Source organism: Papio anubis, chromosome 11, assembly GCF_008728515.1.
Source record: "Papio anubis isolate 15944 chromosome 11, Panubis1.0, whole genome shotgun sequence".
Taxonomy (NCBI): Eukaryota; Metazoa; Chordata; class Mammalia; order Primates; family Cercopithecidae; genus Papio; species Papio anubis.
In genome coordinates this window covers 77,382,496-77,454,584 of record NC_044986.1, presented here as the reverse complement: position 1 = coordinate 77,454,584, position 72,089 = coordinate 77,382,496, and the positions used below count along the sequence as shown (strand labels likewise).

The 72,089-nt window shown below is 35.6% G+C and overlaps 1 long non-coding RNA gene across 1 annotated transcript; it reads right to left on the bottom strand.

The window, feature by feature from the left end:
• Nucleotides 1–48,773: 48,773 nt before the first annotated feature.
• LOC103887492 lies at nt 48,774–70,998 on the bottom strand. The gene is made up of 4 exons (XR_002524297.1): nt 70,199–70,998; nt 67,048–67,211; nt 52,784–52,884; nt 48,774–48,906 (listed from the first exon to the last, which is right to left on the bottom strand). It is a non-coding gene; the product is annotated as an uncharacterized LOC103887492 (long non-coding RNA).
• Nucleotides 70,999–72,089: the final 1,091 nt, after the last annotated feature.

The window sequence follows — 72,089 nt, the reverse complement described above, 5'->3', positions numbered from 1 at the left end:
GTTACAATAATACAATCAAATCAGGAAAAAATGAATCTGCATATTGTACGTGAGCACAGTTTTTGTAAATTAACTGCCTGGTTTTAAATCCTATTCTACCACTAGCCAGCACTTGAGAAAAATTCACTTAAATACTCCTCATATTTAAAAGGAGAATATTAAAAATAACTGTATCTTATGGTTATTGTCTTGATTAAGTGAAGCAATCCATATAAAGTGTTTTACATAATATATGGAACATAGTAAATTTTAAACAAATGTTTAAAGTCAAATTGAACCAAAAAAATCACATATTAATATGTTTGTCAAAGTCCACATCATTCCATCTTAGATAACATATGTGATGCATCAGTATGACAGTACAGGGAAATCTCTCTAAATCCAGCTCATTTCCTTTTAATAATCAATGCCCCAGTAGGATATCAAAGCCATTTCTGCTCATCCGTCCTGCAACTTCAGAATTCTTGGTATTTGATTTCTTGTGAGTCACCTTCTGAACCAGAATGCATATATATCCACAGAGACAAGAAATAGATGCAGGTCAGGCACAGACTAAATGGTATTTACAAAAGAAACATTTCTCCAAATTAAAGATAATGAGATTCAAGACTGTCTACAATATACATTACTAGGTCTCAAACATTTTTGCTGAAGACGATAATTTTTTTCCTTATTTTAACAGAAATAAATATCCCTTCCAATAGTTTTTCAAGAGTAATTAAATAGCCTGCATAATGATCGTATTCTATTTGAAATACACTGAAGAATTTAAAGTGGCAATTTATAGGTTGTATACAGTTTTTATTCCACTTTCAAGTTCTTAGGATCAAATTTTAGCCAAGATTGCAGCTCTTCCTCTTTTTGATTTCTTCAGTTACACACAGTAAGCTTTGTACAAAATTCAGTAATGAAAATTTAGCTAGGGGATCATGGCATAGAAAATGTATTTTCCTGGGACCTTCCTTTTTCACCTCTTCCAGATTCTCCAATAATCTGTTATTCCCTGAACACTATTCTTCATAAATGTAGATACAGTTGTAAGTGAGGTACAGGTGTAAGTATAAGTATAAAAGGTAAAAATAAGTTCTAGGGTATAGGCAGTGAAGGATGTATATATTCAGAACTAAAAGAAAAATCAGTTGTTAAGCATATAACTTTGTATGAGTTATCTAATTCAATTTTATCAGTGACCACTCACTGTATTATTAACACTGCAATGCATAACCATTCTGCATTCTTATGAATATGTCAGTCTAATAGGTATCTTATAGGTATCTTTCTTTCTACCTTTATAATCTTATAGGTATCTTTTCACTTTCTTTGAATACTCATGAATTCAATGTCTCATTTTTTAAAAAAAATCACCTATTTGAAGAATGCAATATGAGTAAAGAAGACGTAATTTCATGACACAACCATGAGTTAAAATGAAATGTTATTAAGTTACTTCAAATAATCTTTTAAGATTTTCTACACAGTAGTGATATTCACCATTGCAAAAAAAAAAAATCTTGTGCTTGGATTGTTGCAATTCTCATATTTCTACATCTTGGCTGAAAATACAAGTCTATTTACTATCATCTTGGTACATAATTTATATGAGAATTACCTGTGGAGTTTAAATTTTATGCCATTGTTACTTTTGAACACTGAGTTTTAAAAATGACTAGCAGGGACATGTTTTTCAGATACAGTTACTCATAACTGTATACGAGTAATAGAAAATATATAATAGAAAATTGTAGAAAAATATCAAAAACATGACTCAATTTTATGTGTGTATAAATACTTATACATGTATTAAAATCTCTGCTAAAGCACATGAAAGACTTGAATAAAAAGGAAGATATGTCACAGTAGTAGATGATTTGGCCTATCATTGCAAACATTGCAATATCAAACTAATCTACAAACTAATCATCTTATGATGTTTTATTAAAATTTTATTGAATAGTTTAGAAACCAAATGCAACTATTTTGAAAGAATAATGGTCTACAAATAGTTAAGATAATTGAAAAGAGAAATAAAGAGGGAGTACTTGTCCCATCTGATGATATAACACATACAGACCAGTAACCTCACCTCACCATGTAGTGCTGTCACTGAAAGGTACCTAAAATAAATCAGTGGAACAGAATAGGTATCTCAGAAACAGACTGATGTACACTAAATAGTAGATATATTACACAAGTAGCATTAACAAATCACTGAAATAATGCAAGATATTTTTAATGTTTTGTTTTAAAAAAACTTGGATGACAATATAAGAAAAAATAAAGTTAGATATCTCATACCATATACCAAAAATTACAGATGTAGAACTACATGAATTACAAAAGAAAAACTAGAGAAAAATTAGAGGAAAGGGCATAATCTTTTAAGAAAGGGGAGGAATGATGACTTTACACCAAATTTGAAGTGTTTAATGCAACAACACCATAGACATAGTTAAGTATGGGATGACAAATTTAGAGACGATATCTCAGTGTTTGAAACTAACATGAAATAAAAATTAAAAATGTTCATTATTCTTGATACAGCAGACCAAGATAAACTATATGAAAATAAGAAAAGGAATAAAAACAGAAACTCCGAGGTTAAGAAATCCGAAGGTTAATAATCATATGAATGATTCATCTGTAATAACATTTTAAGACATACAAATTAAAATAAGAATGAGATTCTACAACCTTGATAATGCCAACATTAAGAAATTAAAATAGCGTATGATAAAATAATGTAAAATTCAATTGTTAGCCAGGACATGAGGAAACAGGAATTCAAAGGCACTTCTGGTAGGAATGCAAACTGGTACAGAAGGGGAAAGCCATCAGGGCCTACTAATGACAGTTATCCAAATCACACTCTAGGAATCCTTTTATCTCTAAGAAGTTCTCTCAAGGACCTGTAAAGGAAAATACACAAGGAGGTACATTGCTACAAGGAGTTACCTATAATGTGGCATATTTATTCACTATTAAACACATAACATTCAGAGTGGATTTCCACAGGTTTTTAAAAGATAAAGTTGAGTTTATCAAATAAACAAAAGAAAAAATCTGTAAAACAATACCATTTGTAAAATTAAACCCACACATACACATAAACAAGCACATGCATAAAAAAAAAAAAAAAACTACAAAGAGCAAACTAAAACCAAAGCAAATAGAACGTAGGAAATGATAAACATTAGAGCTGAAACCAATAAAACTTTAAAAATAGATAAAATCAGCAAAGGCAAACGTTGGTTTATCTAAAAGAGCAACAAAATTGGAAAACCTTTAGCCAGACTAAGAAAAGGAGAAATGATTTAAATTACTAAAATGAAGAAGAGAAGCTATTACAATCAACTTTATAGAAATAAAAGGAGTGTAAGGGGAATACTAAAAAAATTTATGCTAACAAATTAAATTGCCCAGATGAAAAGTACAAATTTCTAGGAAAATACAAATGGTCAAAATGAACTCAGGAAGAAACAGAAATCCGAAAAACACTTCTCGGTATGTTCTATGAGGTCATTATTACCCTCCTACTAAAACCGGACAAAAAACTCATGATAAAAGAAAACTGCAGATGAACACTCGTTGTGAATACAGACACAAAAATTTTCAATAAAATACTAGCAATTAGAATCTGGCAACAAATCAAAAGGATGATACACCATGACCAAGAAGGATTTATTCCAGGAATGCAACATACAAAAAATAATCAAGGCGACATCACCTTAATAGAATAAAGAACAAATACCTTCACATGATCATCCAAAGAGATATAGAAAATGCATTTGACAAAAGCCTTTCATGACAAAACCACTCAACAAATTAGAAATCGATGGAAACTTCCTCAAACAAACAAGAAGCATCTCTTAAAAAGATAACCACTATATAATTAATGGTGAAAAGTGAACATTATCATTCTAAGATGAGAAATGGTACAGAGATGCCCACACTCACCACTGTATTTAACATAATACTGAAGGCTGTAGCTAGGGCTATTAAGCAAGAAAAAAATAATAAGTGATGTCCATATAGGAAAAGAAGAAGTAAAGGAATGTTTGTTTGCAGAAGGCAAGGTATTATATGTAAAAAATCCTAAGACATTAAAAAATACTATTAGAGCTATTAAATGAGTTGGGACACATGGCAGAATACAGTCAGTAAACAAAAATCAATGGTATTTCTATACATTAGCAAGAAACAATTCAAAACTGAAATTAAGAGACAATTCCATTTACAATAATATCAGATGGAATAAACTGTTTATTGATAAACTGAACAACAGAAGTATAAAACTTGTATACTGAAACTACAAATCATCATTGGAAAATATTGAAGACAACTTACATAAATGGAGACACTCTATTTTCATGGATAGGAAGATATAATGTTGTTAAGAGGGTAATACATGCAAAATTTATCTACAGATTCAACATAATCACAATCATATTTCCAGCTGGCATCTGTCAAGGGATTGACAGGCTGATCTTAAAATTCATATGGAAATGAAAGGGTCTCAGAATAGCCAAAAGATTCTTGAAAAAAGAACAAGGTAAGAGAATATATACTTCCTGGTTACAAAACGTACTCTAAGCTATGTTAATCAAGACTGTGTAATACTACCATAAGGATAAACATGTGGAATAGAATTTGAAGTTCAGAAATAAACCATCTATTTTTTGGCAACTCATGTTTAACAAGGCTGTCAAAACAATTCAACAGGGAAATAATTTTCTTTTAACGAACAGTTCTGGGAAAGCTGGATTCACATCCAGAAAAATGAAGTTTGACCTCTTACCTCCACACATGTACAAAAATTAATTCCAAATAAAGTGGGTCAAATAGCTAAAATTTAACAATGGAAAACTCATAGTAGAAAACATACATGTACATTTTTGTGATCTTAGATTAGGGAATGGTTTATTAGATGTGACACCTGAAGCACAAGCAACCAAAGGAAAAAAATAGATACATTGGACCAAATCTAAATTAAATACATGTGTGCTGCAAAGGACACCATCCAAAAATTGAAAATTAAACCTAGAGTACAAGGGAAAATATCTGAAAATTAGAAAGGTAGCTGGATAGACAGATCCAAAATATATTTCTACAAACCTCTTACAACTCAATAATGAAAACAGAAATAATATAGCCAAAAAATGGACAAAGAATTTGAATAGACATTCATCCAAGAAATATATACAACTGGCAACTAAGGGCTTGCAAAGGGTACACAACATAAATATTCATCAGGGAAATGCAAATCAAAACCACAATGAGATACTACTTTCATACCCATTAGTATGATGATAATCAAAAACACAGAAAATAGCAAGTGTTGACAAGGTTTGGAGAAATTAGAACCCCAATAAATTGCTGGTGGAAATTGCACTTTGGAAAATAGCTGGATAATTCCTCAAAAATTGAAATGTACAGTTAACAGATAGTCTAGCAATTCCACTCCTATGTATATATCCAAGAAAATTGGAAACACATATCTACACAAAACATGTACATGAATATTCCTAATGGCAGTATTTTATAATAGCCCCATAAGTAGACACAATCCAAATGGTCAACTGAGGAGTAAACAAAGTATGATAAATCAAATCAATGAAATGCTATTCATTAATAAAAATAAAAGTATTGATACATGCTACAGTATTGATAAACCCTGAAAACATTCTGTCAAAATGCTTATGAAAGAAGCCAGATGCAAAAGGCCACTATTGTGTTATTCCATTTAATCATTCTGAAATGTCCAGAATAGGCAAATCTGTAAAAACAAAAAGTGGATTAGGGTTTCCCAGGAGATGAGCAGGAAGGAAGGAAGGATGGGAAATGACTGCTAAAGACTGGATTTCCTTTTGAGGTGCTGATTGAACAGACTTTTGAATAACTTTAAAAACACTTACTTGTACATTTTACAAGGGAAGTCTTCATAGTACGTGAGTTATATCTCAATAAATAAAAGCAAAAATATTTTTCATACATATTAAAATAAATAATTGGAAGTTAGATTTGAAGTACAGATAATAAAACTATTGGAGCGATTTACCCATTTTGGGAAAGAGACGTAGAGTATGCAGGTACAAGTTGAAAAATTACATTTTCTTCCTTCTCATTGGTAGTTTCCATATCTTTTAAGACAGCTAGATTTTAGGGAAAATGCTCAGTGTCTAAGATGGGGAGCACTATTTCTGATATCATAAGCTAGAAATTACCATGCCTGTACCAAAATATCTCATGTACCACATAAATATATATACCTACTATGTACTCCCAAAAATTTTTAATAATAAAAAAAGTATTCATGAGTTAGCAATATTTCCTGATGATGAATATATACAGATATAAAATACCTTTTAGACAACACATCTCTATCTTAAACAAAGTTTGTTAAGATAACATTTTAATTATCATTCATGTTTTAACTTACATAATCAATATTAACACTTTTTGCTATGGCAAAGTTTTAACTAAAGCCTGGTATGGTGGTATACACTTACAGTCTCAGCTACTTGGGGGCTGTAGTGGAAGGATCACTGGGTCCCAGGAATCCAAGGACAACTTGAGCAACATAGTGAGATCCTGTCTCTGAAAATATAAAAATAAATAAATAAAAGTTTTAACAAATTATATTTTAGAAGAGTTTCATAAAAGGCATAATTGTAAGTGCTTGTCCAAAATGCAGATCCATTTGGGAAGACAATGAATAAGAATACTTCATTTCCTAGGGCTTCCTACCCAAAATTTTAGATCTATTTATTATAATTCTATTAAGTGTTTCTGAATAGTAATTAGCTGATTTTTTAATCTTTTCATGTCATCTGGAAAATTCTTCATTCTTTTAAAAAAGCCAAAAAAAAAAAAATCACTAACTTTATAACAAAATAGTCTGTGTTCATTTTCAGCCACTATAAAAGAATCTAACAAACTGGATAATTTTTAAGTAAAGTAAGTTTATTTGGCTCATGGTTCTGGAGACTGAGAAGTCCAAGACTGAATGGCCACATCTAGTGAGGGCCTCCTTGCTGTGTCATTAACATGGCAGAAGTGTAAGTAAGCATGCAGGAGACAGAGAGAACTAGGCCCAAACTTGTCTTTTGTATCAAGAACCCACTTCAATAACTAATCCCCTCCCATGATAATGGCATTAATACATTCATGAGGGCAAAACCTTCATGACGCAATCATCTTTTAAAGTCCCTACCTCCCAACACCATTATATTGGCATTTCACGAATATATTTCACCATGTTTTAGGGGAACATTCAAACCATAGCAGGCTTTCTGCCAAAGTAGTTATATTTATTTTGTAAAATATATGGAAGTGAAAAGGTCATGAGTGATAAAATACAAATCCATATTTTATGAGATGAGTCTTGGTGTGGCTTGGTGAAATGTGGCACATGTATCAAGATATTCAAGTAAACATCAGCTGAAGAGGAAACGTACGCAGTCATTTGAGAGAACTGGGTCCAATCAAAGGAAAGAGTGGATAACAACAAAAAAGTTCAAGGGAGTCCCACCAACAGGCAGAACTAGAAAGTCATTATGCAGAATAGGGCAGATTTAGAAGACAAGAGTTCAGTAGATGGGAGCAGCACAAGGGAGGGAATGTCAAATAGGAATACAAAATGGTGAAAAAGTAAAGGTCACGCCTGTAATCCCAGACTTTGGGAGGCGGAGGCGGGTGGATCACTTGAAGTCAGGAGCTCCTGACCAGCCCGGCCAACATACTGAAACCCTGTCTCTACTAAGAATACAAATAATAATAATGATAATTAGCCGGTGTTGTGGCGCACACCTGTAATCTCAGCCCCTCGGGAGGATGAGGCAGGAGAATCGCTTGAACCCCGGAGGCAGAGGTTGCAGTCAGCTGAGATTGCGTCACTGCACTCCAGCCTGGCGACAGAGCAAGACCCCGTCTCAAAAAAAAAAAAAAAAAGAAAAAAGAAAAAAAAAGTAAAGGTAATAATAGGTAGTGAAAAGAAAGTGTAGTGACTATCTAAATTTTAAAGCAGTACTGTCATGGTTCAACTCACTTTGAATATGGAAATATTCATAATCTGATCTGTCCAATAGAACAGCCACTAACACATGGCTAATGAATTCTGGAAACACGGATAGTGTGACTGAGTAAATTTTGAATTTTCTTTGATTTTAACTAATTTAAATTTAAATAGACGCACGTGGCAATTAAACTAGGCTCTTGTATAACACAGCACAGATGTAGAATGGTTGGAGTTAAAAAGCACAGTCTCTTCAAACAACAAAAAACGTTGTTATTAGCTCTCCTTTATGTATGCTCTCACCCTGTAAGGTTCTCTACACTCAAGTTTTGTGAGAAAACCCTAAAAGTTTCAGACAATTTGGAAGTGGAAAGAACATGAAAACTGAGTATATGTAATCCAGGCATTAAAATAATTTGGCTTAATTCTCAATAAATTTCAGCATACTAATGGATGACCCTGCTCTTCATCTTATAAGTGTTTAGAAATATGAAAGATCTTTAAGTAGGTATAATAATCAGATTTTTATGTAAGCGATCATTCTTCTTGCAATGTGGAGAAGCAACAAATTCCTTGAGTGCAATGTCTAGTTTTCATCAGATGAGTATTGATCCATATCCAGTCTATAAAGTAAAGGCACTTATCTCTGATAAGTCCTCAAACAATTTCAATTGACCTCTGGTCTACCGTTCCCCAAATGAGAGTCCTTGCATCCATGATGTGATTATGACATCTCATACTGTAGAATTACCATCAAGGGCTGCACTTCTCAAAAAGCCAAAATACTCAGACTTTACTCTCACATTGAATGAGCCAAGTACATTATATTACCTTTCTTCTGTAGCTAGAACTATGTGAATATCCCTAAACCATGATGCTATTTATATTTATGATTAAATAAATACGTCAAGATGAACTTACAATATGCCTGAAAGAAAACTCCATTAGCAAAATACTTTTCAAAACCTTGATTATCATTATCAGAACCTGAATTTATCATGTAGGATTTAAATACATGCACAAAGTGGGCACGGTGGCTGACGCCTGTAATCCCAGCACTTGGGAGGCCGAGGCAGGTGGATAACTTGAGGTCAAGAGTTCAAGACCAGCTTGGCCAACATGGTGAAACCCCATGCCTACTAAAAGATACAAAAATTAGCTGAGCATGGTGGTGCATGCCTGTAATCGCAGCTACTTGGGAGGCTGAGGCAGGAGAATCACTTGAATCCACGATGCGGAGGTTGCAGTGAGCCGAAATCCTGCCACTGCACTCCAGCCTGGGTGACAGAGCAAGACTCTGTCTCGGGCGGGCGCGGTGGCTCAAGCCTGTAATCCCAGCACTTTGGGAGGCCGAGACGGGCGGATCACGAGGTCAGGAGATCGAGACCATCCTGGCTTACAAGGTGAAACCCCGTCTCTACTAAAAAATACAAAAAACTAGCCGGGCGAAGTGGCGGGCGCCTGTGGTCCCAGCTACTCGGGAGGCTGAGGCAGGAGAATGGCGTGAACCCGGGAGGCGGAGCTTGCAGTGAGCTGAGATCCGGCCACCGGACTCCAGCCTGGGCGACAGAGCCAGACTCAGTCTCAAAAAAAAAAAAAAAAAAAAAAAAAAAGACTCTGTCTTTAAATAAATAAATAAATACTCAAAAAGAAAATAAACTTTAAAGAGCTTAAAATCCTATACAAAAGGTGTGTATTAATTTAATTATTTCAAAAAATAAAGATTATAGATGTATGTTTGTAAATGGCTCATGATTTCTAATGTGGCCTCTTCAACTTTGGCACTAATTATTCTACGGAAGAATCTTAAAACACAAGGTACTGATGAATGCAGTGACCAAAAAGTTAACCAGTGTGTGAATCTCCTTTGATTTAGATTGACAAATGCATGTGTAGATTTCACCTCATGGTACGACTAACTTTCATTTTAGGAAATAAATAACTCTCACAAAACATAATGTGGAACTTTGCACCTCTCCACATGTCTGTGCCTCATTCATGCACATGAGAACCATTGCTTCTACAACTTGGGAAACTCTCCTCTGACTCCGCTGGGGCACATTTTGTGGTGGGACTCTCCACTCTGACCTGCTTTACTCTGAATTTTCAGCAACATCCATAGCCTAATTCTTCATGAAGTTGAGAAGACAAAAGAGATTTGTAGTATTGAAGGAAAAATAAGATACATGAATCTTTCCAATAGATAATTTTAACATTAAAAGAGCACACTACCGTTTAGGATCCTATTTTTAATTAATCAAGTTATATTTTACCTAGTCTACTATTCTTTTTCCTTGGCTTTCAATTCCATCGCATTTCCATGTATCCATAGCAATTTCTTCCTCTTGTTTAGTTTCCTTTTAAAAATCAATTACATTCTTTAATTCTTGAGTTTAAACTTTAGGTCTTTATGCTAACTTATTTAGTTTATTAAATAAATGATTTACTACTATTAATTCACCTCAACACATAACTGAGCATCTTTTAATAATAATCAACTGTGCCTGTTCTCATAATCATCTAAACATTCTTTAATTCAACTTGTCATAATCTCCTTGACATAAGTATTATTTTCTAGTTTTGTTGTAGTCAATATAATTTTTCATTATAACTTTACCTTATTTTCTCTTTTAGTACTACAGTTAGATAATATGGCTTACAAATTGTAAGTATTTTGTATGTATACCTTAGTGACTGAATTTTTAGAAATCCTTAAATATACTCTATTGTTTCTTGAAAATAAGATATATTTCCTTTTAATAGAATATAAATACATCTATTACATAAATCTTACTATATTATTCAAATATTCTTTCTTTCTAGTTTATGTTTCTGTGTTTGGTTTGTCAAGCTCTGATTCTGACTTTATGATTATATTGAAATCAATTTTTCTATTTTTTCTTTCCAAAATATATTTTTTGATTGCTAAAAAATAAATGAATTGATTAATTTACTTGTCAACAGACAGAACATGGGCCTAGCCCCTCACTCTCTGTTCACCTGTGTGATGAATAAATCTTCAGGTCTGAATCAGAGGTCCAGCTCCCCATTTGAGTCAGTTCCCAGCACATTTGGCCAAGTACCTGTATTATTCTGCTATTCAGAGTAGTATTGTCTCTTGATCCATTGCATGGGCCTCTTGTATGCTAACATGTCCATCCTTCAAAAATTCAAGCATACTCAGTAATTTTATTGCTCTCTTTACTTTTAAAACTGGGACAAAAACATGGTTTTGTTCATAATCTCTAAATGTGACTATTCTAGTAAATGGGATGGTTCAATGAAAAATCTGATTTGCTGCACTTTTTCCAATACACCCTGCTGTGAACAATAGTGATTTAATTAACAAACATAAGTACAATTACAAAAATAATGAATTGGAAACACAATTCTAGCATTCTGTCTTTTAATGAGTTGGAATACATTAATCCTTGTACATACTTGCAGTGCCAGGATTGAAAGTGCTACTAAATGAGGAAACCAAAAGTGAAGATGGAGAAAAGACATCAGCAGGATACACAGTATGACCACTTCTTATTTTTCCTCCTCAATAAAATCTAGCTAACATTTCCCTGTTCATCTGTATGTCTTTCAGGAATAAACTTTTACTCACTCAAATGATGCGTAGTCAAACATGATGAGAGAGGCTGTTAGAAAACAATTACTGAACCCTAAAGAGCTCTATGTTGACTAAGCTCACGAGAAAAAGAATGCTTTCAAATAAAACATGTAAATGGAATTACCTTAACTGTAGAGACCCACATACATACATGTGAGAATGCCTGTTCAGTTACATTAGGCTAAGTGTAAAGACCTGTCTGATCAGCAAGAGTTTACATTAAAATGATTTTATTCTATGTTTAAACAAGACCAAATGACTGATGCAAACTTTGGCAAGTTTATTCTAGACTTCACACTGCTCATTTTGAATTTTAGAAAAATAATTAAACCAAAACCAGTCTCCACTGGGAAAATAATGTTTGTAAGGAAAATGAAAGGTTTTCCTAATAGTATAAAAACATCAGACTCTGCTTTTCTGTATTTACTCGACTAAACAATGCTGTTTTCATATTTGCTCACTGGCCATGCTACAAATGTCCCACCCTGTCCATGACAATGAACTGAACCATCTTATCAGAGCTATTTCTGCTATCTGTTGTATTAATTCCATCCCCTTCACCTCCTCTGGCATGTCCCTTCATGAAGTAGCTTAATTTTTGACAGTGCAGTCCTGTTAAGAAGTAATTTTCCCCACAGCCTACAATAAGCATAACTGTATTAGGTCTTTTAAAAAACAGCAAGATTTTCTTTCTACACACAATCTGGTAATCTGTCCACAGCCCTGAATAATAGATTTCTTAAACTTTCATTTGTCATAGTGGCAAAAAAAAAAAAAAAAAAAGAAAAAGAAAAAGAAAATCATGCATCAGCTAATGTTTGGCTTATTCTTCCTACAGAATTCTATACCAATTACCTCCTTTATGAAAAAGATACAAAGGACAGCTGAGCACGGTGGCTCACGCCTGTAATCCCAGCACTTTGGGAGGCCGAGGCAGATGGGTCACCTGAGGTCAGGAGTTCGAAAACCAGCCTGGCCAACATGTGAAACCCTGTCTCTATTAAAAATACAAAAAATTAGCTGGGCATGGTGGCGGGTGCCTATAATCCCAGCTACTCAGGAGGCTGAGGCAGGAGAATCACTTGAACCCAGGAGGAGGAGGTTGCAGTGAGCTGAGATCACGCCGTTGCACTTCAGCCTGGGCAATAAAAGCAAAACTCCATCTTAGAAAAACAAAACATAAACAAACAAAAAACAAAAACAAAGGACAGCTGACTATGTTTAAGCTAGACAGTACATATATTTTTATTTAAATTGCATTGCAAATGAGAAACATATCTACCATACATTAACATACATTAAATACACTCAGTACAAATGTAACTCCTAGCATAAATATAATATGCAATATAATATGAAGTATATCTAGATGTTCAGAATGAATAGATGTGTACACATACTGATATACACATGTGTATATAATATGTATAATTTAAAGTATTGCACACTTCTGTTCATTTATTCTATAAAATAATATTTATCAAGTGTGTACTGTGTGCCAAGCACTATTCCAGGTGCTGAGAATAGCCAGTGAACAAAACAGACAATCTTGCTCTTTTAGTGTTTATAGACCAGTGAAAGAGGAAACATATTAAGCATTATACATAATAAGTAAACACATTAACAATAAGTTAGAATGGGGTAAATGCAGGGTAAGCAGTATGAAAGTTTAAAATTTTAAATATGGGAATCAATTTAGGCCTAGTTGAGGGGGGCAACATTTGAGATAACTATAGTTAGACCCTCAGTCTTCAGAGAGAGTCAAAGGAAAAAATGATACCATGAGTGATAAAGGTCTCTTTCTTCTTTTCATTATGTCTCTTTTAGGAGACTGTGGGTCCAAATGGTATTACTCCCACATTTTAGACATCCCTACATAAGTCATTGGCAGGTGCATAATTGTGTGTCTCTTTATCTTTCATATGGGGAGATGCTGACAGCTCTGAATTATGGCAATTGATAAGTGGTGGCAGGCAGGCATAGTTGTGTGAGTTCTGGTTGGCCAGCCCTGAACAAGCATGTGCTGACCATGGCTGAGATGCTATCAGAAGTCCACTTTATATAAACAGGCTTCTCTGTGTGTAAAAAAATGATGCTACCAATTCGAACACCCAGAAGCTCTTCAAAATTCTAATGTAGTTCCTCCTTAGGACTGGCAAGTTTCAGGAATCCTTCCTCTACCCCCCAACATCAAGCAGACAGATTCTGGCTGGCCAGCCTGCACAGACAAAAAGCTTACACTGTCGCCTCAATAGGAGACAAGATTCTTCCCCTAATGCTAGAATTCGATCTTGATTGTTTCATGAAATCAAATACTGTAAACAAAGCGTGTTATTCAAAGAATTCAAATATACTTCAATTAAAGAAAATATATTAATATAATTAATCACATCAAACGCTCACATAAGAAAAAGCTTAAAGCTTATGATCAACACTATAAATGCTGTGAGAGATCTTCAAAAATTCACACTTTATTCATGGCCAGAAGATGGCTCAACTCATCTAGCAACAATCTTCAGGGTTTTGGCCAACAAAGGTACCTCTTACTCTCACCTGAGTGAGAAAGGGCATTTAAACCCATTCATGCCTGAAGTTGCAATTGATTGAATTTTTGCAATGAGACCTTGGCCGTGACCTTGAGCAGTAGGATATAAATAACTCCCACATGCTTAGCGTTCCAATAATGGAACACGAGGCATAAACTGGAGGACACCTGTCACAGCAGTTCTATCCATTATCTCTCATTTAATCAGTGTAGGTATTCTACTACTGTGAATTTCCAAGTGTCTGTATGCCTTGTTCTCCTTGTGTTTCAGACACAAACAGCAATAACAATAGTTTCTCATTGCCATTCCAGGTTTATTCTTCACTTTGTTTTCTCAGTTAAAAGGCTGCATCCTCTGAGAGTCTTCACTTCTGATGTGATAACTAAACTCGCCTAACTGTATATTCCCCATAGCTCTTGGTCCTCAATAGGTACTCAAATCCTGACTTTTGTGACAACACTGTCCTTTCATCTTACTTTTACAAGCTATGAAGCCATCCCTAAATGACATACTTAGAATAGCCCAGTTTGAACATTACATGAATAGAAAGATTCTCTATGGGTTTTTTTCATGTGTTGGTTTTTTTTTTTGGCTCAACATTCACTTTGTTGGATTCAAACTTGTTGTTTGGGCTATTTATTTTATATTTATTTGACTTGTTTGTAATATTCCACAGGCAGCAATTTATTTGCCCATTTGAATGTTTAGGATACTTAAATTATTTCTAGTTTGGAGTTAAGAAAGATGGTGCTATGAACATTCTTCTGCATATTTTCCTGGTGAAAATGTGTATATATTTCTTTACAGCATCTGATAGAAACAGAATTGCTAAGCCATAGAATATGAGTAGTTTCTAAATCACTCATGTCATACTGTTTCACAAATGTACACATTTATACTCTAATAGCACTTTGTGAGAATTCATATCTCCATGTATCTGCCACCACCGCTTGTTATTGTCAAAATTATAGCTTTTGCCAGTATAGTATGTATTGTTCTGAATTGTGATTGTAATATTCAAATCCCTGATTATTAATGATTACATATATATATATATAGTTTTGGATTTCCTATTATAGTTTGTTCAAATTGTAGTTCTTTTTCCTACTGAGTTATCTCTTTTCCTTTGATTTGTAGGACTTCTACAGTTGTGATGACTTCCAATGATTCAACACTAAGCTTGAAGCTTGCTCTATATTTTATTGTCATACACTTACATTAAAAAGACTTTTTGAGGCCCAAATATCCTAAATTATCTATTATAAAAGGCTGTTGAAATTATCAAGTGCTTTTTTGATAACCATTAAGATTTTCGTATATTTCTATTCTCTGTGATCTGTTAATGTTTTGACTGACATTAATTAGTTTCCAATATTAAACAAACCTTGCATTCTGGGTATACTTATCTTAGAAACTTATTTTTCATATACTGCTAAATGGTGCTTTGCTAATATTTTGTTTAGGAATATTCATATATATATCCATGAGTAAAAATTTAATGTATTTTTTGTATATCTTGTAGATTTTTAGATTTTTGTGACAGGTTATGATAGTGTTATGAATTGAGTTTTGGAATGTTTCCTCTTGATTTATTTATTGAAATAATTTGTTTGATATGGAGAATCATCTTTGAAAAATTAGCAAAATTTGCTAAGGAAGCTGAGACCTAAGTTTTTATTTAAAAAATACTTTACTTCTTTCTCAATGCATTTAATGATAATATGATGGTTTCATTTTTATTTATCCTTGAGTTAATATTTATCACATATACATGCATAGTTAACCATAAATTTTTACCTTATTAGCATAATATAGTTATATTATCTTAATTTCTGCATTACCTGCAGTGATGCCTTTTTTCATTATTGATATTATGCTTTCTCTTTCTACATCTTCTCACTAGAGATGTGCCAACTTCATTCATCTTTAAAATTAACCAAGTTTTTGCTTTGTTTATCCTGTTATAGATTTACTTACTTTTCAATTAATTTTATTATTTTCTTCCTTCTATTTTTCTTCACTGTTCTTTCTCTAGCTTCTTGAGATTGATGCTTAACTCATTTATCTTCAGCTCTTCTTTCCTAACATAATTAAGGTTGCAAAGATTCCGCTAATTATGGCTTTACTTTTTTGTTTTTGTAGGTATTCTTTTGATAATAAATTAATTTTAAATATATTCTAATTTCCATTATGGTTTTTCTGGACTCATGTATTTCATAAATTCCAAATACACAGGGTTTTTCTAGTTGGTTTTTCTTATTTTTTCTAGAATACTACAACTACAGCCAAAGAACATAATTTAAATTATTTCATCTTTTAAAAATTCTTGAAATTGCTCTATCATCAGACATATGGTCAGTTGGCTTGGCATATAACTCATATGTAATTTCAAAGCTCTTTTCCTTCAGTTTGGGGGTGCAGTATTTTATAAAAGCCAATTAAATTGAGTTATTGATTAGCTTTATCAAATCTCCTATATGCTTATAAATTTTTAAATCTATATGTGCTGTCTAAACTGACACAGTTGCATTAACCCTCTCACTGTGATTTTGGATTTATCAATTTTCTGTTTTATTTATTTTAATTTAGTTCTATACATTAGAAGCCTATATTATCGGGTACATTAATTAGACATATTTGTCACCCCATCTCTATTTTCTTTACCCACCATTTTTGTCTGTTTTTTCCCCTGTGGCAGATATAGCCTGGCAGTACGTTGTCTGTCTACATGACAGATCTTTTCATTTCTACTGCTAGGCTTCTCTTTATGCCACCAAATAGCTTATCTTTAGCAATCTTTAAGCCATTCTGGTGCATAGGAAAACTTGAAAGTAAAAAAAGTAAAAATCTCAGAGTAATCTTTTGACAAAAGGTCACAAGATGAAAGGTTCACATATCAAAGACCATTACTAACCAGCTTTTTCTTGCTGGACAGAGCAATGATTTTAATATAGTGTAATTTCACTTACTCCATCACACCTTATATATAATTTCTCATGTATTTTAATTATACAGGTATACGTATATACTATATGTACTGTAAATTTCCTCCAAATTTTTTGCCTATTTACCTTTATATCTATAGACTGATGATATATAGATATAGAGCAATCCCACTAAAAATCCCTACTTTTTGGGTGAAACTTGACAAGCTGATCTGAATTTATTGGCACATGTAAGATACCAAGAATAGCCAAGCAATTCTTGCAAAAGCATATGTTGAGAGAACTCAAACTGTAGCAATTAAAACATTATGTTATAGGTGCAAAAGTAGATAAATAGCAAGCAAACTGTTGGAAGAGAATGGAGAGCCCTGAAAAAGATCTGTACGTAATAGCAAGCAAAAGGCACACAGAAGATCACTGGGGGTGGAAGTGGGGGTGAGGACAGGGGGAGTAGCCTTTTAAATAATGATAATGGATTATTAGGATTATTATTAATGAGTTATCTTTAGGAGATAAATCATTGTATATCTTCTTACACCAGGTACATAACCGAACTTTTTCATGTGTATTAGAAAATAAAATGTGAAAAGAAACACGATACGGCTCTTACATGAGTAAACAAAATGTGCAGGTCATATTAGCTGTGGGATTTAGTCATTTCAAACCTTTGAGCACAGGTTGCTCCTTTGAAAAATAAAATTGTAGAACAAGTACAGTTCTGACTTTTAAAAAATGTTATTCTGAAATAACGTTGATTTTGAGAAGGGCTGATTCATTAATAGTAATCAGTAATTTAGCATAGATTAGGAGTAATAAAATATACTTCTTTCTGCTGAGTGACATAGAACAAAATGTTCCTGGGGTATTTATGGGATGGAATCATAAAGTCCAATCCATAAAATGTTAAATCTCTCTATAATATGAAAAGCAATAAAACTGACTATTTTTATTTGCACCTTTAGGGACACAGAAGCAGTAGCAAGCATATATCCACTGAGAAGCATGTTAACTTCATCAAAGCTGTAGGCTATTCCCTAGAGGAGAATAAATCTTGTGCAGAAACAAAACAAAGAATCCATTAGTAATACCTAGAAATTTAGAATGTGGAAATATAAAAGTTACATTTTGTAGCAATGACCATTAAGAAGCAATTATTTTAAATTTATAGTACATTGCTGTAATATATATGTTTCTCATTTGAAATAGTAAATAATATATTCTCTATATTAAATAATAATGGTTGCTGTGAGTCGATGAAAATTGTTTCAAATAATTTGTGATCATTTATTAAATTTGTTTTAAGTTAGGCAGTTATTTGCTATAAGAAGGAAAAGACTTTTAATGAATCCTAATGAAGATGGAACATTCATAAAATAAAGATAATTAAAATGTTCTGGACTTTCAAAATTCTAAAATTGTTTTCTAAATGACAGGAATAGAGTCAGGCCTGCATTCGAATCTTAACTTTATCTTTCATAACTTCTGTGAATTCAAGCAAATTACTTAACTTTTGGTAGTATCAATTTTTCCACATGTAAAAAAAGAGGCTACATGTCTCTAAGAGTTTATCTAAGAATTAACCCAGATAACACGTGTGAAAGAATTAATACAGTGGTTGGTACGGTTAAAAATTCATAGCACATGCTCTGTAAAGTTTTTTATCTTTATTTCGGCTATGCACAAAATTGATTGCCATAACACAACAAAATTTTCAGGCCTATGAGCATAGCCAGCCAAATCAAAAGGCTAAAAATTTTTAGAAAGAGACATTGAGAAATGACAATCTTACCTTTTTAGTTTTTGGAAATTAGGCTAAAACATCCACTCTTTAACCAATAAGTGTAATATTAGCAATAAGTTTTTAATAGATGGCCATATCAGATTGAAAATTATCCCACTGTTGCTGGTGGTTCACTCAGAGATTTTTATCATAAATTTGTTTTTCATGAAAAAGAAAATTCTTTTTTCAGAAGATTTTTTCAACATCTATTGAGATGATTATATGACTTCTTTATTAATATGATGCATAACATGAAGCGATTCCCAGAAGCTAAAATAACTGCATTCCAAGGATAAACTCCACTTGGTTACGATGCATTATTCTTTTTGTATATTGCTAAATTCAATTTGTTAATATTTTGATAAGAACCAAATCTACCTTTATGGGGAATATTGGTCTGTAAATTATTTGTCGTCGTTTTACTTTGTGTCTTTTGATGACTTTAGCTTTACTATAAGCATAATATCAGCCTAATATCAGCCTCATAAAATGAGAAATGTTCTTACCTCCTGTATTTTCTCAAAGATTTTTTAGAGCTCATATCATTTCTTCCTTAAACGTTTGACAGTATTCACTACTGAATCCACTTGGGCTTAAACTTTTCTTGTGAGAAATTTTAAACTAGCAATTCAACTTCTTTACTTGGTTTAGATTTGTTGAGATTTCTCCTATTTCTTGGGTTAGTTTTAGTGATTTTTGTTTGTTTGTTTTTTGTTTTTTGTTTTTTTTGAGAAAGTCTCACTGTGTCACCCAGGCTGAAGTACAATGGCACGATCTCTGCTCACTGTAACCTCTGCCTTCTGGATCCAAGCCAATCTCCTGCCTCAGCCTCCCAAGTAGCTGGGATTACAGGTGCCCACCACGACGCCTGGCTAATTTTTGTATTTTTTTTTTTTTTTTTTTTTGAGACGGAGTCTCGCTCTGCCGCCCAGGCTGGAGTGCAGTGGCCGGATCTCAGCTCACTGCAAGCTCCGCCTCCCGGGTTTACGCCATTCTCCTGCCTCAGCCTCCCGAGTAGCTGGGACTACAGGCGCCCACCACCTCACCCGGCTAGTTTTTTGTATTTTTTAGTAGAGACGGGGTTTCACTGTATTAGCCAGGATGGTCTCGACCTCCTGACCTTGTGATCCGCCCGTCTCGGCCTCCCAAAGTGCTGGGATTACAGGCGTGAGCCACCGCGCCCGGCCTATTTTTGTATTTTTAATAGAGACGGAGTTTCACCATGTTGGCCAGGCTGGTCTCGAACTCCTGACCTCAGGTGATCCACCCCTCTGGGCCTCCCAAAGTGCTGGGATTATAGACGTGACCCACCATGCCAGGCTGTGATTTGTATTTTTCTAGAGAATTGATCCACTTCACCCATCATCAAATTTATTGGCATATTCACAGATTTCTCCTTTATTATTCTTTTAATGCTTATTATATCTGTAAAGATGGTCCCTCTCTCAAACTTGATATTAGTAATTTGTGTATTCTCTCTTTTTTTCTTGATCAGCTTAGGCAAAATTTTAACAATATTTTTGTTCTTTGGAAAGAACCAGGTCTTGACTTGACTGTTTACATGTGATCTATGACTGTACATTACAACAGCAGGGTTTAGTGGTTGTGACAGAGACCATATGGTCTGTAAAACTTCAAATATTTACTGACCAAAACAGCGATCTGACCTCTGATCCACATCATTATTGATGTCCACTATGATATTTATTATTTCCTATTTTCTATGTGCCTTAGATTTAATTTGTTTTCTTTTTAAGTTCCTTATGGTTGAAACATAGAGCACTGATTTGAGTTTACTTATTTCTAATACAATAATTTAATGCCATAAATTTCTCTCTAGGCTTTGTTTTATTCGCATCTCACATATTTTGATATACTGTGATTTCATTTTTTACAATACTTTCTTACATTGTTTACATTAATTGAGTGTACTTTCTAATTTCCTTTGTGATTTAAAGTGTGAATCAGACAATGTAGTGTTTCATTTCCACACATTTAGGGATTTTTCAGATTTCTTTCTGTTGTTGATTTCTAATTTAATCCTGTTGGAGTTTAAGAACATACTCTGAATTACTTCAATTATTTTAAATCGATTAAGACTTGCTTTATGGCCAAGCATATTATCCATGTTGGTGAATGTTTCAGGTGCACTTGGAAAGAATGTATATTTTTGTTCAGTGTTGTGCTCTTCACGTTTAAATTAGGCAAAATTGGTTAATGTTTTGGTCTTCCATATGTTATCTGTTTTGTTTACTTGTTCTATCGCTTACTTAGAGAAAAATAGTGAAACTCCAGCTAGTTTTGATTTATGTATTTCTCCTTTTAATTCCATATTTAATTTCTTATAGCTCTGGTTTTCCTTGTGTATACATTTGTAATTGATATATCTTCTTGTTATACTGTTTTATAATTTTGAAATGTACCTATTTATCTCAAATAGTTTTCATCTTAGAGTATTTTTTGTTGCGGGAAGTTGGGGACCCCTAACAGGGATCGACTGAAGCCGCAGCAGAAGAACATAAATTGTGAAGATTTCATGGACATTTATTAGTTCCCCAAAGTAATACTTTTATAATTTCTTACACCTGTCTTTACTGTAATCTCTGAACATAAATTGTGAAGATTTCATGGACAGTTATCACTTCCCCAATGAATATCCTTGTGATTTCCTATGCCTGTCTTTACTTTAATCTCTTAATCCCATCATCTTCTTTGTAAGCTGAGAAGGATGAATGTCACCTCCAGACCCTGTGATTGCATCAACTGCACAAATTGTTTGTAGAGCATGTGTGTCTGAACAATATGAAATCTGGGCATCTTAAAAAAAGAACAGGATCACAGCAATGTTCAGGGAACAAGAGAGGTAACTTTGAACTGGCCGCTGGTGAGCCAGACAGAACAGAGCTATATTTCTCCTCTCTCAAAAGCAAATAGGAGAAATATCTCTGAATTCTTTTTCTCAGCAAGAAACATCCCTGAGAAAGAGAATGCGCCCTGAGGGTAGGCCTATGAATGGCCCCTTTTTAAGGTGACCCGTCTTTTATGGCGAAAGCTGAAGGCATGAAATAAGCCTGGGTCTAGTGTAGCGCTCCCAGGTTATTAGGATGGGAAAATTCCCACCTAATAAATTGTGGTCAGACAGGTTATCTGCTCTCAAACCTTGTTTCCTGATAAGATATTATCAATGACAATGCGTGCCCAAAACTTCATTAGCAATTTTAATTTCACCTCATCCAGTGGTCCTGTGATCTCGCCCTGCCTCCATTTGCTTTGTGATATTTTATTACCTTGTGAAGTATGTGATCTCTGTGACCCACACCCTATTCGTGCACTCCTTCCCCTTTTGAAAATCGATAATAAAAACTTGCTGGTTTTATGGCTCCGGGAACATCACGGATCCTGCCAACATGTGATGTCTCCCCCAGACACCTAGCTTTAAATTTCTCTCTCTTGTGCTCTTTCCCTTTATTTCTCAACCCAGCCAAGGAAATAGAAAAGAACCCACGTTAAACATCGGGAGTGGGTTCTCCCGATAATTTTTAGCTGATATTAATTTAGCGACTTCACCTATCTTACATTAATTGCTTGCATGTAATTTTTTTATCCTTTTACCTCAAACTTTTTGATTTTTTGAACCTAAAGTACATCTCTCTTTAGATAGCAAGTAATTGAATCTTACTTTTAATACAATTAATAATCTGTGCTTTTTGATAGATTATTTACTCATTCACATTTAATATAACTGTCCATATAATGGCATATTAGGTCTACCATTTTGCTGTTTGCTTTTATCTCTCTTTTTTGTTTGTTCTCAGTTCCTCTTTTATTGACATCTTTTGTGTTAAATATTTTATAGTACACCATTTTATTTTCTTTATTGACTAGCTTATTTCTGTGCATTACTTTCTACTGATTTTCTAGGAATTACAATATTTATCCTCATCACAATATATTTCAAGTTAATACTTACTTACCTTGGTTATAGAAACTTTGCACAAAAATACTGGCATCCCACCCTCCCATGTAATAGTGTTGTCATATGTAGTGCATCTATGTATGTTGCAAACTCAGCAATGTGGTGTAATAAAATTTGTTTTCAAATAGTTTTTTCTCTTAAAAAATTAAGAAAAGAGAAGAAAAAAGTGTATATAATACATAACCATAGTACATATAGTATATTCATATAATATTGTATTTACCAAAATATTTACCATTTCTGATGTCTATTATCTTTTCTGTGGATCTGTAGCATCATTGTGTCATTTATCTTCGACCTAATGAAATATATTTAGTCTTTGTTCTAGTCCAGGCCTGCTACCAATAAATTTTCATAATTTTTATTTAAAATTGCCTTTAGTTTGCTTTTATTTTTGAAGGATAGTTTCACTGGATATAACTAAACCTTGGATATAACTAAACCACTGGATATAAATAACCTTGACTGACAGTTTAAATTGCTCTGTGGTTTCACATGTCTCATAATTTGTGATTCAAAACTGTATGTTTTAAGTAATATGTTTTAATGGCTCTAAATTCATTTCTGTTTTTATAATGATTGTTTTTCTTATTGCTGCTTTAGTATTCAATTAATTTGCATGGGCTCAAACTATGACATTTCTCCCCCATATAAGGTAGAGCTGCTGCTATTTCTACATACATTTTTCTTTGTTTTGTTTTCAAATATATATACATATACAAATATATTTGTTTTTTATTTATATTAATATATACACAGTTTGGCCTGGCTCTCTAGGAAGTTTTTTTCTGAACCTGTGTATTTCAGTAGTCAGTCACTTGATTTGCAAAGATTATTCTGAAAACAGAAGCCCTCTGCTCTTTGTGTAGATTGAAGAAAACACTATAGTCACAGAAAAATTGCAAGTCTTCTTAAGGCTTTCCAGTTTTTGCTAGGCTCCCTAACATAGTTCGGCAGTTGTTAAGGATATGTGAATAGTATTTCATTAACTGATAGTAACTCATTAACTCCGTGTGGTTCTTTCACTTCTAAAAATGTCCTCAGCAAAGGTTATAAACATTGCTCTTATCTAAAGCTCTAGCAGTTGTCTGTGAGTAAACGTTTTTCAAGTTGTTGCCAACCTTTGGGTGTCTCCCTGAAAAGGTTGATATCAATAATTTTGTTTTATTTTACACTTGTTTTCTTTGGAAGAGAATATCCTCCTCCTGGTGCCTTTACTATAAAGAATCCCACACATTACATTTTTAATTTTTATTGTTGCATAAATTAAATATATAGTTTTCAGTGTTTTAAGTATATAAATTCAATTCTCTGATGAAATTCTGCATATTGTCAACATTTTTATATACATGAATAGTAGCATTTTCATGTCCACGTGATAACTCCAATAATTGGATCATATATTCGATCTATATGTCTATTTTCTATTTTTTTCTCTTGGTCCTTTTTTTTTTTTTTTTTTTTGACATGCCACATATTTTGCATAAAAAATTTAAGGATTTGGAGAAGTTAATTCTTATGATAAGCCAAGGCAGGGGAATCACCTTAATCAAATTAGGGACTGACAAAAACTGCTGAACTGCAGCTTTTATAAAGCCCTACTTACTCTGTTTCTAGAATGAGGACCTCTAATTTCTGATCCTGTAGAACTTAGTATGGTCTCTCTGTTTTGTAAGTCCTGGACCCCAGTCTTGGGGTTCTCAAGGAAAACCGCTAGAAAATCTACACCGATTTTTCATAGGCTTTTCATCTAGCTGAAGTGCAGAATTTTTGAGTTTCAATATATAGGTATTTTGCACTTAATTTTAGGATGAAGACTTCACGGATCACAATGGGAAATTTGTAAAATTTACTATGATCCCACTTTCTTGTAGGTCCTTAACTCCAACTTTTGTTTGCTCAACATTGGGATACTGCTAAAATTCTACTCTGCTTTTCAATGGTTTTCCATCTCTCTTCTTAGTCTTTTGGCCTTCACAGTTTAAAAAATGTAACAGCTGCCTCAAGCTAAAACTATTAGAGCATTAGGCTTGCTTTTTTGCTCCTCCCTTCTTTGTAAGAACTTGGATCTTCAAGCACTTACTTTTATGAAGAGTCCCAAACCTGAAATTTGAAATCTCTAGCCATGGAGGACTTCCAGATATCTTTGTCTCCTGGTCCAAGCCATCTGCTTGATTGGCAGCCTCTTGTATCAAAGCAAAAACTGTCAAATTTTCTAAGGAAAGATGCTTGAAGACTGCTATCTCATCTTTCTGTAGTTCCCTTCTCTTAGGAATCTTGAATCCTCAAATCCTGGGTGTCTCAGGGACTTACTAATCATCAGATAGATTCTTTTTTGCAACTTTTGTTTCATTTTTCATTTTTTTTCTGTGAGTCTTTTCCAAATTCATGTTATTCCATTATCTCAAAGTGGAAGCAGTAAACATGTATTAATCACTGGTAGTGCAAGACACCTTTCGTTGTTTCTTGGCAGAATTGTTTTGACTACTCTTGCATTAGACTATTTCTGTGAATTCTAAAATCAGTCTATTAAGTTTCTTAAATACTTCCACACATTTCTTAGTCAATTTATTTTGATTATTGGTAATTTTGTCAAAATTGGACTTTATAAATATTGAGACTCAGACCTCTCATTTGTGAATACATTATGAAATTATTCATATTTACTTCAATGTTTGTATCAATAGGTCTTCTATGTGATCCATTTTTGTAGAAAAAATTCTAATTACGTTGTATAGAAAATATAATATTGATTTTATATGTTAATCTTTTATATGACCATCTGACTGAACTTCTATTATTTCTAATAGTTTCCCTTTAATCTTTTTGGAATTTATAGACAATCATATTTTAAGAAAAAAAAGGAAAGAGATATTTTAGGCCAAAAATACATATTTTTCCTCTTTATTTCCGAATTTTATAACTCCTATTCATGTGTCTTATTGTATCACTGTAACTGGGACAATAACAAAAGTAGTAACAGTAATAAGCATTGTTGAATTTAATGGAATATATCTAATTTTTACTAGTTTGATGATGGCTATAATTTTTCATTGGTTATCTGTTATCAGGATAACAAAGTTCTGTTTTATTCCAAGTGTTCTAAGAGCTTCCTATCAAAAAACACGTACTTCTTAAATACTCATTTGAATTTATCATCGTTCATCTAAGTGCTTGAAATTATACTATTCCATTTGTTATTGCAGACATAGGAAATATTATAGATTTTCTAAAGTCAAATCATCATTACATTCTTAAGCTTAGCTTATTTAAGTAAATATTAATTTAATACACTACTTGATTGTTTTTGTGAATATCTTATTCAGAATTTTTTAACCTATATTTTTAAGTGAAACTGGCCAATAATGATTCCTTCTTGTATTATCTCTGTCTTCCCCTTTGTTATAAAAGGGTTATAACAACCTGTGAAAGTAGATAGGTACTGCTGCCCATTTTCTGTATTCTGAACAACTTGTATACAGCAAAAATTTGTATTTTAATGTTAGGAATATTTTATTGTCCTATTTTAAATGTTTTCTCTTGCATCCTACTTGCATTATATGTATGTTAATGCAGTAATTTTATTTTTATTTATCCTGATTTTGAACATTTAAAACCTAACAATTATATTAACACTTTTCTAGTTTTCCCAAGGAGCACGTAGTATTGTTGAATCCAATCTGAACTCATTTGAGATTATTAAATTCAGCTTCTTCCCATGCATTGTGATAATTTATACACTTGGATTTCTACTCTTCTTATTTAATGTTCATTATTTAGTATACTTTGATGTTCAAATATGTTTATACCCATCTCTTACATTGCAAAATTGTTCCATTTCAATTTATTCATTTCCCCCTTTTCCAGTCACAGTAATTTGCATATTCTACTGTTTTCCAATATATTTGCATTCCTATCAATCACATTTAATATCAAATTTCCTTTTTATCCATACATAGAAATAACATCAATGATTATCCATATTTTATTTTTCTACTTATTTACTGGCATCAATAAATATGCAAATTTTAATTTGCTTTTATCTTGCCACTCTGCAAACCTTTCACTCATCTTTCCCATTATATGAACTACTTGGCATCTTTTGAAATAATAATTTAGGTTCTATTTCTTGTATGTTATTGCATCATCCCATTCAGCAGAAGTCTTCTGTCTAATAATCTTTATTTAACACATTCTAAAATTACATATCACACTATCAAAAGAACAAGAAATAACCATATGTTTAGTAATACAGTGGATACAACATTTTGTCAACAGCAGTTTTACTGGAATGAAGGGAAATAAAGAGTTCGGTGCAGGGAAGTAGACAGAGCTATTATACATAACTCTGTCATCAAATTTTGCCTTGAATAGGAGCAAAATGAAAACAACAACAACAACAAAACCAGCCATGAGCTCAGGGATGGAAAATAGGCAATGGCAAATTTTTCCTAACAATGGATGACACCTTAGCAAGTGTTTATTCAAATGATCCAAAAGAGAATGCAAAGTAGATGAAAGAAAAGAAAACATGAGAGGGAAGTCCTTGAGTTAGCAAGAGGGAAGACATCACTGGTCACATGGGGAGTTTGCCTTTGAGTGGACTAGGGACAGTCATTCTCTTAGCTACGTGCAAAGAAAGTAGTGGATGGGTGGCCTGAGAGACTTAAACATCTAGCACTGACTGAAACAAATAAGTATAAGAGGCACGATGGGCTTTTCCTAGAGCTGCATTATCCAATATGGTAAGCATTGGCTGCATGTGGCATTTAATTACAAATTAATATTAAATAAAATTAGAAATTCAGTTCCTCAGCACACTATCCACCTCTCACATGCTCAATAGCCACATGTGGCTAGTGGTTACCCTAGTGGGCAACATATTTTCCATCACTGAAGCAAGTTCTACTGGGCAGCATTGGCCTACATTGCCTCATGAAGCAACAGGCATACAATTCAGTATTGACTATTAATGTAAAGCTGGCAGGTCAGGGGATCCCTGGAGGCTCTTCTCTTCCTGCCAAAGTTCAGATGAGTTGGAGAAATAATATCATTGTAAAGGGCTGACTGAAGGTCTCTGTATTAGGCCATTCTTGTACTGCTGTAAATAATTAACTTAGACTGGGTAATTTATAAGAAAAGAAGTTTAATTGCCTTGTGATTCTGCAGGCTATACAGGAGGCGTAGTGGTATCTGCTTCTGAGGAGGCCTCAGGAAGCTTCCAATTGTGGCAGAAAGTGAAGGGTGAGGAGGGACATCACAAGGTGAAGGCAGGAGAAAGCAAGAGAGAGTGGGCTCTAGGTGAGATCTCGCTCTGAGTTCACAGGAGATAGCATCCTTTAAAAGTGTGTGAACGAGATCTTCTGTGAACTCGGGGTGAGATCTCATCACCAACAGGATGGCTCAAGCCACTCAGGAGGGATTTGCCTCCATGACTCAAATACCTGGCACTAGGCCCCACTACCAACATTGGGGATTACATTTCAGTATGAGACTTGGACAGGGACCCATATCCAAACTGTAACAGTCTCCTTTAGCTAAACTCCTGTGTAGCCGCAGAACTGGCAACCTGCTAGGCTTCTTTTCCAAGTTTGCTAGGTAATAAATAACAAGTTACCCTCCTGCTGCTTTAATTTGCATTTCTTCAATAACTAATGAGAATAAACTTTTTTGTTAGTGTGTTTCAACTCTAGGTAGTATTTCATTTTTGTACAAATTTTACATTTCAAAGTATATTTTGCTTAAGGACATAAAATCTCATTTTTTATTTGGATTAGGATTTTAAAACTGTGTTTGTTATACTAAAAATGCTTTCTCCCAGCTTGTCATTTTCCTTCTATGTATGTATTAGCCAAGACGTTTTAATGTTTATGTATTTCAGTGTGTTTTTTTCCTTTTGTAGTTTTGGTCTTTGGTATGAAACTTTACCATCCTCAAATGAAACAAACTATCATTTTTCTGGCATTTTTTTTTACTTTAAATCTTTAATACGAACATATACACACAAAAACACATCTGCACTTAAGCACACATGAAATTATTTGGTGTAAATTATGAGATAGAAGGTAACTTTGGTACTTTTAAAATATAAACTGGCTTTCATCTTAACATAATTTCTTACATATTTACTAAATAATTCTTCCATTCTGTTTTAAATATATGTTCAAAACAGATTAAATGAGATGCTATTTAATATAAGGAATATAAATGATAAATATATAAAAATATACATAAGATAAAGATATACATAAGAAAAATATACAGAAGAAATATACTTCTGTATATTTCTTATATAAACTAGAATATAGGTCCAGATGTTTTTAATAAATCCACTAAGATATTATTTTTGGATTCACTCTCATAACTATTTGAACAATTGTACTTTTTAAATGCTCTGTAATATATGTGAGTCTTAGTGTACTTTCATTATATTTTATAATTTTCCTTCAATTCTCACATATTTGCTCTTACAGAAAAACTTTAGAGTGGTTTTATTATCTCCCAAAAAGCATTATTTTTATTGGAATTATTGTAAAATTATAGATTAACTTGTGGAATACTGGCGTTTTAGTAATATTGTGTGATTCTTTCTAGTAAAAACATAAATATTCAGTTGAGTATTTTTAATAACCCAGAATACAATTTTTATTGATTTCTTCATATATCATTATTATGTTAATTTTATTTGTATTTATATTTTCTCTTTTAGGATTTAAATCCTTCTGACTTTTATTTTTCAAACATAATATTAAATGGGAAACATATATTCATTATATTTAATCTAATCCTTTACTCAGTTCTCAATTTAAAAATACATAATTTTTAATTACACCAAAATTGTATGGATGCAATTTATGTAAAATCTTTAAAATATTATAGATGAAGTTAAACTCCTGAAACATTATAGATGAAACTAGAGTCCTTGCTGACTACCAATCACTGTTCCAAAATATATCCAGAGGTAAAAACACAGTTGTCTGCAGTTTTTCCTTATTAAATACATGAAGTGTATGCTTTTCTAGATATCTACTTATTTCTCTAGCTGATGCAGTATTGAAAAAATAGCAGTTAAACAATAACTATCAAATAAAGTGAATGATATTAAAAAGTAAGCCACTCCCTTAAAAGGGATAGGTCCATTCTGTTTCCTGGATGAGTTATTTAACACTTTTAATGCTGTTTATAATTGGAAGACCATAGTAAAATAAGAAACTTTACAAAGAATATTACAAGGTTAACATATGACGTAGTAAAGATAGCATGAAAAAAGAAAACCACAGAATATACACCTTATAAATATAGAGCCAAAATTTTTAAAATATATGTTACTAAATAGAATTCATTTCAAGGATGCAAAAATGGATCAAAGTTAGAAATAATTGTAATAAACTTTAATAGATGATAGTAAACATTTAAAAGAGGAAAACATTTTATCATCAAGAAAAAATCCAAAATAATGATATTTAGATATTATGTTTACTTTAAGCAAACACGCAGAGACAAATACTCTAAATAGTTTCTGGGCCAGGCACAATGGCTCATGCCTATAATCCCAGCACTTTGGGAGGCCAACGTGAGTGGATTACTTGAGTCCAGGAGCTCAAGACCCGCCTGGGCAACAGGGGAAACCCCGTCTCTACTAACAGTACAAAAATTACCTGGGTGTGGTGGTGCACACCTGTGGTTCCAGCTACTCAGGAGGCTGAGGTGGGAGGATCATTTGAGCCAGAGAGGAGGAGGTTGCCTCATTCGCCACTGCACTCCAGCCTGGGCAACAGAGCAAAACTCCGTCTCTAAATAAATAAATAAACATCCTGAGATTTTGCTGAAGTTATCAGCTTAAAAAGCTTTTGGGCTGAGACAATGGGGTTTTCTAGATATAGGATTATGTCATCTGCAAACAAAGATGACGTGACTTCCTCTCTTCCTATTTGAATACCCTTTATTTCTTTCTCCTGCCTGATTGCCCTGACCAAAACTTCCAATATTATGTTGAATAGGAGTGGTGAGAGAGGACATGATGTCTTGTGCCAGTTTTCAGGGGGAATGCTTCCGACTTTTGCCCATTCATTATGATATTGGCTGTGGGTTTTTCATATATGGCTCTTATTATTTTGAGGTATGTTCCTTCAATATCTAGTTTATTGAGAGTTTTTAACATAGAGGGATGTTGAATTTTATCGAAGGCCTTTTCTGCGTCTATCAAGATAACCATGATTCTTCAGTTCTCTTTATGTGATGAATTATATTTATTTATTTGCATACATTGAACCAACCTTGCATCCCAGGGAGGAAGCCAATTTGATCAAGGTAGATAAGCTTTTTGATGTGCTGCTGGGTTTGGTTGGCCGATATTTTATTGAGGATTTTTGTATTGATGTTCATCAAGTATATTGGCCTGAAGTATTCTTTTTTGTTGTATTTCTGCCAGGTTTTAGTATCAGGATGACACTGGCCTCATAAAATGAGTTAGGGAGGAGTCCTTTTTCAATTGTTTTGAATAGTTTCAATAAAAATGGTACCAGTTCTTCTATGTACCTCTGGTAGAATTCAGCTACAATTCCATCTGGTCCTAAGCCTTTTTTTTTTTTTTTTGGTTCGTAGGCTATTTATTACTGCCTCAGTTTCAGAACTTGTTTTTGATCCATTCAGGAATTCAATTTTTTCCTGGTTCAGTCTTGGGAGGGTGTATGTGTCCAGGAATTTATCCGTTTATTCTAGATTGGCTAGTTTATGTGCATAGAGGTGTTTATACCATTCTCTGAAAGTTGTTTGTATTTCTTTGGGGTCAGTGGTGATATCCCCCTTATTGAAACAGGAAAGGTTCCCATGTCCCCTTCACAGGGTGTGCAGCAGGCGGAGTGGCTCACTTCTTCGGTGCCCCACTGCTCAGACCTCTAGGGAAGCATACAGATGGGCAGGTTGTGGGCTCCAACTCCACGGTAGTGTCTAGGGGTGAATGTTTACAGCTCCTGAAGCCCCAGTGGGCATGTGCTACCATGTGCTCTTTTAGTTTGCCATCTATAGGCGGCTTGTGTTAACCAGCTTGATTAGATCCTCTACCTTGTGGAAAGGACATAGGGCTTTCTGCATTCTGGGTTTTTGCCTTGGTGTACAGGAAGAATTGGCTAAAATCTGGGCTTGGAGAATGAGTGCAAAGTTTTACTGAGTGGAGGTAGCTTTCAGCAGATGGGGGAGCCAGAACGGAGATGGTTTTCCCCTGGAGTCAGGCTGCTGAGTGACCCAGGGCTCTCCTTCGACTCCCCTGGCCAAACTCCACATCATTCCACCAGTCGATGGCCTGCTGGGGTGCCGGTGTCTGTAGGTGTGCTCCCCATGTCCTCTCAACATCCAGCCACTTGTATCTTCTTCCACCGATCTCCTCCTCTCGATGTCCAGCCACTTGTGTGGCTGCCCTGCCCGCTAGGTTCTGGGGTTTTTATAGGCCCAGGATGGGGGTATGATGGGCCAGGGTGGTCTTGGAAAATTCAACATTTGGGCACAAAGGTAGGAGTGGCTGTCCTCACCTAGGTCTGTGGGCACAAGCCCGAAGGTGAAGCCTTAGCCAGGGACATACTTTCTCTACCCAGCACTTCCCTGCCCCCCTCCCACATCATTATCATTTCTGGTTGTGTCTATTTGGTTCTTCTCACTTTTCTTCTTTATTAATCTAGCTAGTAGTCTATTTTATTAATTAAAAAAAAACAGCTCTTGGATTTGTTGATTTTTTGAAGGGTTTTTCATGTCTCTATCTCCTTCAGTTCTGCTCTGATCTTGGTTATTTCTTGTCTTCTGCTAGCTTTGGGGTTTGTTTGCTCTTGGTTCTCTAGTTCTTTTAGTTGTGATATGGGGATGTGATGTGAGGATCGCTTGAGCGAAATGCCCAACAATGCTTTAGCTGCATCCCAGGGATTCTGGTACATTACCTCTTTGTTTTCATTAATTTCAAAGAACTTCTTAATTTCTGCCTTAATTTCATTATTTACTCAGGATCATTATTATAAATAATTTTATTATTTATTCAGGAGCAGGTCACTTCATATCCATGTAGTTGTGTGGTTTTGAGTGAGTTTCTTAATCTTGAGTTCTAATTTGATTGCACTGTGGTCTGAGAGATTGTTATGATTTCAGTTCTTTTGCATTTGCTGAGGAGTGTTCTACTTAGGATTATGTGATCAATTTTAGAGTAAATGCCATGTGGCAATGAGAAGATTGAATATTCGGTTGTTGTTGGGTGAAGAGTTCTGTAGATACCAATCAGGTTCGCTTGACCCAAAGCTAAGTTCAGACCCTGATTATCTTTGTTAATTCTCTGTCTTGTTGATCTGTCTAATATTGCCAGTGGGATGTTAAAATCTCCCACTATTATTGTGTGGGAGTCTAAGTCTCTTCGAAGGTCTCTAAGAACTTGCTTTATAAATTTGGGTGCCCTTGTATTAGGTGCATATATATTTATGATAGCTCTTCTTGTTGAATTGAACTCTTTACCATTATGTAATGTTCTTCTTTGTCTTTTTTGATCTTTGTTGGTTTAAAGTCTGTTTTGTCAGAAACTAGGATTGTGACCCTGCTTTTTTCTGTTTTCCATTTCCTGGTAAATTTTCCTCCATCCCTTGACTTTGAGCCTATATGTGTCTTTGCATGTGAAATGGGTCTCTTAAAGACAGCATGCTGATGAGTCTTGGCTCTTTATCCAGCTTGCCATTCTGTGTCTTTTAATTGGGGCATTTAGGCCATTTACATTTAAGGTTTGTATTGTTACGTGTGGCATATAACCAAAGGAATATAAATCATTCCATTATAAAGATACATGCACATGTATGTTCATCGCAGCACTATTCACAATAGCAAAGACATGAAATCAACCCAAATGCCTCGTCTCTACAAAAAATACAAAAGTTACCTGGGCACGGTGCCTCATGCCTGTAGTTCCAGCTACTCAGGAGACTGAGGTGGGAGGATCGCTTGAGCCAAATGTCCATCAATGATAGACTAGATAAAGAAAATGTGGTACATATGCACCGTGGAATACTATGTAGCCATAAAAAGGAATGAGACCATGTCCTTTGCAGGGACATGGATGGAGCTGGAAGCCGTTATACTCAGCAAACTAATGCAGAAACAGAAAACCAAACACCACATGTTCTCACTTATAAGTGGGAGCTGAACAATGAGAACACATGAACGCATGGGAGGGAACAATATACACTGGGGCCTGTGGGGGGAGAAGGGGAGGAGAGAGAGTATCAGGAAGAATAGCTAATGGATGCTGGGCTTAATACCTTGGTGTTGGGTTGATCCATGTAGCAAACTGCCATGGCACATGTTTACCTAGGTAGTAAACCTGCACATCCTACAAATGTACCTGGAACTTAAAAGCTGAAGAAGGTTCAGCCAGGCGCAATGGCTCAGGCCTGTAATCCCAGCACTTTGGGAGGCCAAGGTGGGAGGATCACGAGGTCAGGAGATTGAGACCATCCTGGTTAACACGGTGAAACCCTGTCTCTCCTAAAACTACATAAAAATTAGCTGGGCGTGGTGGCACTCACCTGTAGTCCCAGCTACTTGGGAGCCTGAGGCAGGAGAATGGCGTGAACCCAGGAGATGGAGGTTGCAGTGAGCCAAGATCGCGCTGCTGCACCCCAGCCTGGGTGACAGAGCGAGACTTCATCTCAAAAAAAGAAAAAAAAAAAAAAAAGGTTGAAGAAGATTCACAGAAAGGAGTTTGTGATGCCAGAGAAAAGTAGCTAGAGCAGTGCAGCAGCAGCCAGATTCTGACATGTTCGGCCATTCCACCAAACCCGAACCTTCTCTGCCTCTTTCCCAGAAAATCGGATCAAAATGTGGAAAAGTGGATTTGAAAGCTATGGCAGCTCCTTGTATTGAAATCCATCAGCTATATGCAGTCCCCAGGGGCCTTTGGATTGCTGACACCTTCTCAGGTGTCGAGCCCAGCACATTGTACCCTGTACTATATATCTCAGCCGCTTTTTGCCGCCTTGATTGATGAAGTGTTTAAAATTGGGAATGTTGAGATTTCACAGGTCACCATTGTGGGGGATCATCCAACATGCAGAGAAGGCTCCAACCAATATTGTTTACAAAATAGATGACATGACAACTGCACCTATGGATGTTCTCCAGTTTTTGCCCAGAATACTTTATCTGTAAACTTTTCATGCATATGTCAGCACAAGAATACTTTATTTTAAATGTTGTTGCTCTTTCTTCATCTTCCATTTTCATGTTTATTTTCTTTTTATTTTGAGAAAATTAAGAGAAAGTTACAGAGAACAGTATTCCAGGGCCCATCCAAGATTGACATTTTAACACATTGATGTTCTATTCAAGTTTATTTTTTAATGAAAATAAATATCATAGATAAATATAAAATCCGTTTTGTTATTTGTTCCTATCCCATTTTCTTTCTAAGAGATAAAAAGCATCATAAATTTTCTATGTATGCTTTAGGCCTTAAACATTTTTTAAACATATACAAGTATGTTTACATTGCCCAGTGTGTTTTTGAAATTTAAAAATGCTATTATATATGTGTGTGATTTACTTATATTGTCATTACATTTGTATAAAGGCTATCATAAATGTATGTATCATTTGGCAGCTTATTCTTTGTTGATGTTAAGATTTAGCAAGGTTGATATACAGAGATCTAGTTTATTCCTTGTGCCTTTGTCACATTTCATTTTTCATCTTCCTAATGATGGACATTGAGATGTTTCCATTTTTTTTCTATTACAAATGATATCATATGGTATCTTTTTATAGACTTCCTTGCACATGACATGCTTTCATTAAGTCACTATAGCAGACATTGCTTGCACACTATCCTTATTCTGTCTTCCCTATTGTACTCTGAAGGCTGACTTCTGTGAACACCTGCTGGCTGCAGGCAGCCTGAGAACACTTCCCTGGCTGGACACATGCTCAGAGCAAGCTGGAAGTGTGCAATAATTAATGCTCCCAGAAATAGTCCTTAACCAGAGATGGACAGGGAACTGGAGATAAATACCCCAGATTTTTTACCTGTTGACTAGAATAACCCTGAAGTTTTGTTCTATACCATCTTCTACAATTCCTCCATCAGATTGAGCTCCAGTTGTCCACAGTGGTAAATTGTTGGCAATCCACCCTTGTATTAGCTTCCTTTTCTGTCTCACTCCCAGTCTCTCACTGGCATTTCCCAGAACTACCTCATATACACACACAAAAAAACTATTTGCACTGAAATCTTAGTCTCCAGGTCTGCTTCTGAAAGCATCCAAACAAAGGGAGCAATATACATAAGAGTGTAATTGTTTGGTAGCGGAGTATGAATGTTTGGGATAAATGTAAAAAGTCAAATTCTATGTATGTATGTCAATTATGCATGAATTGGAAATCAATTGTCAATTTCCAAATGATTCTACTAACTAATTAGGATTCTCATTAGCACTGTATAAGTTATATTTGGAACACTTAATATCAGATTTCTTTTTAATTTTCTAGTAAGTGGGAAATGATATCCTGTTATTTCTTACTCTCATTATTGGTGATCTCTTCTTTCCATATGGAATGCATATTAGGCATATATGGTGAATTAACTAAATCTATCATCAGTATTTCTCATTTAAAACTTATCATATTCCTTTCTTCACCTTTACCCCGGAAAACATGGAAAACTCACCAATTTTCTAATTCACTGATCTGATTTTCTCACAGTCAATATACTGTGAACTAGGTTTATCGCTTTTGCTTTTTAAATATTGCATATATTTTCTGAATATTTTTCTGAAAATATGTTCTTGGGTTTATTCTTTGTTTTGTTTTTTGGTTTGTTTTGTTTTTTACTGTGTCATGTAGCATGCTTGCTTTGGTGGTGGGAAGACAGCTTACAAGTTTACCCACAAAACTTCTCATTGTTTGAATTACTTAATCGTTTGATGTGTTGTATGGAATTCCTTTTCATTTATAAAAGAAGTCTGTGCATGTGCACACCCAGAATTAAGAGAAGTTCTTTTTTATATTAGGGACAAAGAGAAAATAAGAATATTGATATTTTATCTAATTTAAAAAAGAGAGATGTTTGGAAGTTTAAGATACGGTTTTTAGTCTTATCAAAGATGAGGTGCAAATACTGGTGAAGGCAGTTATATGGCAAAGATTTCCATATAGAAAGTGTTTTCCTTTCCATGTTGGTTATTGTCATTTGCCAAAATGCTCTAAATTGCAAAAATGCTTCATCAGCTGTGGATAGGACTCTTTTTGGATTCCTGTTCTTGATTCAGACTTTGTCCAATGCACTTTTGCACTACAATTTTCCATTTTTATTTTGCAATAAGAAGTTATTTTTCAATGGGAGGTTGGGGAGCAGGGCAATAAACACATGGGCTCAGAAAGCTACTTTGCAATAAGTAAAGTAGCTTTCTGAGTAAATTTTTAAAGCAAAAATAAAACAATGATGAATGCATTTAAAATTCTTTGAGAAAAGGTACTGAGTAGGTTTATTTTGTTATCTTTCAATTGTCTCCTTTACTAGAACAAAAATGATTAGCTCTGAATTCAACCATAATCTAATTCAATTATACCTAAAACTCTAACAATTTGCTGTAAAGCTTTAAAAATTATGCCTTTTGACATTGCCAGTATTAGTCTCTTTAAAAATCCATTTCGCCTTCCTTTTGACATTGCTTCATTTCAGGCCAATTACAAATAATGCAGCCTCAACAAGTTTTTAAAAGCTCAAACATACTATGAAGTGATGCAGAACAGAAATTAAAATTCATGTACTAATTTTTCTTTTTATGCTCATAACTATGTATTCCTACCCAGTATGCTACTGAGACCTTAATGTGAATAATTTTGAAATATTTTCCTCTATTTAATGACTCTTTGTTCTCTAGTTAATGACTCTTTGTTATGCTAGGGAAATAACATCAAAAGTCAAATGCACATTGTAGGTTATAACTTTTCTATACAATGGTCAGTGTCATATTCAATCTCCATGGTAGATTGTGATACTCCCCTATTTGACCCTTGGGGAGTAGTTAGGGTAATAGCCAAACAAAAACAACTTGGCCATTGTGTGAAAAATAGTTCACCTAGTGAAGAAAAAAATAGTCAATTTATCTGGTACCCCATAGAAAACTCTCTCTGGAGCCCCATCTTTGGATGTTGGCATTTAGGGAGAACTTTTAGCTGCTTTCTTTTATTCATGCTGCTGGTACTATAAGATGGTGTAGGGAACCTCTGCTGGAAGAAAATATCAAGTTCTCCACTTGACTCATCAGTTTTATGAGACTAATTGGTGATTCCTAATGAAATTATGTAGGCAAAAAAAAAGCACTTTAACTATTAGGATTTCTCTTGACCACTATTCTGTCCCTACCAAGAAAACCAAACAGTGTGGAGTCGTGAGTGCTAATTTTTTTTTTTTTTTTTGAGACGGAGTCTCGCTCTGTCGCCCAGCCTGGAGTGCAGTGGCGCGATCTCGGCTCACTGTAAGCTCCGTCTCCCGGGTTTACGCCATTCTCCTGCCTCAGCCTCCCGAGTAGCTGGGACTACAGGCGCCCGCCACCTCGCCCGGCTAGTTTTTTGTATTTTTAGTAGAGATGAGGTTTCACCGTGGTCTCGATCTCCTGACCTTGTGATCCACCCGCCTCGGCCTCCCAAAGTGCTGGGAGTAAGTGCTAATTTTATTAAAGAAATGGGCAGGTTTCCTCTTCTGTGTCTGGTATTGATGTCAATTTGTTTGCTGGCAAATACCTCTCCACCGTCTTCGGTAAGGTTGGTGCAAATGTAATGGCATAACAGTAATGGCAAAAACTGCAATTACGTTTGCACCAACCTAATAGTAAGGGTTTACCATCATTCCTATAGGGAAATCATACTGTGTGGTTTAAGAGAGACTAACCTCACTCTTCCAGCTGCCCAGCAGTAGGAATGTGACCTTGACTTCATTTATCACAGTGCCAAAATGCCCCAGGCCTCAAGGAATGGTTAAGAAATAGAAATATCATCAAAAGGAGGCAAATGAGAGTTCTCCCTACCTAGAATACTTCTTTCAGTGTTATCAAGGAAGAAGCCTTCCTTGGCCTGAAGTTAAAATGCGATTGGGATGGAAGTCTCAGGTTGCCAGGGACCATCATGCACATCACATAGAAACTAAGCTTGTCTGACAGACGGAGGGTCACAACTTTAATGACTTTTTTAACTTCCTGGATCAAACCAAGCCTGAAGCTGGATAATGTTGACTAATTTTGTTTGTTTCTTTGGGGCCAAAATTGGGTATGCTTTAAATTTAAGTTTCAATTACCTAGCTCTCTTACTTAAACTGGAAGAATCCTAAGATACACTCTCACCTTGGCTTTTAGGCAAAAAAATTAAAAAAATTTTTTTAAGTGCAGGGAGAATCCAAAGTAAAGTGCACTGTTTCTATAATTGATGACATTCAATTTTTCACAGAGCAGACAAAATAATCTTTTGAAGATGTAATTTCATGCCTATTATTTCCCCTCTTAAAAACTTTCAAGTTCTTATTGCCATGAAAATTAGGTCCAGTCTTCTTTCACACTTGCCCAGCACTGCTACCACATCTCATGCCATTCTCCCCCTTCTCTCTGCTTGGCCTGTTCTCTGAGATTCATTCTTACTTCAGGTCCTAGAGGATTGCTTCCAATTATTTGTATAGTCCTTCTCATTTTGAATACTTCAGCTCAATTGTCACTTCACAATTAAGTTTATCCTTGTTGACCCCATCTAAAATAACCAATGTTGACTATGTTTAATAATAATGGATTACATACTCGTAATTTTCTAAGAGAGTAGATCTTAACTATTCTCATCTCCCTCTCTCACACACACATGATGACTATGTAAAGTGATGGATATGTTAACTAGATTGATAATGGTAATCATTTCACAACATATGCATACATCAAAATATCACATCATACACCTTAAATAATACAATTTAAATTTCAATTATACCTCAATAAAGGTAGAAAATAAAACAGCCAATGCAAATACTTTCTAACTTCATACTTTCTTTCTACATATTACTTTTATGCTATAAAATTATCTTTATTTTTAATTTTTTCCATTTGCCCACTTAAATCCATTTGTCCCTCTAAGAATGCGGGCTGGGCACGGTGGCTCACACCTGTAATCCTTGCACTTTGGGACGCCGAGGAGGGCAGATCACCTGAAGTCAGGAGTTCGAGACCAGCCTGGCCAACATGGCAAAACTCTGTCTCTACTAAATATATAAAAATTAGCCGGGTTTGGTGGTGGGCACCTGTAATCCCAGCTACTTGGGAGACTGAGGCAGGAGAATCGCTTGAATCTGGGAGGCAGAGGTTGTGGTGAGCCGAGATCGTGCCACTGCACTCCAGCCTGGGCAACAGAGCAAGACTCCGTCTCAAAAAAAAAAGAAAAAAAGTGAATTTCATGCGAGCAGGGACCCTTTTGATTTTGCTCATTGCCACATCTTTAGAAGTTATAACATGACTAGCTCAAAGACACACCAAATTCAAAATTGTTCAATTGATAAATGTTTAAATAACACTTCCCTTGTTTTATTTTTGCCAAGCAGTATTCTGTAATTCTAGCTGTCTTTCTTCTGTAAATCATTCTCTCCTTTCTATCCAGCTCCTTTTAGAATCCCTCTCCTCCTCCTCTCTTTACTTCTCTCTCTCTCTCTCTCTCTCTCTGTCTCTCTCTCTCTCTCCCTCCTATCTTGCAGTTTCACTACTATATGTCTAGTCATAAATTCTTTTTAGTTATCCAGCTTGAGCTAAATTCTCACCAATCTTGAAACATGTGAAGCCATTAATTCTCTAAATAAGGCCTCTTCCCAAATCTTTGTAGTTCATCTTTTGGGATGCCAATCAGACGTTTTTAAGAGCTTCTTATTCTATCATCCATGTTTCTTTGCTACTTTTCTGTGTTCTTATATACGCACATATATCATGATATACATCTATCTTGTAGCTAGTTATCTCTAGTTAGCATCAGACTTCTTTCTTCAGTTGTACTTTATCTGTTGTTTAACGTGTATTTTTTTTTTTTTTGGATGTGTATCCTATGTATAAGTAAAATGACTCCAGCTGCAAAAGAGCAGTACCAACTCAACTGGCTGAAGAGAAGGAAAAGTTAGTGTCTTATAGAATAAATTCCAAGAGAGGACATCTTCGAAGCTGCTTTATTCAGTGATCCAAAGGAGCTACTTTCTGTCTTCATCAGATTGGGTTAGCTTCCCTTGGGGTTGCAAGGTAGCTACAGCAGTTTCTAAATATAACATGTAAACACAAAAGTATTACATTGAAAAACACAGAAGTATTAAATTGTACTTTTAAGAACAAGAAAGCATTTTCCAAAATCCCCGAGACTTTCCCTCATGTCATTTATCAGAACTGCGTCACATGTCAACTGTTAAATCCCTAGGAAGGGAAATGAGATTCCAGTGCTTGTTAGTGAAGCACATGGTTATGGGGTGGATGGTGAATTACCAGCAAAAAAAAAAAAAAAAAAAAAAAAAAAATCAGCACTCTGGCAGAAAAAAGAAAGGAAAGGTGGAATAGATATTGGCATTCCTTCTGCTACATCCTTCTAGATTTCCTCCACACAAGGAAAATTTTGCTCTGCATCCTTCTTTGTAGTCTTATTTTTTTTTAACCTTCCTATATCATAGGCAGTTCTTCACATGTACATAATGGCTGCATATAATTGTATTGCATGGAAGTCCCAAAATGTATTAAAGTGATGTTTATGCATTGAATTCTACTGATGGGTATTTAGATTACTCCCTGCCATGGCAACTGTGATACACACAGAATGAATGTTGAATAGATAGATAAATGATAGTTAGATTACATAGATAGATGATAGATAAATAGATGTCATCATAATAATATTGGAATTTACCTTCCAGAACACCGTGCTTGGGAGTGAAGTATATAAAAAAAGGGTACACTTATTTTTTTTCTCAGTCAAAACTAGCTATGCCCCATACATTTTGCTATGTGCTGTTGTCATTTTCTCTAATTAGCAAAAAGCCTGTAAATTGCACTTTTGATTTCCTCTTTGACATATGATATTTAGAAGACATTTTAATTGCTGTGTTATTGCTTTTTGATGTTAGTTAAACATTTATTTTTAAAATTTATTTTTAGTTTGATTACAAAAAATTTAAAGGCAGAAAAAATGGCCTATACATTTTGTGCTTTGAAGATTTTATTGACATTTCCTTTGTGGCCCAACATATGTTAGTTTTGAAATTATCAGTTGACACAGAAAAAAATGAGCATGTTTCCTAGTGTGTAAATGTTTAACTATATCAGGTTAACCTTAATTTGTATAGAAATTAGAGCTTTTATATTTTTTGGGACTTGATTAGAAAAAATAGAGAGGGAAAATGCTCTGCATTATATATTTTGATATAATTTTTTAACACATAAAGATCCCCAACAGTTACAGCTTCGTTGCCAATGGCACTCTGTAGTAAATAAATGGATTGACTTTGTCCTGCTTAATGCTTCGTGCTTTGGATTCCACATAGTCTTTTATTATGGAGGTTTAGCAAAGGTCCCATGGATAAACTTAAGGTTGCTCTCGCCAGCAGAGTTGCACAGAAATGATGCTATGTGACTTTTGAGCTAGGTCATAAAAGCCCATGCAGCTTCTCCCTGGTTTCTTCAAATGTCCACTCTTGGAATCTCCCTCTCATAACCTAGCCATCCTACTGCCAGCAACCCAAGCCATATGGACAGGCCGTATACACGTACACCAGTGGACAACCCTAGGTAAGTCAAGCCCTTCAATCGTCCCAGCCCAGCTTCTGCATGAATAAATGAAGAAGCCTCCAGGCAATATCCAGCCCCAAGGATGTGAATGACTTCCAGATTGTTACAGACTGAATATTTGTGCCCCCTTCAACATTTATATGCTGAAACCCTAACTCCCAAGGTGATAGTCTTAGGAAGTAGGGCCTTTGGGAAATAATTGCGTCATGAGAGTACAGCCCTTATAAATGGAATTAGTGCCCTTATAAGAGGCCCAGAAGCTAGCACACTCTCTTTCCACCATGTAAGGATACAGGAGAAGTTGGCAATGTGCAACCTGGAAGAGGGCTCTTCCACGCTGGCAGCTCCATCTCAGCTTCCAGTTCCAGAACAGGGAGGAATAAATTCCATTATTGATAAACTCTTCAGTTTATGGGATTTTTTATAGCATCCCAAATGGACTAAAAAACTGATCTTCCCAGCTAGTGTTCCTCAGACATTATGGAACATGGATGAGTCAAACCTGCTGTGGTTTGCAATTCCTGAACACAGAATCTGCAAATGGTTTGTTGCTTACGCCACTATGCTTGGGTGGTTTGTTATGCATCGTATGCAAGTATAGACACTGATCTTGGAAACTCTGCTCCATTATTGCTTATATGTGCTTTTTAAAACTTTTTTACCCTTTTGTAATTTTAGTCAAATCTCTTGAGAATATCATATAACTGCCTATTTTAAATTGTTTATAAATTAAAAAATTACAATTAATAATTATTTCTAGCTTATGTCAGATTTTGCCCTTGATAATGTATCTTAATGTAACTACTTCATTTTTAAATTGATTTACATAATTTTAGAAGTTGTACTCTTTCTTCAGTGTACTTAATATTGCCTTGTCCAACATGACTTGAAATATATTCTGTTCAGTTTTACTTTATTCAAAATGTTAAAAATGCTAGGAAGACAATATTTGTCAACTTCATTTTCAGGCTGTTTTCATTCTCCAGTTTCTCCCAAAATGCGGTGTGAGTTTCCTGGACCCTAAGCAGGAGCTTCTCTCTTTATCTTTGCATTGACAGGGTGGTGCAGGGGGTCATAGAGGCACAGGTAGTCCAGCCAGTGCAGGTGTCCTAGGGGAGCTCACTTTTATATAGTCTCAGAGAGGCTATAATAGGCACTACTAAAAAAACCTTTTAAATCTAGGAATTGTTAAATATCATGGAAATTATTTGTTACCCGAAGGTTACAAGGACTTTCTTTAAAACTACCTTGGACCAAATGTTATTGATATTTATACTCTTCTTTTTCAATTTACTTTATGGTTTGGAGTATATTAGGTTCACTTCCTTTTTATTAGCCAATGATAATAATGTATATGTTTTGGCAATGCTACTCATTTCATCAAGATAGTAAAGCATAATTATCATAGAATTTTATACAACATCCTTTTGTGAATTACAATCACTTTCTCATTCTCAATATTGTTTAAATTAAATGCATCTCTATTTCATTAGTTTATTTAAAGAACAAAACGTTTTATCAATTCTATTGTTTGTGTTGTTTTTTAATTAATTTCTTTCTCCTCTTATGTTTAATAACTCACCTCCTTTGTTTCCTTGGGACTATTTTAATCTGTATTATGATTTTTGTTGTTGTTGTCTTATCAAAATATCAAACAGTTATTGGACATGACTCTTCTTCTCTGTAACTCTTTTTTTTGTTTTGTTTTGTTTCGTTTTGCTTAGGATTATTTTAAATATTTTTGCTTAGACTTCCTCTTTATTTCACTTCAACCTTTGCCAGGCATACGTGAATGTTTGGGGAAAAAATTTCTGAGCTCTAGCTTTGATGCCTCTCCCTCTTTTTTTAGAGAAGGAAGCCCCAGGCTGAATTCAGAAGTTTTGATCTTGCTGGTTATATTTGGGGTTCCTGGATGAGCTGCTGGGGTTGTGTGTGGTTATGTGCTGTGAATAAAACACCTCCTGGCACAGAGCTGCTTGTCCAAGTGGGCAGAGAACTTGAGCAACAGAGTTCTGCTTATTTGAAGTGATTTGCCACTCACCTCCTGTTTGATGGTCTCATGATATCTCCTGGTATGAGAATCTTCTAATGAGACTTCCTTTGTAGTGGCAGCAATCTAAAAGGGCTTCACACAGCCCGAGGCAGCTGTCTGGCTTGAACCTGATATTCTCACACCAACCTGAGACTCTCAAATAATCCTTGCACATTTAGCACCACTATGCTCTAGAGATGCAAGTAAAGATCCAGAAGGATTACTTAATCCAATATTAAACCCAGAAGCCCTCTCTTAGGAGGGTTTCTAATGCAGCTGTTTAATAGAAAATATTGGCCTTAAACAATAGTTTAAGATGAGATGGGAAGATAAGACTGCATTTTAAATTAGTCAGGGAGTGTTTGGAAAAGCAGAACAGGTCCACAGCACAACCCGCCTCCCAACCTTAACTGTTGCAGAATCAATTTCTAAAAATGTAGACAATCTGAGGACAGAATCTTCATAACAGAAGGGTCTGAGGAGTCTGAGGAGAGGTAGCTAGAAGAGCAACATCTGGAACCAGTGAATATATGAGACCGCATGGGTGGAGCCAGGGTCACCATAGGCATAGATGAGAACATCCTAGCAGAAGTGCAATAAACAGTGTTACACAAGGTTAATTAAGCATCCTGGAATTCAGCAGGAAGCCTGTTAGAGACTTGATGGAGAACACATGTCATTAATCCAGGTCAAACAGGGTTAAGGTTAGGATAAGCTTAGGGTCTGCAGGTGAAATGAATGCCACAGCTCAAGGTCAAGGGAAAGTTCTACTTACCTCAGGCACTGCATCCTTAGCAGAACTTTGCTTTCTCTGCTGCTATTCAACAGGCACTAGACATTTATGGCTATTTAGATTTAAATTAATTTAAATTAAAGATGATTTAAAATTCAGTTCCTCTGTCTCAATAGCCACATTTTTTTTCTTTTAAGTTCAGGGGTACATGTGCAGGTTTGTTACATCAGTAAACTTGTGTCATGAGGGTTTGTTGTACAGATTATTTCATCACCCAGGTATTAGGCCTAGTACTCATTAGCTATTTTTAAAATATGCAACATTCCCATTCTGTGTATGGCACAGAATGAAGATTTCCAGCATTGTGGAAAGTTCTATCGTCTTGCATCTCATCTTACAGAGAGATAAAAGATCTTTCACCAAGGGTGATACTGGGACTGCCATTCATGTTTATTTTTATCTAATTTTAAAATTTATATTTATGCATATTTTATACTGCTTGTAATAGATCAGTACCTAATATATGTAATTTCTAAAACTTGATGTTTTGTATATAACTTCATTGCTTTACTATTCCTCCTTAGCATTACCACAGTATAATATACATGATCCTCATTTTTCTTTTTTATGTAATCCTTGATAATTTCCACAAAATGCAAGCTCCATAAAAGCAATAAGTTTGGCATTTTGCTATTATCATTTACTGAAAATATCATAGCATATAGGTATTCAATAAATAATTGCTGGCTATTCAAATCTATCCATTTGGGTTAATTACACAGCACTGCATAAAGACAAGACATCTATATTATAGATAGGGGAGATTTGTATATTTGTTTCAGAAAGCAAGTAACAAAAATGTAGACTTTTCTATCAGAAATCATTACATTTGGAAAAGTTTCTGATCCAAAGGAAAAGTGAAGAAACACCTCTTTCTAATTGCACAAAAGATTAGTAGGGGCCAGCATATTGAAAGTACACATAAAATAGATTTTTTTGAATAAGTACATGATATGCAAATTTGGAGTCTCTGTTCCAGAGGATGGAAATCCAACAGGAGCAATAACATAAAATAACTTTACTCAGAAGAGCAAGGTGGTGGTGTGGGTGGAAGGAAAGCCTGCGGAGAAGGACTTTGTGTCCTGTGCTAGTAATCAAGGCTGTAAATTGGGAGTGGGAATGGGGAGCCATCAGCACATCTCGGGGGATAAAATCAGGTTTGTTCAGAAACAGCCAGACATTGTAATAGCGGATTGGCTTGCCATTCAGCCAGCAGGTAACACATTCTCAATAATACCTGTTGACTCAAATTCATCATTCTGATGTACATTTGATTTCCATTGTCATCAGCTGTTCTAAAACACTGGCAGATGGCCCTGAGACTAATCACTCATCAGTAGACAGCAGTGCACTCTATTGATTTTGGTGTGATTTAGAAGTTATCAGTACAACCCAGGAGTGGCAAAATGAAATTTGGAGTCAAAAATAAGTGGGCTATCATCTGGATTCTACCTCAATTTAGACATGAGAACACAGCTTTATATTAACCTATGTCTGTCAGTTCCCACATTTATGAAATGGTATTAATTATACCAAATTATATCTCCTTCATGGGAGTATGGAGGTTAATTTAACCATTAGTGTAAATTCTCTAGAACAGTCTATGGCATGTGGTAGAGGCTCAGTAAATGAGGTGTGTTTTCTTCCCCCTTTCTAATTATTAAAATTCCAATTTGAACCTTAAAATCCTTCATGTATGTCTTTGACTCTCTTCAAAAAGGTGTTAGGCATTAAAAGCCTACTAGTTGATATGCATTTAAGTTTTACTGTGTAAGAGGCCCATGCTAAGTGCTTTACACATTCTGTAAGCAAGAAACTCAGCATCATATCCGAAGCATTTTGCTCTTCACTTCCCAATCCTGCACTCCCCACCCCCATCGTTAGGCCAAAGTCCCCTCCCTCATAATGGAGTCAGCAATATTAAAAACAAGAGCTTGCCAAAGAGAGTTTAAATTTCTCTACTTATATGAGAGAGTTTTCATTGCCTTATTCACATTCATTTCTTAATATTATCCCCAACTTTAGCCTAATCTCTGAAAGGATTATCAAATAAATGTAATGAAGTATATAGTGGCAAGCTGAGGGGAAGAGAGGGATAAAGAATACATGTCCAAGGACAACGAACTGCCCTCAGAGTGACACCAAAGGTCAACTCAGAAAGCCTACGTAGAGGAGGTTCACATTTTGAAAGACTCACTTCACTGACTTGATAATTTTGCCATGATTCATCTCTGAATTTCCTATGTTTTTCTGACACATCAACATGACCTAAATTCACTAAATTTATTTGACACATATATATATAAAAAGAATGATCATTTCTCCCTATTTATACAAGGAAAAAAAAAAGCTAAGGCTATTTCAGACATCACAAAGCATATTGGCAGAGCTTCTGGGATGCCAGTGGCCTGGGACTCCAAGAACAAAATCACCCCATCCTTACTATACTGTGATGCAAACAGAATGCCAAATAAAGGAAAAGCACATGCTCATAAATGCCATTCTTTCTAAGCATCAAAACTTCTTTCTGATTCTCCTTTTACATCTCTTGTTCTGGGGCTGGTTTTGAGACAAGAATTCATGGAGGAAAAAAAACTGAGAAATAAAAATCCAAAGGTTTCTAAACTTAAATAAGTATTTTCCAATCCAGAAAATAAAAGGCTTGAATCACCTCTCCTATGTGCACATCTCTGTGAGCTTCAATCTTCTTTCTCCATTTTTGCACCTACCTCTACCTCTTTTACGTTGTCAGGGCTATAAGAAAAGCAGGTCCCTTGTCACATTTTTGGTCTGACAGCCAGAAAATGTTCTTATTACATGTATCACAAAATTTTTTCTTAAAGTACACCAAGTTGAACTTGAGTTTTGCATATTTAAAGAGCAGAGGAGCCTTCCGCAGCAACAGTGTGGATTTCTTGGTTGCTATCCCAACAGAGCAGTGGACTCGCCTGGGAAATAATGGTGTGTGTGCATCAATGAATTTGGATGAAGTGAAACTAAGTGGTGTTTTCTGCCCCAAAAGAACAGTTTGATGTCCAGGTGCGGTGGCTCAAGCCTGTAATTTCAGCACTTTGGGAGGCCTAGGTGGGCGGATTGCCTGCGCGCAGGAGTTGGAGAACAGCCTCGGCAATACGGTGAAACTCCATCTTTACTAAAATACAAAAAATTAGCCAGTCGTTGTGGTGTGCGCCTGTAGTCCAAGCTACTTGGGAGGCGGAGGCAGGAGAATTGCTTGAACCCAGGAGGCGGAGTGAGCCAAGATCACACCATTGCACTCCAGCCTGGGCGACAGAGCGAGACTTCGTCTCAGAAAAAAAAAAAACAGTTTGATATTTGTGTCTTTGAATAGATTTGTTTCTTGAAATCACTCTCAGAGTGAGCTTCCTTGTCCCAGTGGAATCGATTCTTATACATGAGAGTTTAAAAACAAAAACAAAGAAACACCGTTAAACAGAACTTCTAACTTGATCACTCATTATTTCCCCAAATTTGATGCTGCATAACTTATAAGTGAGGCTTAATATTAAATCTTTGTGCAAAGGTTGGGAAGTGGCACCATTTAAGGGCATTTTTTAAAAGGAGTATTGAGACTCTGAAGGCCACACTCAAAAAAAGTAAAAGAAAAATAAGAGTTTCCTCCTTTCTGGAAAGAAGTTGAAATTAGAAAAGAGTTTCCAACTTGCAAATGGCTACTTTGTTAGAAATATAATGAGCATTTATTGATTGATTTCTGTGTTTATTAGGACAAGCCTGGAGTTATTAGGCTTGTTTTTTGAGGGCCTTAACATGCAAGTGTGTACTAACTTGTCTGAATTTCGAACCAGGAAGTATATACTGAGATGATTCGAAGCCAGAAATTAGGGCTTGAGGGACCAGGGCAGGGTGTCCTCCCTTGGTGGTTAAAAGCAGAAAGATCAAGGTGGAGGTGTCCCAGACAAGTCAATTGAGACGTGGAAAGGGCAGAAACAGATAAATTCAAGAGACAATTCCAAAAGTCAGAATTTAAGCAAATTTAGAATAGAACATAAGCCAGTCAGGAGTGAATTCAAGCTGGTGTAGGGTTATTGTGGCTGATTCCTTTAAATACTCAAGAGCTGCACTTTCTGAGTGGGAGGGGTGTGGAGGATATAGGATCGGTGCAAAAATTATTCTTCCAAATGTCTATTGTGAAAAGGTGAAGACGAGAAAATAAGATCAGACAGGGCAAGTATATATTTTAGGCTGTTTGTGAAGATCAAATTTGATTAAAGAATCAGCCTCTCTTTCAAAAGTAGTGGTCTTATGTTGAGCCACAATCATTTCCCCAATATTTCCTTCTACCTCACAAGTGTGGTGTGTGTGTGCACACAGACACACACACACACACACTCAAACACAGATACTCACTTATTGCCTCACTTCCCTCAGGCCAAAATAAATAGCAGTATTGCTACCAAATTATACTGAAATCAAGTAGGAGACTCCTCATTTCTTAGGGGAAAAAAAACTAGAAATATTTATCATTTTAAACTATGTCATTGACATAAACATCTTCACATAATAATAATATAATGTTTGTCTACTACCGTTGGTCAGCTGTATCTCCTTTGATTTCTCTTCATCTTTGCTATCCTAAAATCATCTTTCACCTGGATGAATTTAACAGTTTTCTAATAAGTCTTATTGAATTTAATATTCTTATAATTTTAAAATTGACTCTCAACATTGTAGGCAGAAAGATCTTTAAACAATTATTAAAATCATTTAAATTGTTCTCATCTCCATCCGAACCATCTCCTCAAGCACTTAACTCTCCACATCGCACACTGCTTGTTCCGCACACTGCTTGTTTCATGTCATTCTCAGGGCTCTGTTTCAATGACATCTCTGTAAGAAACTTTCTCTATCCACACTAAATTATAGGCACATAGCATTATTTTCTATCACAGCATTATGCTTATTTTCTTTCTGGCTCTTAATAAAGTTTATAAAAATAGATTAACGTCTGTGCCTACTTGTCTGTCTTCTAGACTTTATGTTTCTTGAGTGAAGGGGCATATCACTCTATTATCCATTGTATCACCAGTTCACCCAAAGCCTCACAGGTGGAATATGTTCAGTCAGTATTTGTGGAATGAATGCATGGATTAATATTTTAATTTTTTGCTTTATAAAAATTATTTTGAAGAATGATCAATGGATACTAAAACCAGTGGGTAGAAGCTTTTATAAACTGGATATTCGTAAAGCCTCTAAGACACAGAATAATAATTACAAAAGAGAAAATGTACACTTATGGAGAGTTCCATAGGTCACCAATGTAGCCAAGGAATTTAACTTAATATGACCGATTGTATAACAATCTGATATTATATATCTCCTACTGCTAAAAAATAAACATATAACACCATCTATGTAATGTTTGCCAAAAATATTTTACCCAAATCTGATCACAAAGAAACAGTCAGATATATGCAGAATGTGCAACATGCTACAATGCTCTGAAAAGTTCTAGAAATTGAATGTCCTGAAAAATAAAAATGCAGAAGGAAGACCATCCTAGGTTAAATAGGATTTAAGAATAACAAATAAGTATGGTACACAATCTTTTATTGGATTTTCTCCATAAAATGTTCTTAGGGCAATTGGGGAAATTTGAACATAAAAATGTATATTATATATTAATAAAATCAAGTTATTTTATTAGGACTAATGATATTTTGCTTAGGTAAGTAATGATCTTATGCTTAGGAGATATATGCTGCATTATTTAAGACTAAAATGTCACGTTGCCTACTTCATGCTGAGGTTGTTCAGCAAAAAGCAACCCTGTGTGTGACATATATAATTATGTGTGTGTAAGAGAAAGAGAATTTGGCATAATGTTAATGACTGAGACATCTAGGTGGGAGTTCATCTAGGTGTTCATTAAACTCTTCTTTCAACTTTTCTGTAGGACTTAACATCAATTAATTCATGAACTATGCAACAACCTGTGAGGAAAGGAGATAGTTCTCTCCCAACTGTATACAAAACAGGGGTCCCCAGGCCCCACCCATGGACTGGTCCTGGGCAGCACAGCAAGAGGTGAACTGAAGGCCAGGAAGCATTACCACCTGAGCTCCGCCTCCTGTCGATTGCCATGGCTTTAGAGTCTCATACAGCGCGAACCCTATTGTCAACTGTGCATGCGAGGGATCTAGTTTACGCACTCCTTATGAGAATCTAATGCTTGATGATCTGACGTGGAACAGTTTCATCCCAAAACTAGATGAGAGAATGCCCCCATCCATCACACTCTGTCTTTCCTCCTTTCCCCGTCCGTGAAAACTTGTCTTCCACGAAACCTGTCTCTGGTGCCAGAAAGGTTGGTTACCACTGGTATAAGACAACATGGATGAGACAACTCTAAAAAGAGTGGTTTTCATATGTATTTTGTATGATGGCAATCTTATTACATCATAACTATATGAAAGCAAGGTGATTCATTTTGAAATAATTAGGAAAAGTTGAACAGTATTAGCTAGGTTTTCATTGCTATAGATTTAGTAACCAATATGGTGTGGCATGAGGCTGACTGTTATTTTAAAGGGGTGTGACATATATTCTAATAAAGACAGAAAGTAGCAAGTTGATTTTTTTAAGCATGTTAATTTTAATTGTTGCAACCAGCTTGGCTGATCAGTGTTGTAAAAATAAGGCTTACTGGGCACATTTGTCAAGTGCTAGTGAATAAGGCATCCCAGACTCTGGATCTGCCATCTTGTGGACACTTTAGTAACTTCACGGTATCAAAATTGACCACATCTGTCAAAGTCATCCTGGGCTCTAAGACAGATATGGCAGCTAACATTTTTCCCCTAGAAATAGATTGTCCTCCTCAACTCTTTATCTCAGGCTGTGAGATTTTTACAATTCCCCTGATATTTTAAGATGAAAGCTAAAAGCATCAATTTTAAATAATATAAAAGCTAATCATATATTTAATACCTATTGAGGTGTTCAATGTGATTTATGCATTATCTCAATATAAGTTTTAAATATGTCTTTCTACATTCTGTGTATATATTCTAATTATGCTCACATTTAGAGGCCTATTTACTGTCAGAATACAAAATGAAATACGATCACCACATATACATGTAAATCCACTTAGAGGTAGTAATAGGTATTTAATTTAAAAGACAGCCTTGCACAGGGATATGAACTTTGAACTTTATCTACTTTTCTGCTTTTATCATTTGTTTTTGTTTTGTAAACAAAGAAAATAGATTTAAGCTGAGATCAACTTGTTTGGACATACCTAATTGAAATGTGTTCCCCTTCCCTCTCTCTCCCCTCTCCACTCCTGGAACAGCTCCCATAAGGAAATCATGCAACTCTGGACTCTGCACGGCACCATTTCTGGAATGCAAGAAAGAAAACTGCATTGCAGCTTCCCCAATTTGGAATGACAGTTGTGTGACATTAGCAAATAAATTATTCTCTCTAGATACCCACCTTAGCATTTATAAACTTAGCATATGTGTAAGTCATTCTTAAACCAACCAATCATTCCATAAGTATTTACTGAGCACCTACAAGATTCCAGCTATTGTGGAAGGTAGTGGGGTTACAGTGGTAAATAAGCCAGATTTGATCTGTATGTATAGCCTAACAAAGCACACAGCCAAAAAATCAAAGTGCAGACACCAACTTTGAAATCAGAGAAAAAATCTCAGAGCATATGGATTTTAATTATTTTTCTTAAAATGTTTGGAAAGAACTTGAACTTTATTAAAATTTAGTATGTGAGTTAATAGCACTACATGCATAATTGTTAAATAAATAGGTAACGTTTTGAGGTACATGCTCAAATAAACATACGCAATAAAAAATGTTTGGAGTCTACTAGTCAATCATATCTGAACTATACTATCCACATGCAATGACATAGCTATATATAAAATGACAGCTGGAAACAAATCAGGCAATAACAGCACCTAAATATAATTGTAATTACAAATATTTTGTGTATATATATACATATATATATTGCATTACATTTATATGTGATGCTGGACTTTAGGTCCAGAAGACTTAGAGTTTAACTCTAAAGTTTAATTTAACATAGAAGAAAAACTTTAAAAATTAAAAACCATAAAAATAGGTAACATTATACTCAAAGTTAATACTTGAGAAATTTCTCAAACTCTTAAGTTGCTTAAGTAAGCAACTCTTATTAGTGTGTTATTGGGAATTATTAAAGCAATAAAAAATATAATAATCTCACATATTCAAGCACTCAAAGAGCATAGCCATTATGCCCCCAATTTAAAAATAAAAGAAATTCTCAAATACATATTCTAATCAAAAAAGAAAGATTGAAATAATGAGATAAATCACAAGAAAAACAAAAGTGATTTTTAAATGAACTCAAACCACTTCGACGTAGAGATAACTCTAAGACAAATGTTGTTATGAAGGTGAAAAAAAGTGGTCTAAACACTCTTCTTTAAAGACACATAGAGGCCTGGAACAGTTCTTCAGGCCTGTAATCCCAACACTTTGGGAGGCTGAAGCAGGAAGATCAATTGAGGCCAGGAGTTCAAGATCAGCCTGGACAACAGAGTAGGATCCCATCTCTACAAAAAAAAAAAAAAAAATTTATATATATATATGTGTGTGTGCATATACAGATAGATACACACACACACACACACACACACACACACACAAACTGGCAGGCATAGTGGTGCATGCCTGTAGTCCTAACTACTCTGGAGGCTGAGGTGGGAGGATTGCTTGAGCCCAGGAGATTGAGGCTGCAGTGAGCCATGATCACGTCACTGCACTCCAGCCTGGGTGAGAGTGAGACCCTGTCTCAGAAAAATAAATAAGTAAAATAAAGATACATAGGACAAAGGACATACGAAGAAATGTAATAATTGTATGGAAACAAAACTCGGATTATATTAACTTGAAATTAAGGTAAAGGAGAAAATGTGTCCTATATTTCAAGTTTCAACATGAAGATTTCAAAGACATTCTTGAGGCAAATAATTAAAGACATAATTATAGTATCCTCTTGAAATATTTAAGAACATATATCGTCTTGGGGGTGGGAGGAAGAGACTTGTACAATGGACATAGAGTTTCAGTTTTGCAAGACAAAAACATTTTCGACATCCGTCACACTCAAATGTATTGTACTGTACATTTAAAAATGGTTAAGATGGTAAATTTTATGTATATTTGACCACAATATTAAAAAAAATCTTCCAAAATTAAGAAGATAAAACAAAACATCTTCCGTATAATGAAATACAGTAAGAAAAATGCATAAGAAATGAAACTAGAAATAAAAATCAATGCACAGTGGCTCACTCCTGTAATCCCAGCACCTCGGGAGGCTAAGGCAGGTGGATCACCTGAGGTCCAAAGTTTGAGACCAGCCTGGCCAATAAGGTGAAACCCCATCTCTACTAAAAATACAAAAATTAGCCGGGCATGGTGGCACACATCTGTAGTCCCAGCTACTCTGGAAGCTGAGGCAGGAGAATCTCTTGAACCTGGGAGGCAGGGGTAGCAGTGAGCTAAGATCACACCACTGCACTCCAGCCTGGACGACACAGCAAGATTCTGTCTAAAAAAAAAAAAAATTAATGTAAGATTATTTTTAAAGAACTTTTACAATAAATAGATACTTTTTAGGTGTGTAACTCTAGGTAACTTGTTTCACCTCCCTAATATTCATCTTTCTCTTCAGAGACATAGAGAAAAGAACAGTTTATACAGTTGCTGTTGTGCTAGTTATAATAAATTAATGCATAAACTATGTCCCCTAATACATGCAGATACCTTAGTGGATGTGGAATAGAAAATAAGATTCTGAGAAGTGGGGAACATATGCTCTTTACAAGACCATTAAAAATTCTAGAAGATTAAAGAATTCAAGAATGGGTAAAGATACGTCAAACAAAATGTAAATTTTAAGAAGAAGCAGCAACAGAAACAATTTTTTAACTCAGCAGAGTAAAATTAAGTGAAATAGCTGTAAATGATGAAAAGATAATATTTTATACTTCCAACGTAAAAGTCAATTTGAAAATATAACAGCAAGGAAGCCATCAGCCAAATAACATTATATTTAAATCTATAAGTTCACAATTATTAAAATATTAAGGAAGGATTTTAAATTATAATGATAAATTATAAAAATTCTGATATAATTTAACTTACATTCATATGTTATTGATAGATCAAGTAATAAAAAAAGAAGTGTACAAATTTGCCTACGTGAGAACATATAAGGTTAGTTTCTGCTAACGTTGTTTTAAACACTGTGCATCAGAATCAATTGATGAATGTCCTTCACCACTCAAAATATCATGCTGTTACTTCAATCCTTACAAAACAAAATATTTCAAATAGATCAAAAACCTAAGCACAAAGCACAGAACTATAAAATTCTAGAACAAATCATGTGCGAATAAGTTTGCAAACTGGAAAGGGATCAGTCTTTTTAAACAGGATACAAAACCCCCAAGTCATAAAGAAAGTCATTGATAATTTTGAGCACAGTAAATTTGAATACAGAAATTGAGAACAAATGGCAAACTGTGTCTGTGTTTGGGAGGTGACAATGATATTTTTTAAATGTAAGATATATAAGAAAAAGACTTACCAAGAAAACACTAACCAAAAGAAGGCTGTTATAGCTCCATCAATAACACCAAAGAAGATTTTAAGGCAAATAGAATTAGCCAAGTAAAATGAGCTATTTCACAATGACGAAAAAGTAAATTCAACAAGAAGATACACAACTTTAAATTTACATGCAACTAATAACAAATTTATCCAAGTGTATTAAACAATAATAGATGGAATTAAAAGGATAAATAGAAAATTTGCATTTGTAATTGGAGATTTCAAATATTCTCTTTCAATAACAGGTTGTCTAAAAATCAAAGGGCTAATTTTCTAAATAAAAAATATATTCTTCTGAATTAGTTAACATTTCATCAAAATTAAAGTTGCAACTTAGGTATCACACTGGACAAACATAATATTTGCATGAGGCCTATCAAGAAAGAAAATGTTTTTAAAAACTGCTCTGTCTCATCATAAAGGGAAAAGTAAAATAAATGAAGCTTTTAACTTAAAACATAGGAAAGAAAAAATAAAAGAGGTGTGAATGACATCTAGGCTTCTAACTGCACTTCTATAAAAACCAAAGCTCTTTGCTGTGGTCACAGGACTCTTTATTATATAACCTGTTTGTAAGGCTGCAGCATTGTCTCAGCCAGTCTCCCACACAACCCAAATGCTCCAGTCTTACTATCGTTTCTTTTCTTTTTTCTTGTTTTTTAAAAATGAATTTGTATTCACATGCTTAATGTCTCAGTTTGAGTGTCACATCTTCAGAAAGTACTTACTGAACACTTTATCTGAGACTACCCCTTTCATTATTTTCATTCTCAAATCCCTATTCATTTTCTTTACAAAATGTGTTATTCATTGTTTTCTAGTCTGATATGGTTTGGCTGTGTCCCCACCCAAATCTCATCTTGAATTGCAGCTCTCACATGCTGTAGGAGAGACCCGGTGGGAGGTAATTGAATCATGAGGACATTTATCCCTACGCTGCTGTTCTCATGATAGGGAATGAGTTCTCACAAGATCTGATGTTTTTATAAGGGGCTTTTCCCTCTTTGTTCGGCACTTCTCCTTGCTGCTATCATGTGAGGAAGAACGTGTGTGCTTTCCCTTCTGCCATGGCTGTAAGTTTCCTGAGGCCTCCCCTACCATGCTGAACTGTGAGTCAATAAAACCTCTTTCCTTTATAAATTATCCAGTCTCAGGATGTCTTTAGTAGCAGTGTGAGGACACATTAATACATAGTCCTTTTAAATTCTGTATCTGCCATATGAATGGAAGTGTGTCTGTCTCCATTAGAACACAGACTATGTCTGCCTTGCTAACCATTATATCCCTAGCATCCAACACAGGAAAAAATCATCTATGCCTGTTTGTTGAATGATTGACTTAGTAATCTCAGACTAATGAAATAAAAATAGACCGCAAGTATTAGGAAAGAGAATAACATATATACAGATGTAAAATTTTTAAATTACAAATTTGTGAAGTTCCCACAATATAACACATTTGAAAACCTAGATAACATGAAAGTGTTTTTTGTTTGTTTGTTTTGGGTTTTTTTGAGACAGAGTCTTGCTCTGTTGCCCGGGCTGGAGTACAGTGGTGCAATCTCAGCTCACTGTAACCTCTGCCTCCTGAGTTCAAGTGATTTTCCTGCCTCAGCCTCCCGAGTAGCTGGGACTACAGGCGCACACCACCATGCCTGACTAATTTTTTGCGTTTTAGTAGAGACGTGGTTTCACTGTGTTGCCCAGGCTGCTCTCGAACTCCTGAGCTCAGGCAATCCGCCTGCCTCGGCCTCCCTAAGTGCTAGCATTACAGGCATGAGCCATCACGCCATCTTATATGAATATATGTTACCATGGTTTGTGCAAACATTATTTTGTATACTTCCCATGTAAAATCTGTACAGTAGACAGCCTGAGCCCTGTTTTTTACATTAAATAAAGGTGCTTAAAGTTTAGCATTGTTTATAACAATAAAAAATTGGAAACAACTTACAGGGCTAATAAAAGTGTTTGGAAAATTAAATGATGGTCAGTCCATAAAAGGAAAGAAACTAAAGCCATGAAAAATGATGATGCACAGGCGCATTTACTCAGAAACAATAAAAGGTATTCCATCAAATGAAAATAACGTCTTGCAAAACAGCATGTAATAGCATCCCACTGTTTATAAACCATACACAAAAATGTATATATATTTTATAAGTAAACACAAGAAGGAAGAAGTCTTAAGGGGCACACCAAATGGTATTAACTCTTGAAAGCAGAATTATGGGTGATTTTGCTAGCATCTTTATACATTTCTTTATTGTCTAGTATTATGCTGCTTGTAGAATTCATAATCAGACTAAAATGTTTTCCTTTAAAAATTAATGCACAAATGAATAATATATTTGCTCTGTGTCTCTAAGATCTTACAATTATATTCCAGTCAAAACAATAACATAAAAGAGGAATATTTATTTGATAACTCTCCCTTTGTAATCAATCCCAAGACATTTCTCCACAAAGTTTCAGTTTGGAAGGGATGATTCCTCCTAATGTGGGAATCTAATAAATTCGGAGGTTTGAGGGGGAAACGTGGATAAATACGGTTCCACTGAGTATGGTAAGCCACCACCCTCTGAGTTTCCATAGTTTTGAGCTTCTTTCTGCCTCCCTGTTTATACTGAGCAAAGTAAAGATACCATAACATTTTCCAAATGGTTCTAGGAAACGTTAATTGTTTCGTAAACAATTATGCTACATGCATAACAAGTAGATAGGCACTTGCCCCAGTGGCACAACGAATAGAACCAAAAATATTAGTGACATTTAAATCTAATTACATTTACATTATATGTTCAGTTTTCCAGTTTCAATTATTTTCTATAGAAGAGGCAGCAATTCCAAACTCAGAAAATTACCGTCATATTATATTTCAAAAAAACAAATTAAAATCTGAAAATTGCCTTGGAAAGCTAATCATGTTATTTTTAATGACTACATCAATGAGTCCATGAAACTGGACCAGAATAGCATCGTATTTTCACAACAGTGCATCATCCCAAAGTATTGTTGCATGTATTATCTTATCTCACAATGACCCATTGATCAAACCTTATAAGTAACTTATTGCTTTTGAGAAACAGACAGAATTTATGCCTTCCTCTTTCAGGCAGGGCTGAAACTAAAATCCGAGTCTTCAGATCCTGCTGAAATGATCTTTCCACTAGATTGGACCATCCTGCCTCTGAGCTAATTGAAAAGCCTTTTCACTAAGTACTGCTAAGTAATGAAAATAAATTGAATACATAAGCAAAGTCTTTCTCCAGAAGACCTAGATACAAATAATCCAATTTACATACTTAAGATCTAACACACAGGTTTCTAAACAACCTGCAAACAGATGTATGGTCCCCTATATACCATATTTCTTATCATTGGTATTGAACACAAAGGAAGCAGAAGAGTAAGCAAGCTTGACTGATTGAGTCAGGTCTCCAAACTAGAGGAGGGCTATATTATATGAAAGATAAGGTCCCAGTGTTCTGGTTAGTACTGTTAGCAATTCCACTAATAATATTCTAACTGAATGCATCCCCTGAAATGTGCACTTGAAACTCTGTATATGATTGTCATTCATTAGCTACAACTACCTATCTGAGTCACATTCTACTGTTTATTGCTCGTACTGTTATCTCAAAGCCTGCAGCTGATGAAGCTAACTATTTAATTAGGGGCTGCCCAGCCGGGCTGGTGATGAAATAGAAATCATGGTCACCAGGGGGTAATGAAGATGAGGAGGAGGTAAATGTTTGCTTTCCGATTGCTGAGCATTCATCTGATAAGGTTTTGTGATATTTTTCTAATCTCCTCTTTCACCAAAGTCAAATTTAAATCTAGGAGAAAGCTGTGGTGATGGGGAGAGTGAGGACAGCAAAACACACTGAAAGAACACTAAGAGATTATGATGCAGCAGAAAGGAGGTGGCTGGAACTCAGAACTGCCTCCAAGCCTGCTCCAGCCCAGACAGCCCTGAGTCATTGTGAGGCCTGTAAATGAGGAAGTTGTCCTGGTTCTTCAAGAGTGAACATAAGAATCGCCTGTGGCAATTTTCATAAACTTAAATGCTCAAGGCTCACCCTGGGCCCATGGAACAAGGGACATTCAGGTATATTTGACTTTAAACAATTTCATAGATGATTATGATGTACATCTGTGGTTCAAAGTTATTGGGCTGGATGAATTAACACCCTTTGCAGTTCTCAAAACTCATGACTTTCATATGGACTTTCTTACCACTGCATTTCCAAAAGAGCTTCCTTATACTAGAAGAATGACAGAAAATTCCTTAGCGTTACAAAAGCCTGTTTCTAGTAATTTTTTTTTTTTTTTTTTTTTTTTTGAGATGGAGTCTCACTCTGTGACCCAGGCTGGAGTGCAATGGTGTGATCTCAGCTCACTGCAACCTCCACCTCCCGAGTTCAAGAGATTCTCCTGCCTCAGCCTCCCAAGTGGCTGGGATTACATGTGTGCGTCACCATGCCCGACTACATTTTTTTTTGTATTTTTTTTAGTAGAGACAGGGTTTCACCATATTGACCAGGCTGGTCTTGAACTCCTGACTTTGTGATCCACCCACCTCGGCCTCCCAAAGTGCTGGGATTACAGGCATGATAGTAATTGACTTTACACTGCAGATGGGTATGCCATTCTCCAAATACTACTGCTAACTTGTATCAGGCCATCTAGTGACAATAGGAAAGGAAAGCTTCTGGTGTCCTGCTTATAAATTAACAGTGAAAAAGCTAGATAATGAAATGCTCAGAAAATGGAACAGAAAATGAAGTATAACTTTAAAAATTAGCTTTCTGCTATCACCTCACACTATCCTTGCTTACCATAAAATCTTTGTAAGCAAGCACTAGTTGTCAGCTTCCTTAAGCCTAGACGAGAGGTTACCACTATAATATAACCAAAGCCTTACAGAATCTCAAAGTTTGAATGCTGGACATCTCTGTAACACTGACCACATTACCAATATCCTGGTGTCCTTGACGGTGAGAAGTTGAATGATATTCGTGTGTGTGTGCATGCGTGTGTGTGTGTATTTAAGCCATTTTATTGATGTATAATTAACATACCAAAAGGAGAACCCATTTAATGGATACAATTTGATGAGTTTGCAGATAAGTATACACTGGTGAAACCATCACCAGAATCTGTGTCATAGACCTCCATCAACTCCAAAAGTTTCCTCCCACCCCTAGGAAAATTTTCTTTAATTGTAATTTCTGGAGGCATGTACATCCTGAAATTCTCCTTGTCATATCAAAGATAGTGTACTATTTTGTCAAGACTTACAAAGCCATGCTTGATTTTGCTTAATTAATTATTTATGAATACTGTAGTAGATTGCTAGGGCTCCCATAACAAAATCCTAGGAACTGGATGGCTTTAAAAACAGTAATTTATTTTCTCACAGCTCTGGAATCCAGAAATCCAAGATCAAGGTGTCAGCAGGGTTGGTCCCTTCTGAGGGTCATGAAGGAAAGATCTGTTCCAGGCCTGTCTCCCTGGCATATGGTTGGTCATCTTCTCCCTCTGACCTGGGTGTCTTTCCTCTGTACATGTCTGTGTCCAAATTTCCTATTCTTTTTTCAAAGTATTTTTTAGAATCTCAACTTTTATTTAGATTCTGGGGATACAAGTCCAGGTTTGTTACATGGCTGTATTGCATGTTGCTGAGGTTTGGGGTATGACCGATCCCACCATCACGCAGGTAGTGAGTATAGTACCCAATAGTTGGTGTTTCAATCCCTACCTCTTCCTCTCCCTCCTGCTTCTAGCAGTCCACAGTGTCTATTGTTGCCATTTGTATGTCCACGAGTAATCAATGTTTAGCTGCTCCTTATAAGTGAAAACATACGATATTTGATTCTCTGCCTCTGTGTTAATTTGCTTACAAATTTCCTATTCTTATAGGACACCAATCTTATTGGATTAATGCCTAACCCAATGACCTCATTTTATCTTAATTACCTCTTTAAGATCCTGTCTCCAAATATGGTCACTTGAGGCACCGGGGCTTAGGACTTCAACATATGAATTTTAGGGCAGATACAATTTAGTTCATAACAAAAACATCTTTCAAGAACATCCTTCCCTGATAACAATGGTTAGTAGTCAAATTGTCTGATGCTACCTGTCATCTGAGGGGCTGAGAAGCTACAATTAAAACAATGCAAGAATCTTTCTGTCATTGACAATTTTGACTTTAAGAAAATAAAAGATCACAGTTACTTTTAATTATTTTCATCACTATTCCTCAGGGACTTATGATGGACAGAAAGTTCAGCAGTGACAGTTAAAAATTCAGAGATTTAGAGACAAGCAACCTGGGATATGTCCTGGTGCCAACTCTGAGGGGCTTTTGGTAGATTCTCTTAGTAAAATGTAGAAAACGTCAACGGAATACAACATTGTAACAATTGAATTAGTTGATTGTATGAGAGTGGTTTGTAAACTTAAAGTCCAATAGAAATTGCTTGTAAGAATGTCGCTTCTGGAGTTAGAAACTCTGAGTCCAGCCGGGCACGGTGGCTCATGCCTGTAATCCCAACACTTTGGGAGGCTGAGGCAGGCGGATCACGAGGTCAGGAGATCGAGACCATCCTGGCTAACACGGTGAAACTCCCTATTAAAAACAGAAAAAACTAGCCGGGTGTGGTGGCGGGCGCTTGTAGTACCAGCTACTCGGGAGGCTGAGGCAGGAGAATGGCGTCAACCCGGGAGGTGGAGCTTGCAGTGAGCTGAGATAGCGCCACTGCACTCCAGCCTGGGCGAGAGAGCGAGACTCCGTCTCAAAAAAAAAAAAGAAAAGAAAAAAAAGAAACTCCGAGTCCAAGTCTTATCTTGGCCACTTATTTGTTTATTCTTTGGGCAATTCACTTAACTTCTCTGAGACTCAGTTCCTCACCTCTACAAAAAGGTAATTGATGAAGTCTACCATTTCTAAGAAATAATAAAAATAAAGGAAAAAGTAAGATACTTAAAAGTATAATATTAATCATATTAAATTGTTATACAACTAAAATAATTTCTTTTATGAGCTCTGAGAATCTATGTATACAACAGACAGTGAAGCTCTCCCACCCCTGCAACTATCATGCCCAAAGGGAAGTACTGCTATTAGATTGATTAGATTGATTATTAGCTTGTAGGTTGCAAATATATAATACCTTTCTTTAATTAAGCAGGCCCTTTCTTAGTATAACTCAATGAATTCAGGATAGCTGCTGTTACGACTTCTTATGAAGGCAGTAACAGCTGTGTGCGCATGCGTGTGTGTGTCTGTCGTCTGTCCGCTATCGTTGGGGATGGGAAGTGGGACATTTAGGGGAGTTAAGTCTTGAGGTATAGAGTCTATCAATCTATCAGGATGTCTTTCCTGAAGCAATAACATTTACTGAAGGTGAGAAAAATGAAAAGTGAAAAATCAGAATTTAAAAAATGGTTCAGAAAATATTTTAAGCTGGAGAAGGGCAAAGCTAGAGAAAAGAAAAAAGTGAGGGCTGGAAGCACATGGTCAAAGATGAGATGTGGTTTACATGCACAGAAGGAAGAGAGAAATATGCTTTTGAGTAAAGTCAGCCTGACACAGTGTCCCTACAATAACTGTTTTAGGACTGTTGGGTATGTTTGCCATTACTATGCATATTTTTAAACGAAAAAAATTACGATAATGGCCAGCTTAAAAAATTGCTCCTGTGTTCTTCGTTAGGTAGAAGAAGTACAGGGATGGAATGAAGACCCTTGCATCCTATTACAGTGCCATAACTGGAACAATTTCGAAGTTCATCAACAAAGCTCTTTCTAGCTTTAGGAGAAAACTGAACTTGGAGACAGTCGTTCATTTGTTAATTTTTTCCCTTGGCAAACATTTATTGACTAATAGTAGTTCCTATATGTGGGGCTAGAAACCAGAAAAAAAAAAAATTGATAAACAAGACACAGACCCCACCCTGAGGCTTTCACAGACTATAGGCTCAGGGGCCACATAAACTGAACATTGTTCTCAGTGTGCCAAGTGCTGAGACTGTAGGGCTAGAGTGAGCTGCTCTCATTTCTCCCGAGCTGTCTTTAGGGGAAGGAAAGGCCACAGAGTTTCAATTATGTAACTCAGAACCATGCTTGGGCGTATTAAATAAAATTTATAGAAATCCATTAATTTGGACTGAGCTCTGGCATTAGCCCCAACCAGACCAAACAAAAATGGAGTCACTCAAGCTAAACTAAAACACCCCAAGCCAAAACTAAGTCATTTATCTGGCCTGAGAAATTAGGAGAGAGAGAGAGAGAAATAACCACAACAAGCCAGCTTTAGCTAGCATAATAAGAAAATCCCCTCTGCTTTAACCTTACCAAAAAAATACCTTTGAAATAACCAATTTGCTTTTTGTTCCTTGTTTCTGCTTGCATCAACCTTTTCTGCCTATAAATACTCACTGTCCACATTGCAGAGCAGAGTTCTCTGAACCTCTTCTGGTTCTGAGGGCTGCCTGATTCAAGAATGGTTCTTTGCTCAAATAAATGCTGTTAAATGTAGCTTGTTGAATATCTTGTCTTTTATCAGGGGGCAATGCTGAACTAGAACACAGGATCTAAGGCTCTATTTCAAGTCTGTGTGTACAGTTACCTTTTATCTCTTTCTTACATAATATTATCCTCTAAATGTGCCACTCTATCATTTCTCCAAAATGATCAATTGTATACATTCACTGACAAAATATACTGAACATAGGACAATGAAGAAGAAAACACTGCTAAGAGATTTAATATATATGTAGAAAAAAGGCTACCTTGGGAAGGAAATAGGAAGATAACTCAAGAAAAATCTCTAAATAAATCAAGTTTAAAGAAGTTGAGACTGAGATGGAGAATTAACCATTGAGCTCATGGGATAAAGAAATGGCAAAATGGTCACAGGGAAAAGGCACTATAGATGTTCCACATATTTGTATATGTACACAGATATGCATACATACAAAGAGAGTCAAAGTTTAGCAAAGAGGGAAGTGGCACAGGAGACTTCTGGAAAGATGAGCACTCTAACACTGGGAGGACAGCGCATCACTCAACACTCTGGAAAAGACTTCGGTGAGAAATTTCTCTCTAAATTTAGCCTCGTGAATACGTGAGGGCAACAGCGAGTTACCATTCTTCCCACAAACTCTACAGCAACAAATTGAAAAAGGTGTGAGATGGAGTTTATCACAGGAAGAGGTAGACTTTAAAATAATAACCTTTTGGCCAAGAGTGGGCAATTCAATTGGAAGAAACAGATTGGGCTTCCAACCATCCAGAGTTGACCATACCTGGTTGTTGGATTTAAGCAATGACACGTTAATAAAAAGATGGGTCATCCATGGGCGTTTGCAAGGATACACATAACAGGCGACATGTGCAAACCATTTCATTTACATAGTCGCCATCACTATCAGGAAACTCAGGTTTTATTCTCAATGATTGCAAATTGTGTTGATTGTGTATATTTTTCTTCTCTTAATTCAGCTGTGTTTTCTCCCTTTATTCTTATTGTAGTTATTATTTTCAAATAATGAAGAAATTTACACATATGTGTATGCAGAAAATTTCACCACCTCTGCATGAGGCACAATGTAAGTTAAAAGCAACAAACTGTTGTTGCAGAGTCTGACTTGACTGAGAAGAGACAAAATACTGATAGAGTCTATTTCTTTATATATCTTAGAATTCAGGCCATACCCTGAGGAAATTATTTTACTTATGACTGACTCCCAACAACCCTATACATTCTATAACCTCAACATTTATAGATTAGGAAAATGAGACATGTAAAAGTTAAATAACTTATCTCAGTCCTACAGCATGGCAGTCTGAATCCTGGATTTGAAACTAGTTATTTTGACTCCAAAACCATGTTCTTTCCTCTATTCCTCTATGTCTCAGAAATGTCACTTTCAAGTAGAAGAACCAATAAATCCAAACTGCTGTGTTTTTAGCTTCCAGAAAGTCTGATTATAAGAGGACATTGAAGAAATACATTAGCTTCTAAGCTTAAAGAGATACCTCAATTGGTCTTAACTCTTTCTGTCTGTAAAACACTGACTTCTTTTTTCTTGTATTTATTATACATTTTAAACAAAAAGCTCCATTTTTTTTAACTTTCATGTTTATACAGTAGAATTATTCACCACAATGTCAATAGTAATACAGAGCATGGAGGAAAAAAGTGGGGTTGGCTAACTAATCCAACAGTAATTGAACCATGAAACTGAAAAACCCAGTATCAGCCTGAGGAGACAGAATCTTTGAAATTTCCCTTAACACTCATTATCCATTCAAATATTTTATGAGCTGCTGCTCCATACCAACTGGCCTGCTCAATACTGGCAGATTCAGATGTGATACCAGTTGTATGCTTCAAGGACTTCAGTACAGTGGAAATACAGTCCCTTTAAAAACAATATCATGAGGACTATAATAACTTTTATTTAAGGTTTGTTCACATTGCACCAGAGAGAAAATGTTACAATTTCAACTGGAATTTGGCTTCTTTCCCCCATTTTGATCCCACATAGTTAAATTTTAGCAGTATATGTAAAGTCATAATGCAAAAAAGATAAATGGCTTAAGAGTGCAAGTTACATCAAGAAAAGTATACATCAAAGAAACCTTATCTCTTGTAAAGTATACAGCTCATGACAAAAAAATGTATATACATTATTATGGTAAAAACTAGATGTAATGCTAAGTGAAAAGAAATTGGAGCAGCACAAAATAAAATGCTGAAATAGTTAGGTTATAAAGAGAAACTAGGATGTGATCCCAAAAATTCAAAAAGGGTGATATAGATGTGGATTTAGGAGGAGAAAAAAGGTGAGAGAGTGTTTCTTACTGGTAGAGGAGAATTTCTTCACTTGGGGTTCCCAGACTCTTCACTGATCCATAGATAAGCCTTATGGGATCTTCCAAATTCTAACATTGTTTGGAAACTTCATGTATATGTTCATCTTTTTCAGGGTGAAGAGTCTACAGCGTTCATTAGATTCTTCCATTTACCTTTACAACATTAAAGTATCACAGACACGAGCAATACAAAGTAAGCAAAATATAACATCAATCAGAAGCAGGGTAATTTATATTTTTGTATTTTTTCGAATAAATGGACACTTTTCATCATACATTAGAAACGCTTCTTCATCACAAATTAGAAAGGGAGAAAATAAACAGTTGTCAAATAGGTACACTGAGTGGGTGGCATTAAAAAGAAACAGATGATTTTATTATTAAACAGGAAACCTCAGGGTGATGAGAGACAAGCAGTAGAAAATTATAATGTTTACCCCAAACTAATAATGATGAGTTTTCATGCTTGACTTGAGCCTGTTATCCTTTCTATAGGTTATCTTCTGAGTGTAAATAATAAAATAAGTGTATCCAGATTCAAGGGCATACACTAGTGATTGGATAAGATCCAGGAAATGAAACCAGTCATCACATTTAGCTGAGGATTTTTGGTTTAGTAGGGGGGAAGAGTAAAATTTAGAAGACTGGGGCTCCATTCTCTCACCTGGATGTTTTCTCTTAGTCTCTCAATGTATAATTCCCAAAAACAGTGAAATATGAGTCACACAAACATGTCAGAGAGTAATTTAACTCAATCCAGTAACTGAGAAGCACCCAAAGCAGTTATAAGAGCATTTAGTGGACAGAGATTTATATTGTCAGGTAAAACTTGGATAGGGAAACAATTTCGCTAAGTTATATGCACAACTGGTTAATGTTCTACAAGGCAATAAAACTGTGTATCCCTGGGATTATGTTTTACTGTCTGAAAGAAATCATTTCCATTTCTGCTGATCAAAAATCATGCATTGTTTCTGTTTCTGCAAGTTTATATGTAACTGCACACTGTCTGGATTTTAATCAATAATAAATGTCAAGAAAAAGCATTCTCTTAGAGAATTAAATAATCCCTAGGTAGTCCTAAAAGACAACGTTATAGTATAACATCAAAAGGACACAGAGTCAATCTTTTACCTTATATTCAAAGTTTGAATAATTTTTCTTAACAGGTGCCAGGGTTTCACTATTGATGAAAGGGAGACCTGTTTCACCACCATGACAACTGTAACCACTTCCATCTGATTTTTTGGATTCGTGCTTACATTGCAACAGACAACACTGCAGAAGGCTCAAACAAAAGACTTTGCTAAATTGGATTTAAGGCCAAAATAAGAGTTTTCATGTGAAAGTTGGAGATGGAAAAGTGAGAATAGCCAAGAATATCTCACATGTGTAATCCAGTGGTCTGAAGCTCCAGATGGCCCCACTTAATTGTGCCTTGCTTTCTTCCCTGTCTTAACAGGGTCTTGCAGTTTGGGGCATAGAACTTGAGTATAGAGACAGAGGTGAGCTCCCCGACGAAGCAATCTTTTTCATTCTTTTGCCCATGGCCTCTCTCTGGACATCTCAGGACTAGACTGCCTCTAGTCTAGTCCTGTCTCTCTTACTAGTTATATTCCAAACACAGTCCCAGTAGCTGATTCATATCTTGCTATTGCCATCTTTCCATCTTATAGATTATGGGTACTAGACTTTTGGCAATTGTGGCCACTCTTCCAGACTTCAGGCAGAACTCATAGGATCCAGAGAATTTCAGGATGTGGAGCGGGAAGAGGATGCTTTCCCACCAACTATAATATTGAAGAAATCATAGTGTTGACAATGTGTGGCTGTTCTCAAGTCTGTGTTCTAATTGCAAGACACCCATGTGCTCATGACTTGGCCCTAGGCCTGTGTCTTCCTACCCTCCCCTTCTCTGCCAAGAAGAAATCCTTTCTCTACAGCCCAAGTTAAACCATGGTAGCACAGCCATCAGATGACATATACTCTCTCAGCCATGTGTGGAAACAACACCATAGTGAGATCTTGGGTTTTTTGGTTTTTGTTTTTGTTTTGAGATGGAGTCTTGCTCTGTCACCCAGGCTAGAGTGTACTGGCGTGATCTTGGCTCACTGCAACCTCTGCCTCCCGGGTTCAAGCAATTCTTCTGCCCCAGCCTCCTGAGTAGCTGGGATTACAGGCATGTGCCACCATGCCCAGCTAATTTTTGTGTTTTTAGTAGAGACGGGGTTTCACCATGTTGGTCAGGCTGGTCTTCAAATCCTGACCTCATGATCCACCTGCCTCAGACTCCCAAAGTGGAGATCTTGGTTTTAAACATCTGTGCTGCCTGTACCACTGGTATGATCTTTGTCTTCCTTGGTGTCTGGTTTGCATTGCTGTGGTTTGGGTTTGCTGATTAAGATTGCTTGCAATTTCTATAAGGATGGAAATATTCACCCACAGAAACAACTCAAAAATTGTGTTTCTTTTCTCAGTTCATCTGATATAGATGGATCTGATGTAAATGTTGATGTCACATAAGCAATACCCCAGTCATACCCCTGGAGTTCCAGTCACTTTCAAAACTGACTTCCTCACAGAGGGACAGAAGAAAATCTTTTCCACCAGATTTTACAAAACGTTCAAATATTTTGTGATACATTAGCAAAGAGTGAGGATGAAGATAAATAAGAGTCAAATGGAGGCATTGCATCACTCACCAAGCAGTATTCAGGATGCTAACAAAACCCTTTACTCCTCATCCCTTCCTAAACTGCTACTACACAGTCTCAATTAGAAGTAGTGGTTTAAAGCTTTTACGCTAACCTACTCAACTAGAAATTTCACTTTCACCCCTAACACACTCATTAAACAATTGACCCAATAAAGTTAATTTTACTCTAAGAAAAATGTACCTAACTAGTTGCTAAGAAAATAAAATTCTGCCCATCTTATTATACAAGCATGCAAGTTAGAGACAATCAAGTATTATTACACCAATTTTCTATCCAATATCCTTAAAATGATAGCCAGAAAAAAATAATTTTATATTTTATCCCCACTGCCCCCCTCAAAAAAAAAAAAAAAGAACCCTGAAAGTGTAGCTAGAATGGTTAGATAACTTGTCCACAAGTTCATAGGTCTGAAGAGTGGATGACCTGGGACTAAATCTCAAGTCTTCTTCCACTTATTCCAGAGGTCCCTCACAAGTAGACTTCTTCAAGCAGAGAAGAACATTGCATCTTCCCCAGCAGCTTCATCAGTGGTTCTCTAGTAAGAATGAAAAAGAGTCAAAAGCTTGAGAATGCCATGCCTTGTCAGCCAGCATGGGCTCTAATTTAATTTTTTAAAATTATATAACGGGTTTTAGCAAATCCAGAATATAAGTTGTATAGATGAAAGAATGGAGTCAAGATTTCCAAAAACTTGAAAATGAGAAGTATCATGCTGTTCCCTTGGAGATTATGATAGGTAATGTATACTCACTAAGTAAGTAAAGAGACATGAGAAGTCACACTAAAGAGACACAATGAATCCCAGGGTAGTTGGTTATTGAATCTTGATTGATATGACACATCCAAATATGGTCCATTGGTGGGAGCACTTGACAGATAAATTTGGAATTCTAAATTATTTTTTGTTTTGATCTGTGCTCATTTTTATGTAATCATTTTGATTTATTCTGTAATTCATCATACTAGAGGCAGAAGTACACTGGCCAGGTCCCTGCTAATATTATTTCCAATTGCTAGTTTTATTTTCCAGTGGCCTTCTCGTTTGAATGGGGAGAGGGAACAATGCACACCCCTGGGGTGCTAAAATGTCCAGGCATGTTTGCCAACTGATGGAGTTTTGTCTATTGAAAGTCCATTCCCGTAAGGAATGGCAATCATTAAAAAGTCAGGAAACAACAGGTGCTGGAGAGGATGTGGAGAAATAGGAACACTTTTACACTGTTGGTGGGATTGTAAACTAGTTCAACCATTATGGAAAACAGTATGGTGATTCCTCAAGGATATAGAACTAGAAGTACCATATGACCCAGCCATCCCATTACTGGGTATATACCCAAAGGATTATAAATCATGCTGCTATAAAGACACATGCACACGTATGTTTATTGCGGCACTATTCACAATAGCAAAGACTTGGAATCAACCCAAATGTCCATCAGTGACAGACTGGATTAAGAAAATGTGGCACATATACACCATGGAATACTATGCAGCCATATAAAGGATGAGTTTGTGTCCTTTGTAGGGACATGGATGCAGCTGGAAACCATCATTCTCAGCAAACTATCACAAGAACAGAAAACCAAACACCGCATGTTCTCACTCATAGGTGGGAACTGAACAATGAGATCACTTGGACTCGGGAAGGGGAACATCACACACCGGGGCCTATCATGGGGAGGGGGGAGAGGGGAGGGATTGCAATGGGAGTTATACCTGATGTAAATGACGAGTTGATGGGTGCTGACCAGTTGATGGGTGCAGCACACCAACATGGCACAAGTATACATATGTAACAAACCTGCACGTTATGCACATGTACCCTAGAACTTAAAGTATAATAATAATTTAAAAAAAAAAAAAGGAAGAGAAAGAAAAGAAAAGAAATGAAGCAAAAGAAATGTCAGGCATACAAGCTGGGTCTCAAATGTAACAGGAAGGACATTACTGTTTTTCACAAAAATCCATCTCCTGGCCCAAGCCTAAATACTCACTTGTGAATCCCTTAGAGAGGGTTGGTGGCTGTAACCAAAAACTTCAAGATATTGCTTTCTAAATTGCTTTGAGACATTGAGATATATATGGGACTACTTTAGGACTCCTCAGAAGGTTGTGTAAAGTGGATTCACCACAGACCACCATCACCTTGGACACGCCAGTGAAGGGGTGTGCAGAAAGTGGTAAGTATCCAAAAGAAGATGGTGATACCACTATAGCATCAATGAAGACCATAAGCCTTGGTACTGCTAGAGCTGTACTACTCAATAAAAAGCCAGAGTCAGTTGAAAGCTGTTGCTAGGTAATGGAAGCAGCA